Below are 72,089 nucleotides of genomic sequence, written 5' to 3' on the forward strand. Positions count from 1 at the left end.
AAGGCTTACCTATAGGTACTGAAAATATTGTTTACGAGAAATTTACTGTATATTCAGCCGATGACATCACCGGTGCATGGGCTCTGAAGGAACGGCCACCTAGGATGTGACGTCACCTTTCAGGTCAGAAAGAAGAAAAAAAAATCACCCAGTGGTTTACTACCGCTTTAAGAATTTATTTTCTTTACTGGAACTAAGGGGTCAAGCCCAACTCCTGAAAAACAATCCCACACCATAATCCCCCCTCGCTCATCCATGTCTTTATGGACCTTTCTTTGCGCACTGGTCCAAACCATTTATTGGAGGGGGGATTATGGTGTATAGAGCTGAGGACCATAAGCCTCATTTCTATCCTACAGAATTTGTTACACTCTGCAATCTAACCCTGAAGACCATATTTCTGGTTGCTACAACCTCTGTGAAGAGCTGCAGGCTTTGTACTCAAGAAGCCCCACCTAACGTTCTACCCGGACCGAATAGTCCTCAAACCCCAGACTGCTTTTTATCCATAAGGTTTCTTTCTCCTTCCACTTAAAATAGGAAGTCAATTTACAGTCTTTCTTGGTTGAGTGAGAGAGCCAAATTACCCCACTTTGATCTGCTTGGCAGCTGCCTTTACATTCAGGAAAGCTGGAATCTGTGCTTGGTTCCGGAATGGCTTAAGGCAGGGTCAGTCATCATCAACCTGTACAGTCACCTCCTAGATTGTTAAGACAATTAAAAGAGCCTACTCTTCATAAGACCCTTCTGTTCCGGAGGACTTAAGAGCACATTCAACCAGGGCAGTGATAGCTCTGTGGACAGAGCAGTGCCGAGTGTCTCCCAAGGCTATTTGCAAGTTAGCAATATGGTCCTACTAGGACACCTTCATTACACTTTAATAGGTGAACCCAGCTCACGACAGTAAAATTTGGAAAATGCATACTTACGCTAGTGACCATTACAACATTTTTCTTGCACCCTCCCGTATGGCAAGTTATTTCCCATTGTATGCTGCCATGATGCGCCAGGAAAAAAGAAAAATTGTATACTCACCTTTCCATAATTTTCCTTTTCTGGTGAATCTTCATAGCAGCATACAGATTCCCACCCAAATGGTGACAGTTACAGAAAATGCTGCGAGTCGGGTCTGTCTTTGATTTATAGCTAACCAGTCCTATCAGTTTGTGGGGCGGAGCCACAACCCCATTGTATGCTGCAATGAAGATGCACCAGGAAAGAAAATAATGTAAAGGTGAGTATACAATTTTCAGTTTTTTAGATCTACCATCAATCATGCGGTACAAGAGCCTGGCTGTTTTGATACTAATCGAAAGGATTGTTCTGATTTGTCCTAATATTACATTGTTTTGGTAAAGCTAAAAGATACTGTACAGACAATTTGCAATCAGATTCTATAGTCTATGGCCAACTTCTAGCACAACTCTGGACTCCGATCTCCCTTCCTCCCTATTGTTGCCCCTAACCTGCACCTTACAAATATCTCTATACATACCTTTTTTCGTGTCTTTGGTCTGGTGACATCACAGATTCTATTCATCCTCTTCCTCCTCTGGTATCAACTTTTAACTGACTCTAAGCTGAGAACCTTCCCCCCCGGGCTAAGCCACCCATTCAACAGTTCATTTAAAAGCTTCTACTGACTGTTAAAAGGAAAGGGTTGAGTTTAGCTCTAGGGTATATGTGGCTAAATTCAATAACTGGTAGGATTACCCCTATATACAGTGGGGATCGAAAGTTTGGGCACCCCAGTAAAAAGCTGTGATACTTGCCAAAGGGGGCAGTACAAGATATTAACTCTGCAGGGTGCCCAAAGTTTTGCAGACTCCATTTTTTTGTTTTCTGTAATTTTGAAAGTGTCAATGATGGAAATAAAATCTAACTTTTGTTGACATATTATAAGAATGTCTAATCTGTAATTTGATGCCTTTTGGAGATTCTTCCATCTTTCCTTGGCTTCTTTATGCACATTAATACAAATTTTTACCTGGGGTTTGATCCCCACTGTAGAATGCACCTGAGATCCAGAGAGCTATTTTTTGCTAATTTGGTTATTTGTATGATTTGACAGGTTTAAGTATTTGGCTTTATCATCCCTAGTGAAGGTCCATATGTGATATAGCATGGTTAAAAACAACTCATAATGTCTTTGTTGGCATGATTTGAGGAAGTTAATACACTTTATCTTATGACTGTGACATGACTGTGGTGGCATTTTGTATTTTTGTCACTTCTCTTTTTCGATTTGAATGTCATTTCAACATATATAAAATTGTTCTCTACAGTATAGTGAATGTGTGGTGTAATGGAAAACTGGTGTCGGAAGAGGTAATATTTCAGGAGTAGGGAAATAACGTTAGCCTATGTTATGTACTATGACTATACCGCTTAGAAAAGAAATTGGCTATTTATGTACACGTGTACCTGAATTTTCTTGTGTTCTGTAGACTTGATTAATAATGGCTTGATAAATAGCCAAATGTAATTTACTTCCATAAGCTTAAAGTGGAACTAAACTCTCCAATGCTCATCATCCACCCCTAGGGATGCAATGAAAGCAAGCTCCCTAGCCAGTACCAACATTTTATCTTCAGCTTCTTCCAGATTTGGAATCTTCAGTGATCTTAATTGGCTTGGCCAGCATAAAATAACATTTTTGCATGTACACTGGAGTTTGGTCATCCTGACACCGAGATGTACCAAGAATGTACACTGAACTCTGTGTGCATTCAAAAATAGAGAGGAGGAAGGTGCCTTTATTGCAGAAGAGACATATTGTGGTTGATTTACTAAAGGCAAATTGCACTCTACAAGAGCATTGCTCCAAAGCTCCCTGCCGATCCCAGCTTTACTTTGCAAAAAGTGCCCAATCACGTGCAGGGAATCAGAAGCAGACAGAACAGGGAGGGGGATCAGTGTGGGGAAAACAATTACAAGAACCGATGCCCTGTGTCTCCCCCTGCAGCAGCTGAAAGATGGTTAGAGGGAGATAAACCGGCTTTCAGCTGCTGCTGAGAGCCACACAGGGCATCCTTCACTACTTGTCCCTCTGCCCTGCCACACCCATTCCCCCTGCTTTTTGGGCCCCCTGTATGCCCAGGCCCCCTACAGGAAGACTGGTGATCTCCCCTCTTTGCAGCTCTGTGCACATGATTGGATGATGGAAGTCAGCAGAGCTTCCCCAATGCACTTGCAGAATGCAGCTGTACAGTACTTGCAAAGTGCACAGTCTATTTGACTTTATTAAATTAACCCAATTAACCCAATTATGCCTCTTCTGGAATGGAAATTATTTCTGCTTGCAAGTTATTTAAATCTGAGCTAAGTTCTACTGTAAAAAGATGTTACTTTGGCTTCCTCCTCTCCCAAACCACTGATACCTTGCCAAAGCCCTGTGCTGATCCTTCCTCCACTGCAGCAGAAACTAAAATTCTCAGCTAGGGGAAGATGTAAAATCTCACCCTTAGTCATGTGACACTGCTTGGCCTTGGCGATTGGCTGATAGGCCCAATCGCTGTCTATGGGAGAGGGTCACAGGCTCTCCCAAACAAATTAGCATCAGAGATTCTCACCAGCTCGGGCAACTGAAGGAACAGCTGGGAAACACTGGAAAATTGAGTATCAAAAAGTCAGTGGGACCCTTTGCACAAACATTGTTGCTTTGCCTTGAATGAGTAAGGTGACATTGTCTCTTTAAAGGGAACCAACAGCTTTTTATTTTATTTTTATTTTAGATAGATCTAAGGCTCCTTTTACATCAGTGCGTCTCAAAAGTCGTAACATTTCCAGTACGACTTTGGAGCGCAACTTTGATGCGACTTTTGGTGCCAGTTTGATCTGACTTTACATTCTCTGGAATAAAATTGCATCAAAAATCAGACCAAAGTAGTGCAGGAACCTTTCCCAAAGTCAAAGCGACTTCTTTAGTATCAGAATGAATGTCTCTCATAGAAATACATCAGATCCCAAGTTGCACAAGTGTAAAAGGAACCTTATTATAATAAGCTTAATGTAAATAAACCTAAAGTAGTAGTTTTTTTTTTATTGTTTGGATAGAGTAAGGGAGGGATATGACCCCTGTCAGTTTTTTGGGTTTTTACAAATGTACTATTTTGGATTTCTGATATAGTATAGGTATATATATCCGTATAGTGTATATATATATATATATATATATATATATATACATATCAGTATAGGAGAGGAGCCTTTACAACTGTGCAAGACTGAAAAAAAGGCTGGAAATGAGCTTTAACCAGTTGCCGATCACCCCACGCAGATATACTGTGGCAAGGCAGCCCAGCTGCGCAAAATCACGTAGATCTATATGATCTTGTGCACCCGGGTCTCAGTGGCACGCGCCCGCGCCGCTGGAGCTGTGCTTCCGCTGTGTTAAGACCGCCACCAGCCTCCCGCGATCGTCAGAGACAGTGACAGAAGACCCGCCTGCTTTTGTAAACAAAGCAGGCGAGTCTTCTGTCACACAGGCAGAGAGAAATCAGGAGTTTCAGCTGAAACCCCGATCTCTCTATGCCTGTCACGGAACCCCCCCCCCCCCACAGTCAGTAAGCACAGTTAGGCATACATTAATCCCTTTGATCACCCCCAGTATCAACCTCTTTCCTGCCAGTGTCATTTATACAGTAACAGTGCATATTATTTAGCACTGATTACTGTATTAATGTCACTGGTCCCCAAAAAGTGTCAAAAATGTCAGTTTGGGGTCTGATCTGTCCGCCACAATGTCGCAGTCCCGCTAAAAATCGCAGATCTCCCCCATTACTAATAAAAACAAAAAAAAAAGTCCAAAAATCTATCCCGTAGATTGTAAACGCTATAACTTTTGCGCAAACCAATTAAAATACGCTTTTTATGATTTTTTTTTTCCAAAAATATGTAGCAGAATGTAGCCTAAAATTATAAAAAAATTAGATTTTTTACATTTTTTTATTGGGAATGTTTTATAGCAGAAAGTAAAACATATTGTGTTTTTTTCAAAATTGTCTCTCTTTTTTTGTTTATAGCACAAAATCTAAAAATCGCAGAGGTGATCAAATACCCCCAAAAGAAAGCTCTATTTGTGGGAAAAAAAAGTACATCAATTGTATTTGGGTACAGCGTTGCAAGACTGCGCAATTTTTCGTTAAAGTAACGCAGTATCGCAAAAAGTGGCCTGGTTAATAAGGGGGTAAAACCTTCCGGAGCTGAAGTGGTTAAAGAAACAAAAAGAAACAACACATTTACTTGCCAAAAAGAACATTTTAATAAGTTTTCAAAAATGAATACAGTACAAAAATAAAGGAATAACTAACATTTCTCATAGTTCATACATTCTGCAGTGGTATCAAATAAAATTACAAGTACGATTGTCAGCTAAATAAGACATAAGTTATAGAGACCAGCTCTGTTTGTAAGAAAATATATGGTATATTTCCAGTGCCAAAATAATGACAAATATAATAACACTATGAAAAAGTTCTATGAATATCTTCAGGTTTCAGATGTTTTTCATCTAGAAATAAAATCTAAAGGAGAACTCCTCCCCTATATTATAACTGAGTTTTGGTGGAAGACAAGCAATATTATACCTACTCTATTTATCCTTCTGTATCAATTGCTATTAAGTTACCCCCAACAAATTCCCTCTACCCATTTCCTGCTGTGCTTGGCACCATGACTTGAAAAGAGTGTAATAAGGCAACATGGCCATTTTGAATAGGCAATGAAGAGAGATAAGACCGCTCAGGCTGGTCAAAGTCCACGATTCAAGGTGGGTGCTGAACCTCGGCTCGCTACCTGGAGAAGCATTAAAGAATAACATGGTCGCACACTACGGGAATCCAATGAAGAAAAGTTCCTTTATTCACATAAGCGGTACAAGGTGCAGCAGGGTAGGACATTAGACGCGTTTCACACGACTGCTACGTTCACTACCAAGCACGTGGCAGTCGTGTGAAACGCGTCTACTGTCGTACCCTGCTGTACCTTGTACCACCTTGTACCACTTATGTGAATAAAGGAACTTTTCTTCATTGGATTCCGTGGTGGTGTGCGACCATTTTCTTCTTTAACATTTTGAATAGGCCCCTGGGTGTGTTGGATTCCTGCCCCCCCCCCCCACAGTGCTTTGTGGTTCCTTTGTCCAGCTTCTGTATTCTGTAGTAACATAGGGCCACATGGATAAAAACACAGAGCACAGGGGGACACCGACATTCAACACTCCTGAAGCTACTGAATGTAGAAGGTCTTTTTTTTTTTTTTTTTTTAACACAGAATAGTTGGATGTCCAGGCAGTGGGACCAGTATTACCTGCTTGCTTTTCAGGAAACCCTTTAAAAATCATGACAGCACAGCTATAACAAAGAACACACCTACTGCTTGTTTCAACATACTGCACCACAATGATTTTATAACACCTTTGCTTTAAAGCTTAAGTTTAGTTATTTTTTTTTTTTTATAATCAGTACAAGGGATGGTACTTACCTGCAATGAGAAGCGTCCATTGTGCTGGTGATGCTCTGTTTCATAAATTTCCAAAGTCATCTGCCCCTTTGCATACACTGCAGCCACGATCTTCTGGTGTTGCAGGGGTAATACGAGCTGCTGGACCTGCCCAGGAGTTCATCAAAAGTGCCAACTATGCCTTGCCCACCCTTTTTGCCCCCTCCTTCAATCATAGAAGCTGTACTATGGCTTCCTGCAATGAAAAGCACTCTATGAAATAAGGATGGGCAGTTGAACGAGGTGACCTTTCAGTCATCCACTTGTTCTTCTTTCATAGAGCATTTTTCATTGTGGTAAGCAATAGTATAGATTTTATGAATGGAGCAGGGGGGCAACAAGGACGGACATTGTTATTTTTACCTGTGTGCCAGGTCCACAGGTTTGTATTCATCCCCACAGAACTAGAGGACAGCGGCAGGGTATGCGGGCGGGGGGTAGATGAGTTCAGATCTCAACAAACAGAGCAGTTACCAACATAGCACAAGCAACACTTCTCATTCAATGTACCATGGTGCTGATTAAAATAAAAAAAGACTAAGCTTAAAGTGATTGTAAATGATCACATTGTAAAACAACCCATTCAGTTTAAAATAGAAATGAAAGGCAAAACATTTTTGTATAGGTATAAAAAAAACATTATAAATATATTTTTCCCTTTTTTTATAAAATATCACATTCCCTCTGTTTTCAGCTGCAGAAGAGCTGGGGGGAGGAGAAGCAGCAGTACACTGAGCTTCAGTAAATGGCTGTGCAGGGGGCGTGTCAGGACAAGTCTGATCATTGGAGGAGAGCAGGCTGAGTTCCCAGCATAGTTAGAGAACTGACCACAGTGTGCTATTCTGCCTTGTGTAGTCAGTTTTTAATAGGAAAGCAGAGGGACTGGCAGGAACACCAGGGATTTCACATAAAGGAAGCAATACAAAGAGAACAGGAGACTTTCTCATACAAGTACATGGTACAGCAGGCACATATCAGGAATATGAAGTGTTAGGATAACAAACACTTTAAGCTAGAAAGTAAAATATGTTACAATAAAATTGTTTTGGTAAAAACTGACCCGAAACCTAAAGACTAGTATAAAAATATTAATATATATAGTTTAAATACTACTACTCTCATGTTTGTTATTAAAATGACCAGGAAATCCGTAAGCAAACTAAAATTTGACCAAGGAGAAGCATATTGGGGTTGCAAATAATAGCCAATCAAATGCTTGCTTTTATTCTCCATGACTAGCTTAAGACATGCAAATGCCTCACTATGAGCAATGAGGTAGAAGGACAAAATCAACAGTCAATTCAGACAATTTAAAACAGACATGGTAAAATGCCATTCCCCTTCTTCTTATAGAAAAGGGAACATCTCACATGCAAAATATTGCGGGTGTAGTAATGATGACTTCAAAGTAGTAAGTTAAACACCCTTGTTAAAGCCTAAAGTATATGTGAGCCCTTACTTTGTAAAACAACTTCAGTTTAAAAAAGAAATGAAAAACATATGTGTGTGTGTATATATATATATATATATATATATATATATATATATATATATATATATATACTTTTTTCTTTTTTTTTTACACAATCACTACTACTTTTAGCTGCATAAGAGACTCAGAGCTAGGGGTAGAGCAACAGCAGTACACTGATCTTGGCTGTCAGCACAAGTATTGGCCACAAGAGGACAGGCGGAAAATTGACCACAATGGGATGGATGTGCTCTCAGTTTGAAATAGGAAAGCGTGGGGTCTTGCAGGAATAGCATTTTTTTTGTCACAGAAGAAGCAATACAAAGAGAAGGGGATACATTTTACCATAAATACAAGGCACAACAAGAGACATATCAGCAATGTGACATATTATATATATTCTTTAAAGTAGTTGTGAACATACAATGTTGTAGAGACACTTTCTAATACAGTTATAACTATGCATGCACCATTTCTGCTTTCATTTAATATCAGAAATTATCTTTCCAAGGTTAAACATGTTCTGTCATGTGACCATACATCTCTTCTTGGGGGGCGAGGTGCTTACAGGAGACTGTGTAGACACACTGTGTGCCTGTATTCCAGAGTCTATTCAGCCTATGGCAAGATGCAGGCTGGTGGGTGTTTTCAAGAGGCGGGCTGGTATTGGGAGGGGTATGTGCGAGAGGTAGACTGTGATTGGTTGGGGGTTGTAGTGACCGAACAAACTACCCAGTACAGGCATGCTGTGTATCTGCACAGTGTCCTGTACCTCTAAATTGCCAGACAAAGAATAAAAAAAATGACCACACTAACACAGATCAACTTCTGTGCTTAGAGTGGTCAGTTTAGAACAAGGAAAAAAGGTGAGTGGCAGGATCAATCCGGTACTTATGACAAAAGAAGAACAAGAAAATGAGAGGGACTATAATTTATAAAATACACATATGTGAAAAAAATACACATATAGAAAAAAAAAAAATATTTAGGCTAACATAGACTTTAATCCTTGCAGGTTCAAACTAGTCACATTACTCGCTATAATAGGACCACATACAGGCGCACAAGCTTGATGTCGAAAAAGGAAAGCTGGAATATGATTGGCTGCTGTAAGCAACACCAACTATTTCTTCTCATCCTGGTCAACACATTACACCCAGTTTGATATTTAGAATCAAAGAAAACAGATTCTTTAATCTTATCAGAAAATAAATAAATGAACACTTTAGATTTGAAATCACAAGACAAGGTGGAGGTAAAGCAATGCACAAAAGTGGAAACCTGCTGACCTATTGGCATTGAAGACTGAAGAATCAGACTTCTCTGCCCAGGCTGTAGAGACAGAAGGCACCAGCTTGTCTGAATGGCATGTAAGTCCTGAAGTATAAGCAAGAGAGGTCTATAGCTTCTTATCCTTTTTCTTCCTTCTATTTTTCTCTTTTATTCCTTTATGTTTTTCTCCCTTCTTCTTATTTTTCTTACTTTTATTTTTCAGACTGTAAATAAAAAAAAACAATTGTTTTCATAAGCTCTATTTTTTGTAACTTCACTGCCAATTTTAAAATTTTTTATTTTTTTTTATATTTTTGTTTTTTATAAAGCTGTGCAGGAGCAAACCTCAAGCCTTAGCTGCTGTAGTGACCAATAACAAGGCGTCCTCTGCTACCCAAAAAATTGGGGTGCCTGCTGTCAATTCCAGCACTTGCCCCTTGCTTGGTTTGCTTAGCGATGTGAGCCCAGAGATGGGCGCCCATTACAAAATTCTTTCCATTTCAAACCACGCCCTTTGTGATTTTCTAAAACTATAAATAAAAAACATGGAAACACTGTGTACAGAATCTCCCCAATAATTTCATTTCCTGTTGGTGTGATTGACTCAGTGCTTTTCCTAGAAGTCTGCACAGAGAAGTACCTGGTTTATACTTATCTTCCAATCAGAGGCGTAACTAGAACCTTCAGGGCCCCGGTGCAAGAAACCATTAAGGCCCCCCCCCAGGCCCCTGGCTGGGGCCCTTCCCTTTAGGCCTGGGGCTCTTCCCACTGATCCTGGGGCCCTTTACTCTCGTTGCGGGGCCCTTTATTACGGTCCCGCAGCGAGACCCTTTCACAAGTTCTGCAGTGGGCCCCCTTCCTGCCATCTTAGGGCCTCCCCACAGTGGGGTAATGCCAGGGCTCAGTCGCAAGTGTGATCCTGGAAGTTCACCCACTGGTGTCAGTGGTTTTTATTTTTTGGTATTTTAATTGTATTATTTTTTATCATTTTATTTTAATTTTTACAATGTCACTGACTATGACTCTGTCCATTCAGAAAAGGAAGGAGCAGTTAAATTACATATTTTCTGACCCCTTCCTGGTTCTCTATTGTAACACATCCCCTGCAGCAGCCGGGAAGAGAGAGGAGGGAGCACAGTGGTGGGGTTGGGGGGGGGACCGGGGGAGCACACATGGGCCCAGAGACACAGAACACAAGTGAACTGGATAGAAGGAGTGGTGGGGGCAGCATACAGATGAACCAATCACCTCCATTTTCCTTCTGCAGCTACAGGAGGAAAAAGGAGGACAGTGATTTCAACACATGCTTCCCCCGCCGCCCCTCCTATCCAGGTGTACAGGGGTGCTGCACAGGCCCCCTGGAGCATGGGGCCCAGTTGCAATTGCAACCCCTGCAACCCCTGTAGTTACACCCTGCTTCCAATTACTCCTCCTGTCACCCTTTTCACTTATGTGAGTGAGGAGAAGAGGCCCTGTATATGTTCTAACTTGTGATATGGAGCTTACGCTGGGTTGAGGAGGAACCCAAAGACCATCAGCTCATTGCTGCGTTATAGTAATTGGGGGTTTACTGCAGGTGGTGCAAGGCAACACTTCTTCCAGAGGATCCATAAACAAAGTAGCTAGCACATGCTATGGGAATTTGGACAAGAGTGCTGGCTACTTTATTGATTGTGCTAAGCACTCCCCCCTATGTGACAGCATTGAATGCATGGGCCACCAGTTGCTAAGCATGAGCACTGTGACATGGGAAGAAAGGGAGTGAGTCACATGCTCCCTCATACTTGGAAGTTCTGGGTATTGTATTTTGCAGTGGAGTGAAGAGAAGGTAAGTACAAGCAGCTGCAAGAGCCAACCTTGTAGGGCAAAGCACAGTGACCTATGATAAATGCTTGAGGGTCCTCGCTCAGGCTATCAAAGTCCGGTTATTTAGATGCCACTGACCAGTGAGGACGTAGGCTGAGGAAAGGTCTGTCCTGACCCAAAATATAATGCAAAACAGAAAATGGTAGCTGGACCGTTGCACACCTCACCCAGCCCGAGTGGTAAGCAAGTAAACGCAGACCCAGCTCGATTCATCCAGACCACAACTCCAACATGTTTCACCCCACCCCTGGGGCTTAATCATGGGGATCATCATCGAGCTGAGCCTGCTTATACTTGCTTACTATTTGGGCTGGGTGAGGTGTTGGCAAAGCACAGATTCACTTTGGAATCAAGGCTTGAGAGCCAAGGGCTCCTGTAGGGTCTTCTGTAGGAACACATGCTGTTTTTTTACTCCCCCAATTTTAACTGTGCAAGTCACAAAAAGTTCACCAAAAAATATCTCATGTAGTCATTGAAGTACATATGATATCTTACCTACTTGTAACATGACCATTCGCTCCAGGATGAGTTGAAGAACTTGTCTTTAGCTTGGACACAGAAGGATTCAATGTGTTTGTCCTCCAACTTAAATTTGGTATCATCAGTCTGAAGCTAAAAATGTCAAAAAGTGGTATTTACTTTATAGAACATACTTATTTTTTTGTTGAAACATTAAAGTACTAAAGGCAAAATCAAAAAAGACATCTTTGATGCAGTCTGACACAGCAGTCTTTGTTTTTCTGAGTCCCCCGTCACATGTTTTTTTTTTACCTGTTGATCTTGTCGTTATTTTTCGGCTTCCTTTAACAGACCCAGCAAAGGGGAAGGTAGGTTGGTTGAAACAAGCCATTTAACACTGACAGGCATAGGCGTGCGCACAGGGTGTGCCAGGTGTGCATGGGCACACCCTAATCACCCCTTGCGGTGCAGATTCCCCCTGTTTAGACCCCTGATATTTCACCAAAGCTCCCTAACTAGGCTAACAACAAAAAAAAGTTGTAAAAAAGAATAAAAAATAACAATAAAACTACAGACACTGATCTCTACCCTACTGGCACCATCAGTATATACACGGATATGTGTTTGGGCTTTGGGGTGCACACCCTAATGCAATAGGCTGCGCACACCTATGCTGACAGGGGTATATACAATGATCAGTTTTTATTTATTTATTTATTTATTTATTTATTTATTCATGTAAAACCTTTATCCCAAAAGGGGAAAAAAAGCAGTTTTTCTAGCTGCTTGAAAAGCGTTAGCTTGAGTTAGGCCTCAAAGCGGTAGTAAACTGTGGAATAAAAAAAAAACAAAAAACCCTGTAAGGCAATGACATAATGTGCTAGTATGCGATGCATATGAAATACTTACCTTAGAATGAAGCCCTCCAGTGGTGTGCTGTCACCGCTGACAGGGCTTCCATCTTTACCCGGTCTTCCTTCCCTGTTCATGGGATCTGGAAACATGAATGGCCGAGGCATTCACTTCCACGCATGTGTGTGGGAGTCATGGCTGCGGCACAGTGCTCTCAAGAAACAGCACGGGTATGCCGTTCCTTCAGAGCGCATGGACCACTGATGTCACGGGCTGCAAAAAGAGGGAGTATCCTAAACGGTACAAGTTGAAGAGATATATATATATATATATAAATATATATATATATATATATATATATATATATATATATATATATATATATATATATATATATATATATATATATTTATTTATTATAAGCTTACCTGTAGGTAAAAATCACATGATGGACTATACTATCGCTTTAGTTTGTGAGTCACTTATGTAAAGTCCATCTAACCCTACCTTTTCCAGACAGGTGCATTTTTTACACCTCCGGAGATAGAGAAGACAACCTAAGACATTAGGTTTGTTACTGGCCAGATAACCAGGTGACAATCAAAAAATTAAGGAAAGAAAATAGCTTGAGTACTTTAGCATCTGGGTTTAAGGGGTAGGTTCATCTTTTCACAAAAATTAAAAGATAAACTAACTCAAAATATCCTGGCTACCCCTCCAGACCCTGCTGTACAAACTGGCTGTGATGGCCCAGGCTGCCAATGTAGTGGATCATGTACACTGCAATACACAGCCTCCGAGTGACTATCTATCATAATGCTCACAATAGAAAGTGCTCATTTGACAGCTTAGCTATGTGACCAATGTGCTGAACATCTACAGGGAAAGTTGGTGTTATGATAACAGGAAGGGTTGGTATTTGGGTTACAGAGAGGATTTGTTTTAGGGCTACAGGGAGGGTGGATGTGAGAGTTATTGAGAAGGCTATTGTTAGAGTTACAAAAAGGGTTAGCGTTGCAGGGAAGGTTAGTATTGGGGTTACAGTGAGGGAAAGTGTTAAGGGAACAGGGAAGGTAATATTAAGGTTAAAGGGAAATATATTATTGAGGTTACAGGGAGGGTTAGTGTTAGGGTTACAGGGAAGGTTGGTGTTAGGGGTACAGGGAGAGTTGGGGTTACAAGAAGAGTCAGTGTTAGGGTTACAGGGAGCGTTAGTGTTAGGGTTACAGGGAGGGTTAGTGTTAGGGTAACAGAAAGAGCTGGTGTTAGGTTTACAGAGAAGGTTAGTGTTAGGGTTACAGGGAGGGTTAGTGTTAGGGTAACAGAAAGTGTTAGTGTTAGGGTTACAGGGAAGCTTAATGTTAGGGTTACAGGGAGGGTTAGTTTTAGGGTAACAGAAAGAGCTGGCGTTAGGGTTACAGAGAAGGTTAGTGTTAGGGTTACAGGGAGGGCTAGTGTTAGGGTAACAGAAAGAGCTGGTGTTAGGGTTACAGAGAAGGTTAGTGTTAGGGTTACAGGGAGGGCTAGTGTTAGGGTAACAGAAAGAGTTAGTGTTAGGGTTACAGGGAAGTTTAACGTTGGGGTTACAGGGAGGGTTAGTGTTAGGGTAACAGAAAGAGTTAGTGTTAGGGTTACAGAGAAGGTCAGCATTAAGGTTACAGGGAGGGTTAGTGTTAGGGTAAACAGAAAGAGTTAGTGTTAGGGTTACAGGGAAGTTTAATGTTAGGGTTACAGGGAAGTTTAATGTTAGGGTTACAAGGAGGGTTAGTGTTAGGGTAACAGAAAGAGTCAGTGTTATGGTTACAGGGAAGGTTAGCGTTAGGGTTACAGGGAGGGTTAGTGTTAGGGTAACAGAAAGAGTTAGTGTTAGGGTTACAGGGAGGGTTAGTGTTAGGGTAACAGAAAGAGTTAGTGTTAGGGTTACAGGGAAGGTTAGCATTAGGGTTACAGGGAGGGTTAGTGTTAGGGTAACAGAAAGAGTTAGTGTTATGGTTACAGGGAGAATTAGTGTTATGGTTACAGGGAGAATTAGTGTTAGGGTTACAGGGAAGGTTAGTGTTACAAGGAGGGGTAGTGTTAGAGTTACAGGGAAGGTTAATGTCAGGGTTACAGGAAGGTTAGCGTTAGGGTTACAGGGAGGGGTAGTGTTAGGGTAACAGGAAAGGGTAATGCTAAGGTTACAGGGGAGGTAAGTGTTAGGGTAACAGGAGGGGTTAATATTTGGGTTACAGCAAGGATATGTTTTAGGGCTTTAGGGAGGTTGGATGTGAGAGTTACTAAGAAGGTTAGTGCTAGGGTTGCAGAAAGGGTTACAGGTACAGAGAAGGTTAGTATTGGGGTTACTGGAAGGGTTGCTGTTAGGGTTACAGGGAAGGTTGGTGTTAGAGTTAAAGGGAAAGATAGTGTTAGGGTTACAGGGAAGGTCAGTGTTAGAATTAAAGGGTGAGTTAGCATTAGGGTTACAGGGAGGGTTCGTGTTACGGTTGCACGGAAGGTCAGTATTAGAAGAACATGGAAGGGTTGTTGTTAGGGTTGCAGAGAGAGTTAGGGTTAGAATTACAGGGCAGGTAAGTGTTAGGATTTTAGGTAGGGTTACTGTGAGTGGGGCTTTAATTTGCACATTGCTTTCTGTACTTAAAGTACCAGCACCAAGATTTTATCACTAATGATAAAATATTGTAGTAAGCGAGCCCTCAGTCAGTATAAGGTGAGCATTTTCAGTACCTATAAATAACCACTATAATAATTCAAACAGGTTTTCACGGTATACCAAAGCTAAAAAAAGAACATCTGCTTTAAAGTGATACTACAATAACTTATAAAGTATGCACGTAACATAACACAATGGTTTAAATCTGTCCTGTCCTGACTGTTATAAGTTTCCAGGAAGTTCTGCGCAATCTACATTTCCAAATACCCTTGAAGCACAGGGAAACAGGTAATTGCTGCTACTGAAACACATTTCTAAACATAACTAAACCTGCTACATTCTTTTATTTCTTGAGATGTATAATGTTTTACAAAGCAGCGTTTTTACATGTAATTAGCTCTTGGTTTCTTTTTTTACTATAGATTTTCTCACTTTTTTTCCCGTTCCCATTCCCATTTTCTCAGGTACTCTGCCTTTCTGTATTATACACAGAGGCATTCTATCATATCAAAGGCTGCCACCTATTTTACTAGCTTGCTTGTAAAAGGACAGTGAAAGTCAGTTAATGGGAGGAAATAATTACATAAGCAGCAAGGCCAGTATTGTTTTGTTGCAACTGCTGTAGTTGACCATTTTGACCTATTATTGGTGGTGGGTTTATATCTTCGGAGCCTATTGGTAATGTAAAGCACCCCCTATAAACAACCACACCCCAAACCAGTGATGACGAAATCTTGGCACCCCATATGTTTTGTAAATACATTTCCCATGATGCTCAACTACTCTGCAGAGTGAATGAGCATCATGGGAAATATAGTTCCAAAACATCTGGGGTGCCAAGGTTCGCCATCAATGCGTCCTAAACCATGCCCATGTTGTGCTGCTTAAAAAAATGTTCTCAATCATGGGTGCACATTGTACTTAAAAAAATAACCATTTGAATGAAACAATTAGTATAGAGGCGGTTTTTTTCTTAGAGATACTATTGGCTTACCTCTGTGGTTTTTTCATCCTTTTTTATCTGAACATTGAAGATGAGTGGGAAAAATGAATGGCAATTACACCAGGTTTTTGGGTACTTCCAGTGTATGGAAACATGTTTGTGATCTTTTGTGTTGTTAATATCTAGTTCTTGAGGGGGATCAGGCTTGGCTGTAAAAAGAATGACATTATGGAAGAGTTAAAGAAGGACTTCAATGAAAACAAATCACTAATATACCTGGCCTCGGGGTATGGATGACCCTTAAATGTAAGCACTGAGATTGCGACCAAAATGTTTTTGGATAATGTGGGGAAGAAATTAGACTTCTGTGGGTTATTTTGGTATTTTTTGCTGTGCCCATACTCTTCCTGTCTCAGTGACCACAGTTGATGTAACAAGAAGTTAGAGGAAATTCTTCAGCAGGGACCCAGGCAACAGTATTTTTAATTATACTTGGCCACAACATTGTAATTCTTTTGATTTCTATTTTCATATACTGATATCAGCTTGCAACATAGGACTGTACAATTATACGATTTTTTTTAGTATTTTGAGTACTTTATGTTTTTTTCTTTGAGTAATTCTTTAAAGTGGATTTCCACCCATTTTAGTAACTTTAGATGTATGTAATCCCCTTTAAAACTACTTTTACCAATGGAAACTTTCTTTTTTTTTTTTTTTGCTAGGAAATACCTTATTTTCTTCTTTATTCATCCTCTGCTCACTTCCAGGGCTGGCCGCCGATCGGTGATTACGCCATTCGGCGATTTGCAAGGGCTGCTGGGATGTATCTCATGGGATGAAATTTCGCATTATTACACAGGTGTCCTGAGCTGTACTGTATGCATTGGATTGAGTCCGTGCTCAGCCCCGCCTCCGCCCTGCCTCCTCTCAGTGAGCTCAGTGAGGATATAATGCTTTCAGTCCTCGCTCACTGAGAGGAGGCAGGGCGGAGGCGGAGCGTAGCACGGACTCAATCCAATATATCCGAGTACAGCTCATTGAGAGGAGGCGGGGCGGAGGCGGGGCGAAGCAAGGCCTCAATCCAATACATACGGGTACAGCTCAGGACTCCTGTGTAATAATGCAAGATTTCATCCCATGAGATACATCCCAGCAGCCCTTGCGAATCCCCGAATGACGTAATCGCCGATCGGCGGCCGGACCCAAAAGTGAGGAGAGGATGAATAAAGAAGAAAATAAGGTATTTCCTAGCAAAAAAAAAAAAACTTTCCATTGGTAAAAGTAGTTTTAAAGGGGATTACATACATCTATGTAATCCAAGTTATTAAAATGGGTGGAACTCCACTTTAAGTACTTTTTGGTGAATTTTATCCAGCTGATATGAAGATTTATTTATATACCCATAATATATAACATATTGTGACATAATGAAAGGCAAGGTGGTTGAGGGATGGTATTTTTTATCTCATATGCTTTTATACGCAGTAAACTAAGGTGCGTTCCATACATGTTTGTGTGGAATTCAAGCTAGGTTTTGCTTCCCATTTTGACCAGCAACAGGGATAAATAAGGATGGGCTGGAGCACGAGAGCGCTTTGGCCTGGGACTCTGGAAAACTACCTGAGAGAGCTGTGTGTGGAACTGTACTGTTTAGTTAGTGCTTAGATGGAAAGGATTTATTTTCTGTTTTACTTTGTTTTGTGTGCAATCTTTTAAAATAAAACTGACTTGGATTGCCTTTTTCCCAGGGAAGGTGATCTCCACTTGAGCTAACTACCACTTATGGTGGAGGATGCAGGTAACTTCCTGAGTAAGTGGAAGGATCGAGGATGTGATAAGAGTCCCAGCAAGCATACTGAGAGCTCCACAAGTGGTGGCCCAACACTTCGTGGAGTTAAAAAGGGGCTCCAAAGGTCCACTAATGGTGGAACAGAAAATAGTGTGTTCCAGCTATTACCTGCAAAAGATGATACCTGCAATGACATGGACAAATTTTGAGAGAGTTTCTGCACGGGAGAATGGCAGAAAGAGCAATGGGTGGGACTGCTAGCACCTTTTATGACAGGTGAACCCCAAAAAAAGCCTATTATGGCCTAGAACCAGATGCTACCCAGGATTATTATAAATTGCAGGTTGAAATCTTTGCACACCTGTGTGTCAACATGATGGTCTGAGGTCAATGGGTGCATCGATGGGCATATAGTACCAACGAGTGACTCTGCTCCCAGATGTTTTATGTTATACATGCAAACATCCTTGTGTCAGCAATAGGCATGCGACAGGTACTCTTTACAGAAAAATCTGGGTTCTATAACACCCCAAATCCATCCTCTGCCTTAAAAGCATTCAAAACACCAAGATCGGCATTTTTTAATGTTTTTACATTTTTGAAAATAATGATGCTGTTGACCGCCGGGGTAAACCGGAAGTTATGTAAGGTCATCGCTTCTGGGTTACTACAGCGGAATGCCGATCAAAGCTGATCCCTTCTCTGTTCGGCTTTCTGGCAAGCCCGTGGACAGGCCAGCTGGTCGCTCAGATCTCTCGGTGGGATGGGCGAGCCTGAGAGAGCCACGGAAGGCGGCGTGAGGGGAGAAAATGTCCCTTTCTGCTGCATGTAGCACCGTATAGAATAACAGAAACATGTTGAAGTTGGGAGTGATAGAGGAGTGATAGATAGAGTCCAAACTAGGGAGACCGCTCCAGGTGAGACAGGAATCAGGTGCCGGACGGATCCGTGATCCAAAGCCACATAAAGCAAAAAGGAATGACCGCACTTCCGATAAAGATCAAAAATGGAGTGTGTTTATTCCACATCAAACAATCGGCAAAATATAATACATACACGCTGTGAGTGCAGGACAGAAAAGGTAGACGCGTTTCACTACTAGATGTGTCGCTTACTCATTACCAAGTTCCATCTTGGTAATGAGTAAGCGACACATTTAGTCGTGAAACGCGTCTACCTTTTCTGTCCTGCACTCACAGCGTGTATGTATTATATTTTGCCGATTGTTTGATGTGGAATAAACACACTCCATTTTTGATCTTTATCGGAAGTGATAGAGGAGTCCCAAATGATTGGTCAAGTCCAATAGTGTTGGTCTCAAAGCCAGATGGAATCATACGATTTTGTAATGATTTCAGAAAGTTGAATAGCATGTCCAAATTCGATACTTACCTGATGCCTTGAAAAGCTCATTGACAGATTGGGAACTGCCAGTACATAACTACCCCTAAGGGGTCATTACAGTATTATTGGATGCCCTTTGGTTTGCATGGTGCTCCTGCCTCATTGTGCCACAGAATAATGGACAAGATGTTCAGACTACCTTGGAAACATGCAGCTGCTTATTTAGATGATGTAGTCATCCACAGGCCTGATGTCCCATTTGCCCCGGGTGCAAGCAGTATTAGATTTCCTTAGGAAAGCAGGACAACCCCAAAAGGTGTGCTATAGGTTTGGAGGAGGCCAAATGCTTTGGCTACATCATTGGTCAAGGGTTGAATAAACCTCAGATCAATAAGATTGGGGCAATTAAAAAGTGGTCCCAACCTATAAATAAAAAGTCTGAGCACTTATTGGAATCATAGGCATTTTATTTCCAATTTTCCACCATTACAGCCCCACTGATGGATCTGACGAAAAGTCAGTTATGATTAAGTGGAATTCTGAGAAGGTATTTCAGACATTGAAGTTCCTTGTGCCTAACCAGTGCTCGTGACCCCTTATCCCACATAGGAGTTTGTGGTACAGACACACGCCTTTGATGTGGGATTGGGTGCTGTACTGTCCCAAATCAGAGATGGGGAAGAGCACTCTGTGGTCTACCTTAGCAGAAAGCTTATTAGACAGGAGAATAATTTTGCCACTGTTGAGAAGGAATGTTTGGCTACCAAATGGACCTCAAGTATTACCTGTTTGGTAGACAGTTCAAACTAGTCACTGATCATGCCCCTCCTAAGACATGTATCTTGAGAAAGATGGCCTGAGCTCTGTGACTAGACTTCAGTGTCAGGGTGTTCCCTTCCTGCTTGCTAACAGAGCAGCGGAGAGAGAAGGGAAAGTAAGTATGGGCTACTGGAAAAAAGGTAATGAACGTGAACCTATTGCCTTGCCCTGTATAGGCAAAGCACAGGCTCACTTTAAAACCATTGTATATAATAACAACAAGTAGGGACAGGTTGTACCAAGTCAAGCAATACTTATTTATTTTATTACAGCTTAACAATAATTTAGATGTGATGGCTGCATTCGTTTTCTTTTTTTGGCTTTCTTTCTTCTATTTTCCTCTGGTCAACCAGCCTGTAAATCTGTTGTTTTTCAACCAAATAAGCTCTTTAGCAGTTACAGTGATAAGATAAACCATGTGACAGGGGTGCTTACAATGGTGAGTTTTTAGTTATTTATATAAAACCTTCATCCCAAAAGGAACAAAACCTTTTTTTTGTAACTGCTTATAAAGTATTAACTGGAGATTGGCTTCAATTTGGCAGTGTATCTAAACCTTCTAGTAAACTCCCCCCAGACTGACAATGATGTTATCCAAATGTGCCCCCTATGGTACTTCATCCACTGTGGGGGCACTCTAATACAGGAAGTGTGTTACTGGTCACATCACCAGGTGAAGACAGAGGAAAAAAAATCCTAAAAAATAAAACAAATGCAGCCACCACAACGTTTGATTAATAAGCTGCAATATATTACATTTTTGGCCAAAAAAGATTAAAAGGACCTTTCATCACCTGCACTTAACACATAACCCATAAACCCACCCACAAGCACTAGAACCTCACCCACAAGGAATACCAACAACATCACAGTACGGTGAGGGATGCTTGTTCTTGCCATGGGTCAAGCAGTCTTGGTCCCTCCTACAAGACTTGAGGGCATCTATTAATTCTCTTTCAGGTCTTTGCAGAAACCGAAATAATAAAATAATAACCTAGTCCCTACCATTCTAAACCTAGGTGAGCCACAGAATAGAACCCAAAGCCACCATTGAGAGCCACTGCTCTATAACCTTTGGTCAGAGAAAACAATATTAACTGTAAATACTTACTGATTTCCCTTAGCATGAAAGCCAATGTATAATTCTCGTATTTATGCTGTTGAATTACATGCAGGTTAACCGTGATGCTTTGGTCCTCTTCTTCATAAATGCAGGATTGGATATCTCGGCACTCCACACTGAATTGACCTTTATTTTTTACAGGCTCATCGCAGGATATGCTGTCATTTTCACTGCATAATACACATTTGCGTTAGTATAGTACAGATGTCAGGCTGCCAAGTGTGGACATAAAATGACTAAAAGCCTATAAACTATACATTTTTCCCAAATTTTATTATAACTAAGGTCTAACTCCAGCTAAAATGTTTTGTTTAGCTTTGGATAAACTTGAGATGAGTTAATACCTTTGGACCCCCACTGGGGAAACTTAACCTCCCTTACTGTTACTTTGTCACTATGGCCTAGGGTAGCAAGGCAGGCAGGGGGGCACAAATCCTCTGCAAATCATGTTCAGTAATACATTTATATGTTTAATAATTAGGGTTACTTTTTTCCCTATATATCCTTGTGCTTTTTCCCCCTATACTAGCATCAATGATCAGAGGGCTGGTTTACAGTTTATTTAAAATATATATTTTATTTTATGGTTATTATATGATTCATTTATGTTCTCAATTTCACTTCTATTTTTCAGTACTGCTGCTACAAATTTAGGTAGTGTTTTCCCTTCTTGGACTGTAGGAATAGCTTATACTTTTCTTAATTAAAAAAATATTTTTGGGTAACAGGCATTCCAGATATCCAGACCTACACCCGTATTCATAAATAATCATTACCATTTCAATATTTGACCTTCATAGGTGACTTACCCTCTACGAGCTTTAAAGATAAATTCAATATTGCTGTCATCTGTTGAATTCCAGAAACAACTGAAGTTGCCACTGTAGTTTTTTACTGAACATTTCAATATTTCTCCCGACTCTATTAAAAAACAGCAGAAACCCAAACAAATAATGGTTAACTGTTATTTAAAATGTAACAAGGGCACAGGTACTAAAATCAATGAAAAAAAAGTGGAGTAGGCTCCTCTAAGTGCAGTATTAAAATTGTTTATTGGACAAACAAAGTAAATTGCACTTACAAGATCACAGTGTAAAAAGGGCTCATCTGATCATCATATAGGGTTCCATTCCTGTCTCTGTGGTAGGTGTGCGCATGCTTTGAAATGCGTTACCGCTCCCTGACGTCCCCACGACGAATCGTGGGTTCCATCGCGACCTCGGATGTCAGCCCCCCCTGGGTCGGCTTTCCACATCCATTCCCTCTCTTGCTGCTGGTCAGCTAAAGGAGTCAAACCCACAGGGACAGGAACGGAACCCTATGTGATGATCAGATGAGCCCTTTTTAAACGTTGATCTTGTAAATGCAATTTACTTTGTCTAATAAACAGTTTTAACACTGCACTTAGAGGCGCCGTCTCCACTTCTTATCCTTGCCAGTTAGAATTGCTTCTCTAGAAGAGCTGCCCCGAGTCAGTGTAGCACCCCCATCTCCCTGGATGACACTATTCTCCTACATTTGAGGATTGATCTCCTTGACAGAAGTGCCCTATGTTCCGTGTACTAAAATCAATGAAAGCTGCAACAGTAAAGGCCAAGTGAATAAATATAAAATGCATGATTTACAAAACAGGATTTAAACAGCTATTCACAATAAACTTACGTGGCAATATCCTCTTGCGTTGCGGTATGTTTTCTTCATGTAGTAGAATGACTTTATAATCCAGAATGAGACCATTATGTGAGTGACAAGTAAAATTCCCAACATCAGCATGTTCCTGCACTTTAAGATTTAGTATGCCATTGTTGGAGCGTTGTTTTCGAGTTTTCTTCTTCCAGTGGACAGTTTGATGGTCCTGAACGTGGCACTTTACATTTACTGATGGATTCTCAGGAATATCTACTACCATTGCTGAATGGAGAATAAGGGAAAAAAGTGGACACTAATAAGCAAGATGAGGGAATCTCTGGGTAATAAAATTAAACGTGCTCACTTTCTTTCTCTTTTTTTTTTTTTCTTTCTCTACTATACCATTAAAGTCTAACTAAAGGCAATTTTTTTTGGATAGAGTATATAGGCATTAGAAAACCTGTCAGTTTTTATTGCTGTCTGTACGTTCGTTGAGGAGATTCACCCTTTCTATTTGTCCTGTTTATCATTATTCTTTAAAGTGAAAGTAAAAGAAAATCTCAAATTTCGGGCTTCCCCAAGAAAAGTAATAGAAGGGAAATCTTCCAATGGGGACATTAGTTCTGGTGACTTGGGGGTCCCCAAGAAATTCACTTAATTAGCAGGATTTCTTCATACTTCCTGTTTGGCTATGGGACAGGAAGTGAAGGGAAATCTCCGCAATGGGACAACAATGACAAAAATAAAACTTACAGGGATTATAACCCTCCCTTACTCTATCCAAAATGCCTAAAGTTCTACTTTAAGCTACTTGAAAAGAAAATACTTAACCAATAAAGGAATGACAGGAAATGCTTTATTATGAGGTTACAGGTTAAGTGCCATCAACTCTAATCTCAAATCAACTGAAAACACAAATGATTTCATTTTTAATATGCTAAACAAACTTACCCACCCATACATGTGCTTTATTGTGTTGAGAAAGCACTTTAAAAAATACCTCCTAGCATTTCTAACCGCAGCTATCTTGAGTAAGGGCAGATGATTCACGTAGAATTTACGTCTTGGAATCCATCTGCCTTTAGCTCAGAAATGTAGGTAAGGAAGTTCCTCCTCCAGAAAAGAAAGAAGAAAGTTGCCAATGAAGGCTCCTAGGATGAATTACATTGTTTGGCCTAGGCCACAAACCAGGAAGCAAATGAAAAAGAAATCAAATAAAATTTAAAACATATAAATATAACTTACATTTCTATTGATTTACAAATGCTAGCAGCAAAAGGAATAAAAAATACGTAATGTGGATTTAGAGAGTAGAGAATGAGTGAGTCGTGGCTGCTAGAGGTGCAAAGGAAGGCAGAGAGGTTCCATAATAATGTTGGTTTTGCAGTTAAGGTTTGTCTGCATACCAAATAAATATGCTGTGGTTAAATAAATAATGGCACCTGGTCCTGAAGGTTCCATGATCTTCCACAAATCATACTTACCTCTTTTCTTGTCCAGATCTGACTACCATTTCTTTTTTAAATATTCATATGTGTTTATCCATTAGCATATACATTTCCAATACATTACAACAAGATTCACATTTAACATTGCTTATAAATTTTGCACAAATAAATATAGCCATCCTACTACCCCCTCCATCCCATACCTTCCCCCCAAAAAAACAAAAAACAAAACATTACTTAACCAAATCCCCTCCCTCCAATTCTCAATTTTCATCCTACCAGTTCAAAAACCCTCTCACTTATACTTTATATCTCTTTTGCCCTGGCCCTGACCTCCAAGGTCTGGGTTAAATATATTCCTAGGCCATAACACCTATCTACTCAACCATCCAGCAACTTTATATAATCTTCAGTTTTTTTTTTAACTTCATCCATTTTCCCCATTTGTCTGAAAATTCCCCACAGGAATCCTCTGCTACTGATATAATTTCTTCCATGGATCTCACCCATTCCACCCTTGCCACCCCGTCCCTCATGCTCAGGGCTTTGGGGGATCGCCAATCCTGATGACTTGACACAGCAGGGTCCCTGTAAGACCCTGCCGTGACATTCCATCAGGATGGGGATTGATGTAGTTTAACAGATCTTTACCTGGAAAGGCATACCATTTTGCTGTTGCACCAATATGTACCCTCCTATTTATATGTGGCCACGCTCCTACTATTATTTATATACTATAGCAATATTACCCAATTAACTCTATACTGGCCACCCTATGATCTATGTAATTGCCTGTTCCTTCCCCCTCTATATACATGTCCCTAACGGTGGGATTTGCCAGATGCTATATTATTTCTAGAATGGTTCCTTGAACCGTTTATTGGTCCTCCTTTTACATATTGTGTTCACGCATTTAAGAAATCAACCAGGGAAGTGTGCTTCCCTTTTCTTATCATCCAATATGGACATCCTTGGGGAATGTTTGCAAGAGCTCCTGAAGAAGCACTATGGTTGCAAAATATGTAGAGCCTGGACTTCGGTCAAATCAGTTGTGTATCCAAACCCGTAGTGTCTATCATGGGGGAATGTCCATGCCCACCCGCCAGGGTTAGACACATGGTTTGGTTAGGGTAATTTTATTCTCCTGTGTTTGATTTTAACATTGTTGATATGAATTTTTGTATACATTGTAAACTTTGTATATTTAAATAATACAATTTATGTAATTGTTTTACCTGTGCCTATAAAATTCATCTTGTTCTAGTCTCTTCACCATCTAGCAAACAGCTTATAGCACATCTCTGTTGTCCTTAAATCAACCGATGAATAACAGGCTAATCTCAAATTTTTTTTCCTCTTTTCCTCATCTAGGGGGATCCTAATTCTTGTTCCCATTTCCCTACATATGGCGGGTATGCCGGTTCTAATTCTCTAATTAAAATCTTATATACTGTATCTTTGATATGCTATGTTTAATGCATGTAGGAGAGCTAAACAGTTTCTCCATAGGTCTCATATTGTCCTTCCACCGTAGAGGCTGCGGTAGGGAGTGCACAACGTACTGCAATTGTGTGTATCTCCATTTATCAAGCGGCATGTTTCCCCATTTTTGTGTTATTTCTAAATAAGTGCACATTCTATTTCCTATCATTATATCCTGTAATTGTATCACTTCACTTTTTGCCCATCTAACGAAAAAGTGATATTCCTTCCCTGGTATAGAATAATTTGTGTCAATTAACAAAATCAAAGGTGCATTATGGTCCCAATGGGCCATTCTACCAATGTGCACGTATCATTTGCCAAATCCCATTTTGCTCATGTAACCCAGACCATCTTTCCCAAATCTATCCTGCTTTGTGAGCATTCAATCCCCGCCCAACTCTTGCCTTCCTTGTTATGCGTCTAATCTGCTATCCGTGCTATGGCAAAATTGCCTAATAATATTTTTTAAAATCGGGCCCTGCAACCCCCCCATCCCTTTTCCCTTTTGCTAATACTGAGCATGCGATTCTAGGATGTTTGTGTACCCATATATATTTTAGTACCACTGCTCTTAACTTTTGAAAGAAGCTCTTGGGGAGGGACAATTTGAAATATATATATAATTAGGGAGGATATTAATTTTGACCGCATTTATTCTACCCAGCCATGATAGGGGTCTATATCTCAGGGAGTTCAGTTGTTCCTTGACCTTATTCAATATAGGTTAGTAATTAGCCTTATATAAAGTCGTTAATGACCTAGTTAATTTAGCTCTAAGATATCCCAATTCTTCTCTACACCATACAAAAGGGAATTTAGGCTGGATAGCCTTTTGTCCTCTCTTTTGGTGAAATATTCAATATCTCCGATTTAGTCATGTTCACTTTAAAATTAGACAACTTCCCATATCTCCCCAATTCCTGCATCACTATCGGGAGTGTTAGCCTGGGGTTAGAGATAAAAAAATAGTAAATCATCTGCATATGCAGCCACTTTATATTCTCTATTCCCCACTTTCACTCCTTTAATGTCTGGATTTTTATGGATTGCTACCAATAGGAATTTTAGGGCCAAAACAAACAGCATTGGAGATAAGGGCACCCTTGTCTAGTTCCATTGTGTAGCTCGAAGGGAAGAGACGATCTGCCATTCACTCTTATTCTTGCCATTGGGTGCAGATATAAGGTGGATATCCATTGCATCATCCTATCTCTAATACCCAGGTGTCTCAAGGTTTCTAGCACAAAGCTCCTGTCTACCCTGTCAAAGACCTTTTCGGCATCTACCGACAGTAGCACGGCCGTAATGCCCTTTTTTTAACTTCATGAATTAAAAGCAGTGATTTAATACTGGGGGTGGTTTATTCAATTTATTACAGAATTCTCCTAACTCCTCTGGGAATCTTAGAACCGCTGTACGCCCATCTTTCCTCACTTTAAGCCAATAAGGGATATTAAAGACCCGCAGTTGTTCTAACAGAGGTTTAAGAAGTCTCCTTCTTGCCAAGGTCTCAGCCGCTAAGTCCGTGTAAAGCTGTAATTGTACTCCTTCCGATGTGATCCCTGAAAAGCTCCAAGCTGTTTCCATCACTTTCATCATTTCCTCTGCATAGTGAAATCTCACAATCACGTCTCTTAGTCCATGACTACCATTTCTAAGCCCTGATCAATGACTTCTGAAATGAATTTAATTTTTATTGGTAGAATGAACAATAAACTATTTATGGACTTCAGTACTCGTTTGCTGCTCCTATTTTTCTGATCTTTTGTTTCAATAGCCTAACAGTGCACCTTGTGTACCAGAGAGCTGCCTCTTGAAAAAATCCTGCATCAGAAGACAGCACTCTGAAATCCATATTCTTCACTTGGTCCTGTCAGATAGTATTGATCACAACATGCTTGGATGCACTGGGGTTTATTTTACGAAAGGCAAATAGGCTCACTTTTCAAGGGAAGTTTGATTTTGCAGGGGGATTTGCCTCAGAGCTTGGTGAATGTGGTGAAGTTCCATTTTGCAAAGAATACCCAACCACGTGCAAATAAAATTTTTAAAAAGCTGCAATTTTGACTGCACGTGAATGGATGATGGAAGTCAGCAACACTTCATCTCATTCACTAAACTCTGTGGCAGATTCTCTTGCACCATGAACAGTCTATATGACTTTAGTAAATCAATCCCACTATCTCTGCAGCAGTGTCCTCCAGGCTGTGTGAATGAAATAATGGCAACAATGCCACAAGCATCCAGAATCAAACAAACACTAACCAAGTCATATCTGAGGTGGAGCTAGGACCTCCTCCCTAAGAAGCAATTACCTGATAGGTTAAGGTGGGCCACTCCCTCACTTTTCCCTCCCTTTAGACTGGATACATCAGGCCCCTCGGATGGTAAAAACATAATTTGCACTTACTGTTTTTCTTGACCTGCAGTTCCCAGGCTCCATGCAGTGGATCCAGGTATAGCAAGATGAACATTAGAGCCAGCGGTAGATGCATCATCTGTAAGTCAAAATGTTTTATGATTTGTTTTGATTGCTGAGCAATAAGGTAATTAATGTTCTGATTCAATAGGAATGAGTAAAACCACTAAGAATGAGGAACAATTTATCACTAAATATTTTCTAGAAGATTTAATTTGGTCTCACCTAACTTGGAAACTCCATTTCATGTTAATAAGCTGGCTAAAAAGAAAGTGCTTGTAAAAGCTTTCTGCACACGCCACCTGCTGGCATACAAATGAACCGGATTTCATGGCTGCTCCAGACCATCATCCATCATTGTTTGTAACTTGGTGAGCGCAATGTCATTTTTCATAGTATTGTGTGTAAATATGAATGTAATAGTTATTCATGAAAGATACCATAATGTTATTTAACCCTCCTCTTATGTTAGCTTTCTGTTACTATCCATGATGTTAACGGGTCGGTTTTGACCCGTGTCTTAAATCAGCCATAAAATACCCTCTGAACAATTATTTATCATCCAATTTGTTTCTTACCTCTTGGTTACCTTGTTAGGCTTCTTTATCCTTGAAAAGATTCGTTTTAATATTTTTCGTGTGACCCCTTAGACCTTTCTTTTGATAGCATACCTCTCATTTTCAAATTTAAAAAATGGTAAAATAAAGTCAGCAACTCTGAAATGTATTGGTCCTATGTTTCTTCACTTTATTTAGAGAAGCAGACAAGCAGGCAAAGAGATAGGCCCCTCCCTAACTACAGCTCACAGGGTTGAGAGGTGATTGGCTGTCAGTGTTACTAAGCAGAGAGAGTGTTTATGATTTCAGTTTTGGCACTTATTAGTGTCCTAAAATCCTATATTATAACTGGGTCAGAATTGACCCTAACACCATAAATGTCTTAATTTTCACCACAGTATTTTATAATTTAGTAAGGATTCTTTTTCTATTACATTGTTTAAATAGAGGTTCCTGACAAAGTAAAAAAAATCTTGATGCAATAAACAAATGTATGTGATACTTATAGACATTCAAAACCTGAAAACGGGTCGGTTCTGACCCTAACATAAGAGGAGGGTTAATAAATGTTATGTAAATTTGTATCTAATGATGTACCTTTTTCCTTGTAACAGTCTGCCTGGGATACTACGTGGTCTTTGAAAAAGCCTCTGGGCGAAACGCGTCAGACCCGTCCCTTCTGGCTGAGACTACTATGGTTACACTATATGGATATTTTGTATATTGTATTGTGAGATTTTTTCTCTTTTAACAATCTTCCTCTTTTTATCTCTTTAATAAACTGATATACCCTTTTCAACATGGTGTTTATCATTTGAACTTGTGCTCACCCATCAGGAGCTCTCCTCAACAATCCACTTCTTTTTTATTTAGAGGAAACAGTGCATTGTCACCCTTAGGGGTCCAAACCTGGCTCCTCTGATATAATAATTGTATTCATTGTTTACTAGGATTGGAGGTCTCTTGGTTAATCTGACATATCCAACAATATACCTTTTCCTTGTTTCATATGGTATACAAATGAAGCCTGTATATAAAAGGCCTAACTGGATGTCAGCAATGTGTAGGATTATAAGGTCAGCCATAGTACTACAAGAAGAGTACCCACCCAAACAATATTTCCTCTGCTGGTGACCGGCAACTAACTGCCTGCCTCCACAGATATTGCACACAGAGATCGTGACTTAAACCACTCAAAAATATTTCGACATTTTCTCAAGGTTACCTACTCTTGAGCCACTAATTTGGAACAAGAATGCAGAAAACAGGTATCAGCATAATAGGTACACCAATAATATTTTCTTCAATGTCAGCTTCCATATTTGTGGGTTCCTGATGAAGCAACAACACCACAACATGTAAAGAAGGAAAGATTGCCACTACTTCTGACCAACGCAGGTAAATAGATGATAAGGAGCGGCCTTGGCCTACATGTCTCTACCACACCACACACCTTGATGCGTTTTGACCCACCCACCGCAGCTTAGTTACTCAATCCTCCTGGCTGCTAGACTGGTCCCTGCAGCCTCTTCTTCCCTTAACTCTGGCAGTCTAATGTCCTCTGACTTCATCAAGACCAATACAGAGGCCACAACCCTGCACTGGACGTGAGGATGGCAAGGGAGGGTTCATTGATGCTTTGGGGGGGAGCACTCTCTACTTTGGAAGTGGAGCATCAGGTAAATAAATTGCTTTTATCATCCCCTAGAACTAAGCGAGTAGTTAACCCATGCAGTGTGGGCACAGCCCCACTGTAAGGAGGAGTTTTATGTTTACTGGAGTTATGCTTTAAAGGTTTCTGGATGCTAGGTAATATTTACTTGTAATTATTTTGCATCATTAATGTTTTTTTTTTCTGGACATAGTTGAATTCCCCCCGAAAGTGTGCCACGGTATTGGAAAGTTTCGGCTTCTACTACCAATCCACGCTTGTATTTTACTTCTGTTTTGTGAGTACATTTCCTTATTACAGTAAATGGCTTATTGAAATATTACTTCACTATATGAGCCCTTTCCTTCCTCTTTATGGTCTGGATCCCTAATATACTCATATACCTATTGATGCCAATCTGATTGAGTTTTGATATACACTGGAGAGCATTAACCTATACCGGTGAGGGAGGATCTAACTGGATGCTCAGAAGATACTAATAATGATGTCCTTGTTCTGATGGGAATATACCCCAGAGTATTTTCATGCTCATTACCCCTGTAGGGGTACCCAGTTCCGGTGAGTGCAGGCATTATTGAGAGGGGAGCACTATTGTTACCTCACCTGCACAAGTCACACTCTGGATCCCCTCAACATTTACAACTTTGGACTCCATTTAATATATTATTTATTCACTTTATGGACTATTGCTCGATGTACACTTGGTCACCTTTGCACTAGTCACCTTAATTATTTTTTATTTGTGAATTTACCCAGTCACTATACCACTATTAATTTGGTTTATTTATTTAACTGCACACTGGATCAACTACTGCTTTTTTGAGTATTTATTTATTTCGTTATTTATAGTGATACCGTCACTGTTGTACACTCAATTACGCACATTGTGTCACTTTTCTGATACTACTTATTGATGCATCAAGGCACCAGTTGCACACCAGTCACTTTAATATTTTATTCATTGTTTATATTTATTTTTGTGTAATTTTTTTGCATATATTGATCTAGGCAGCGCCATATACCTTCACCCTCCCCTCTATAGTTGAATTCTAGCTTTTCATATATAGTGAGGGTACTTTGTGTAGGGAAACCAGTAGGCAGGTTCTTAGTAGGGGACTGCTGTACTATGTGTTCTTTGTTTTTATTGTTTTTTTCTAATGTTTTTATTGTTTTACTGTTTTAATATGTTGCCCTGCAGAGCTGGTGCCTTCTTAGAGTTATGGATTAACTCTGTTGGCCAGGTTTTCCTGGGCTTTTTGGGTGGTACCACCCTCTGCTGGGGCAACTGTATAAAAAAAGGGAACTGCCTTTAGATAGCAGTCACTCTACACAAGGGAAAGGGAACAGGAGCTGTGCATGAATGTGATTGCTTCCTTGCTTGATACAACCCCTTGGCGGGAACCAAGATGGGGTTCCAGGGACATGGATTTGTGCTATTCTTTTAGGAACTTAAAAGGACCCTAAAGATTTTCTACTATTTACAAGGTATGACTACCTCAATGGGCAGGGGCACCAAGGGACACTCAGAAGGCACTTTGTGTTAGGAATGGATGGAAGAAGCTGTAATTGTTTATTTATACCTTAACAACTTTAGAACAGAAACATTGTTGTATATATCTTCGTCTGGTCTTAAGTTACTTAATGATATTAGAAGAAGGGGTGCATGCATGGCATATCACACAGACAGTATGGTTTACACCAGGGGACGGGACAGAACAAGAAAAGATACAGTACATATGTATTAAGTGCAGTGGAACTAACTAGTAAAGGCCATTGGTAATGACTACAGTACTAGTGTCTAGGTGCAAATAGCAGCCAGTCGGGAAGAAGAGATGACTTGGCATAGGTCTCAGTAGTGAAGGAGCTGGTAAACTTAGGCTCCTTCCCTAGCAAACAGAGCCCCATTCTGGGTCCAACTCCACAGTACAGGGCATCGTAGGGACCCAACCTGTATGCCATGGAATATGGAGTGAGGCCTCAAGGAGAAATTAGGCATGAGTTATGTACAGAGTCAAGCTTCCTGGGATTCAAGCTTAACATGTGGATCAGTGTCATTGGAATGAGGTGACAGGTACACTGGTGCATACTACATGACTCTCGCTCAGATATGCTGCATGAAAGAGAGAAGTATAATAGGAAGTGTTATCCAAAGTGTACAAAATATAAAGAGTGAAAGAACTGTGCCACAGAACACAATGAGTTAACTAATGTCTGTGTGGAGAAGTGCTTCTTTTTTGGAGAGTGCTGCCTTAAACACCAAAACATTGTATAGGTATGTGCCTCTGTCGGCCTAGCGAACACTTCTCCCCGTCCCCACTTAAGCACCACCCACAAACCTAAAATGAAATTGTTTAACTGTCTGTAAGAGTGACATTTGTGCCACTGACCAGTGATGTGCGTGGCATTCTTCTAACTGACCCCAAATATATTGGGTTATTCAATGCCACACCACATTCCACATTCCTTATTCTTCTATATATATATTCTATTCTATATTCTTAATATGCCTACAACCTACAGATTGTGCAAACGTATTGTAAACTCTAAATCTAAAGGATACGTTTACAAGTTCAGTAAATCTTTACTCCCCATGCCTCCTCCCAATGTACCCTTTTTTTTTTTTTTAAATAAATTGAGTCATCCCCAATGCAGGTACATACTTGTCTCCTCTGACACCATCAGCCTTCCACTATTTCTGAACACTGGCCAGGAAAAATCTAGTGCCTGCACATTAACTTCCCATAGACTTGAATGTGACATTATTCCTGCAGTTCAGATATGTCCCATTTAAGCCTTTGGGATGTAAAATGTGCAGGTAGCTGAGCACTACGTGCCTGTCATTTTTACCCCATAATAAGAACAAAAAAAATAAATAAAAATACCAAAGAAGTAAGAAAAATAAGGTGGTAAAGTGGGTGATTTGCCCAAATAGCTAGCAAACAGAAGTAAACTAAAGTAACTTACCCTAACTTGTTCCAATGCAGTTTGTCATCCCTCCCTAAAGCAGCTCTTAGTACACAATGACTGCTTTGAGCCCCTCTACCTTCTACATTGAGCAGGTTAGCTTATACAAATCCCCCTTATTGGCCCTTTTAACTCTACTGGTCATGGTTCAAAGGTCATGCAGGTGCAAGGACCACAAACCTTGAACCCATAGGGTTTGCTACAAGCCCATAGTAGCGGTGAACCTGACATTTATTGTACTTTTTATTAAAAATATATGGTATGTGTGTGGTATTTGTATACGTGTATGCATATAATTGATGGATATAGACAGTAAGATAGACCTATAATTATATTAGGTGGAACCTATTATTTTAATGGCACTTACGGTAGGTAGAACATGTGTGTAATTATCAACCTGCTGGGATATTCCAAGACACAGCCTGAGAATATAAAAGTGGAACACTGAAGCTTCAGGATAATATCTTTTTTTGTAAGTTACATTTAGGCCCATATATTTGTATTATATTAGCCTAAAGGGATTCTTCTTTACTCCACAGGATATTTTCTCATATTGCAGACCACAGTTGGGTGTAGTGACACAGAGGAAGGCACATTACAGTACTGCACAAATAGTAGGGATATCTGGCCTGCAAGTGTCCCAGTGATACATACCCTGCATTACTAGACTTTTTGACTTTACACTCACATATTACCTCATTTTTTACTTTACACTCACATAATACCTACTGCACCATACAACCATCTGCAAGCAACATTTTTTCAAATTCTTAGCCATGTACACGATTACTGTGGCTAGATGGTGCATTCTGTATTTGGTGCTCCAAATTGCAGGAATGGTTCACACTAATAAATAAGGTAGCGGATATGGGGCAGCATCTGATAAATATAATGCAAGATAGGCTGTCCAAGTGACATGGTACGTGTTGGCTACACTATAAAACCACTATTTAATACAAGGGCATAATGAATTCCTTTCCTTGAGTTGTCTGCCGAGGCTTTCTGGCAGGATCATTGTATATCTACCACAGTGTTGTGACCATGTTGTATGTGGACCCAAACTTGAAAGCATTGTTACATAAGGCTATGAAGCCTTTATAAAGAAATTGTCTTCTTGCCTCAAGTAATGTCCCCCCCCCCTCTCATGTGTCTCACTCCCTAATAGTTTGTCCCCCTTTCACTTTCTCTTCATGCTTATGATCCCCCTATTTAATGTCCTGTTCTGTATATTGCATTTTTGTAAGAAAACCCAAACAAATCCATAAAATTCCCTTTTTTTTTTTTTTTTATGAAATCCAGAATGCAGGTCAAATAAGAACAGCTGTTAACAAGGACCTGCAAGTTTTCCAAGAATGCGGTGATCATTTTTTTTATATAACTTAAAGCGGAGTTCCACCCTGGATTTTTTTTTTTTTTTTTTAATACCCCCGGGACAGTCAGGGCTAGTGCATTCCACAATGGCTAGCCTCTGATCTGTCCCGGGTTGCACTTACCTGTTAGGACAAATACTTACCTTGCAAACGTCTTGTCCAGCGCTGCCATCTCAGATGTGGGCAGCTTGAAGCCAGCGCGTCCTCTTCGGCGTCTTCTTCCGCCTTCTTTGGTCCCACGATGCTCTGCGCCGGCCCCGACGTCACTTCCGGGTCGCGCGCGTCATCCCTCCACAGCTTCTGGGCATGCCCAGAAGCTGTTTAGAAGGGGATGACGCGCGCGACCCGGAAGTGACGTCGGGGCCGGTGCAGGCGCAATGATTCCTGGGAGCTATGACGTTCAGCTCCCAGGAATCATTGCAGAGCCAGGAAGTGACGACGGGCCGCGGCCGAGGAAGGAGGAAGAAGGAAGTAAGGTAAGTATATTTTCTTCGCTACGAGGTAAGTAAAAAAAAAAAAAATATGCGATTATCCATTTCTTTTTCAGGTGACCCGGAGCGAGAAGATGGAGGTAAGTATAAAAATAGGGTGGAACTCCACTTTAACCTCCCTGGCGGTATGATTCTTTCCGATTGTAGGTGCTGAAAGCAGTACCATTATTTTGCATGTAATTCTTAAGAACGAGCGGCCCAAACCAACTATTTACATATGATTTTTTTTTTACTGTGCGTTCTTCTTTATAACATCACGGGTATAATAAAGTTTGAAACACAAAATCATAAATTATAATATAATAAATAACTATAAATAAGTTAAAGTATGTATGAATGTATATATATATATATATATATATATATATATATATATATATATATATACTGTACATATACATATATATATACATATATATATATATATATATATATATACATATATATGTGTTTATATATATATATATATATATATATATACGTATATATATATATACATAAAAACTACAGTAAAACTGTAGGAAAGGGCACTGGGGGGCAAACTAATGTGAATTTATTTTATTTTGTAATGTATCAGTGTGTTTGGTTTTGGCACACCGCCGGGATACATCGCTGGAGTACCCTCTCTTTCAGGATCCAGCGATCTCCCTAGCGGTACCCCGAGTGTGGCTCGGGGTTACCGCATTTGGCACTGAAATTTAACCCAGAGCCACACTCGGGAATACCGCTAAGGAGGTTAATAGTGTAATTGTTTTCCTCTCCAAGTGCTAGAAGGCTGACTTCCTGCAGCAAATTTCAATGTGCAAAACAATTCAACATCATGTGCAATACCATGTTGGGCCTAATGTTTTTTTGGGTGTGATAAGAAGCTTCTGTGGGCCCATTCATGCTTGTGTGTTGGAGAAACACATGCTAAAAACATGCTAACCTATGCTACCATGAAGCATAGCAATACACCTGCTCTATTGGACATGCCTTGCATTGCCATTTATTGTGAATTGCACAGCAGTGCAGGGTTAATCCAAAAGCCCCCTGATTGGCCCTCCTCGTCCAACTGGCCATAGTTCAAAAGCCATACAGTGCATTATGCCAATGGAGGTATTCCAACAACACACTGATATCCTTTTACCTAAGCTGTTGAAAGTATTCAATTAGGCCCATGAGCATGGGCAGTTACCGCCTTCCATGAACAGGGCTAGTATTATTTTGCTTTTGAAGACTGATAAGCCAGCTACGGAGCCTAATTCCTTTAGACCTATTTCCCTGTTACAAGCTGAAATAATAATTTTGGCTAAAGTACTGGCTCAGAGGCTTAACAAAGTAATTGCTGATATCGTTCATGCAGACCAAGCTGGCTTGATGTCGAACAAATCCACTGCTTGTAACCTCAGACGACTTTATATAAATATGCAAACACCAGCTGATAACAGAGGGGCGAGAGCGCTTTTGTCGCTGGACGCAAACAAAGCCTTTGATAGCGTGGAGTGGTGCTATTTGTGGGCAGTGCTAGAAAGATTTGGCTTCAGAGAACGATTTATTATATGGGTCAGTTTATTGTATCATAATCCACAGGCTGCTATCTGGGAGGGTGACAGGAACTCACAGGTAGTTTTTCTGGGTAGGGGTACTAGGCAGGGGTGCCCTCTCTCCCCCCTCCTATTTGCCCTTGCAATAGAACCCCTGGCAGCTAAAATTAGGACCAGCTCCATGGTTGAGAGCTTCAAATTTGGTGCACTCCATGAAAAGCTCATGTTGTATGCAGACAACATGCTGCTTTTGATGGGAAACACAGGACCCCCTTTGCAAGCTGTAATGGACTCAATTTGGCATTTATTCAGGCTTGACTATTAACTTGACCAAGTCAGCCCTGTTGCCGCTGGATTGAGCTCTTGACCCCCAATTATCTTCTTTCTGCCCAGTGCCTATAGTGGGGCAGTTCAGATATTTGGAAATCATAGTCTCGGCTGAGATTGTGGATTATTGTTATTAGAACATATTTTCCCGCTGTCACGGATTAGGGATAAGGTGAAATTGTGGTCTAAACCACTGCTGTCAGTGGCGGGTAGAGCTAATTTAGCAAAAATTATCTTAATGCCCCTGCTGCTCTATTTACTCCACAATACACCTGTGGTTATACCCCTTAAAATATTTTTAATGGAAAATTCCATATTTTGCTCGCTACTTTGGAAATCGGGTCCTGCTAGAGTCAGGCTGGAGCAACTCCACAGGTCTAAGGATACTGGGGGGTCTAGCTTTCCCGGACCCCTTGGCACTACTGTCTGGCAGCCCAGCTGCAGCAGCTGCTAAACGGCATTAATGATGTTTCGGCCGAGGGGGAAACACACACTGATTCCACATTAGCTGTGGCGTTACACTGTGTAAATGCTCAGACTCTACCAGAAGCCCTTGAGGCCGAGCTCCTTCATGAGATTTGGTTCAAAGCAAAACAGCTACAAAGAGTGTCAGAATTTACTAATTACAGCCCCATCTGGAATAACAATACTTACACAGAACTGGCAAAGCTGCAGTGTGCAGCCCGGTGGCTAACATATGGTGTTACTCACCTCCATCACATTTTCAGCAATGGCAGGGTCCTTCCATTTTCCCAGATACAAGCCAGATATGGATTGTCAAACAAAATGTACTTCCCCTACCTTAAATTTCAGCACACCATTAAAGCGCAAGCATCCTTAGAGCAGGCGGTGTTATCTCCCAATCCTCTTTTCAATATGATGCAGCAATCCACATCCACTAAAGAGTTCATCTCCAGGTGCTATGCGATGCTGCTGCCAGAGTATCTTGAGTATTTTCCCAACACGACTATGGAAAAGTGAGTGGAGGATTTGGGTTATATAGATAGGGATCAGTGGTCCGAGGCCCTGGAATCTGTCCACGGCTGTTCTTTAAATGTAACCCAAAGACTGTCCCAACTATATATATTTTTGTGGGTTCATCATACCCCATTGTTTACTCTTGGACTCCCCCCAGACTCATTGTGTATGAGATGCAAGGGAGCTAAAGGGGAACTGATACTTCTCCTTTGGTGGTGCTCAACGTTGCACTGCTTTTGGACTGGCATAGTAAACATCATTAAGAATATTTTTTTAAGTAACCATCTCTCTTGACCCACACCTTGCTAATTGGGTATACTGGATGAGGTTATAACAGACATATATGTCAGAGAGGCGGTGTCCAGAGCACTGTTCCAAGCTCGAAAGCTGATCTTGCAAGATTGGATTTCTCAAACCTCTCCAAATTTAGAGACGTGGTTAGCCAACATGGGATTAACTTTGAGATATGAGCGCTTGATATATCAGCATAGAGGCAACCTGACCCGGTTCAATAAGATCTGGGGATGCTGACTAGCTACACCTGGCTTGGCTCCATTGGACCTAATTCTTGATAGGCTATTAACTTAAAGTGGGAACTCAACCGCTCTGTTTGTCCTCTTGGAGTGAGTTTAATTTAAAGTACTGGGTAAGAGAGATGATGAGAATGTCTTCTTAAACCATACCTAGGGATGCATACACTGTGAGATATAATGACTAATGACATCTCAGGTTCAATTAATTTTATAAACCTGCTTTGTCTTTGTACAAGAACATTATTCTACTTTGTATTCCGTGAAAGTATTGTATATTGTAATACTCTGGAATGAGCATTGTTCATTGTACTGTTAAAAGTTGGTTATAAACTATATTCTGATTAAAAAAATAAATAAAAAAAGGGTCCGCAACAAGCGTTTGATCTCGCAGTTTAGGTATGGGATTTTCCTGATGGCTATGGAGATGTTGCCTTCCCAGTGGCATCAGTGAGACCGAGGCTATGTCACCACTGTTCACTCATGTGCAGTATCAAGTTAGTTTTAAAAATGGCAGCATGGGAACCAGAGGCGTAACTAAACCTTCAGGGCCCAGGTGCAAGAAATCATGAAGGGCCCCCCGGTCCCCTGGAGCATTGAGCCTGGTTGCAATTGCAACCCCTGCAACCTCTGTAGTTACGCCCCTGATGGGAACAAGGACACAAGCAGCACAGAAGCAGAACAAAAATAGGTAAGAATGAAGAAAAAATCACAAGGATAAATCCACTTGCCTAACTGGGAATGTATGTCATGGTTATATCTTTAAATACCAGGGTTATGGCAGCAGCTAGCTGCCGTAACCCCAGTATTGTTTATTCCCTTAGGTGGCCGGCCTTCAGATAACGGTGATCCCGATGGCAAATTCGCCACGGGATCACTTTTATAGGCGGCGGGAGAAGTCCACCCATCCCGCCGCTTCCTGGTCATCGGTAAACCCTGAACCGATCCGATGCGCTTGATGGCTAGGCAGGAAGCCGAGTGGGGGCAACATAGCCCCCACTTGGCTTTATGCCCTTGGAGGATCGGAGTGAACTCTGGCGTCACTTCCGGTTCTCAGGCTTAAACACATCATTTTTTTTTTTTCAATGTTTTTATTAACGTTTTCCCAGGTAACAGAAGTAGGTAAACATAGTCTATCGAACAAAAGGATGTATAAAGGGAAACATTTGGAATCATTTACATATTGTGCATATTGTGCACAAGAGAATACGTTTTCGTGCAATTGCGTAAAAATTGCACACGTAAATACGTGCAAATACATACAAAAAAAAGTCTGAAAAAGTAGATGCTCAAAAAGGACGATCATGTCCAAGAGGCCTAAACAGGTAACCTGTAAAACATTTCCAAAGCGTCGCCTTTTGGTACCATAGTTGTCACTATTCCAAGAGTGTGTGCCATTTTGCATAATATGCTAGGTATCTAATTACTCAGTGTATATTCATTAAATTGTATTTTTTAAAAAGAAAAAATTGTATATGAAAGAACGCTACACAAATACAGTGTGACATAAAATATTGCATCAACCACCCAGTATTTTTCTAGCAAAAAATACAGATTTTTACTTGTAGCAACAAATGTCCGAAAAAAGGCTGGTCTTAAAGTGGTTGCTAAGTATGATTATTTATTTCCTCCCTAGTCAGGTTTAAATTATGTGCCGTACAGTGCCAGACAATTGGAGATATCTTCAAAATCTGATCATTCAATTTTAAGATCAAGTGCCATAGCGCTACACAGCATCTGGTTCTGGAAAATACGATGATGTGGTTGAGGATGAGCAGAGATTGTATTATTTGTCATTTTTTTTAGGTAATGGCCAGGTTAACTGATTCATTTTTCTCACCTTTACTTTTGATTATTTTAGTAAAATCTAGTGCTAGAAGGTCCTATTTGTGGCAGCATGAGGTCTGCTTTATATACAGAACTACTTTTCAACTATACAGATCCCCCCCCCCCCCAAAAAAAAAGCAAAGATGGGTTTCACATTTCTTGAACTGTAAAGAGCCACCTGACTCCTCTCTACATAACATATACCCCATTCCCCTTACAGTTATTTTGCTGAATATAGCAACAAGTATCCTGAGGTGGCCCCAAAACAGAATCTAAATAAGAAAAATGTTGTTAGTTTGTAAAATCTGATACTTGGTACCTTCTTACCCTGCAGCCCCAGTCACAGGCCAAGAATCCTTTATGGTAATTTCAGTCCTGGTTTTACCCCTCTGTAATTCTGCCAGGGGAAAGAGCTGCGTACTTTTGTTGCTATTTTGTCACACAAAGCTGCTCTATGGAAACAGTCTTACTCATTGTCATTAGCATAGATCAGGGTTTCTCAACCAGGGTTCCTCTCGAGGTTGCTAGAGGTTCCTTGAACAATGGGCAATTTCTGCATCTCAGATAAGGTTCCAATGACACCATTGTTCCTTTTAGCTATCTGTAAGGGGGTCATTCTTCCCAATGATGACAAGAGTAAGGAGCATTCTTCCCACTGATTGTCACACTAAAGTATCAGGAGTTGTAAATTTTTAATTTTTAGCAGGGGTTCCCCGAGACCAGAAATTTATTTCAAGGGTTCCTCTGTGTTGAAAAGGTTGGGAAAGGTTGGTATAGATCTTCATATTTTACCAAAGAGCTAAATTATATTTGAAATTATATACTGGGAGCTAAAAAAAAAAGAAAATCAATGTATAACAAAATCACTAAAATTAAATAAAATGCTAAAACCAAGCTATACAAAATGGGTTAGAAAACAATTCAAACTAATTTTACAAAATGTCTTTTTAAAAAGTTAAAATAGTCATTTTAAATTATGAAAAATTATTAAAAGTTTGAATATATGACTACATGGTTTAATGTTCCATATTCTGCCCAATACTACATTGTTAAATTGGTCTTTCCAATATCCCTTAATATTATTCTTAATGTTATAAATGTATTTTTTAACTAAAACAACAATTAAAGATAAAACTCCAGGCAAAGAGTTGAACCAGCAGATGAAATACATAAAGGGGGGCTATTTTACCTGACAAAGAATTTGAATTTCTGTCTTTCCAGCTCTGGGATTTACACGGCTCTGCCACACAGTACAGAACAGAAGGCATATTTTAATCCGCTCCATTTCATTAACACTTACAACTCTCCTCTCATTCTCTCTGTCACTCTGTTTGCTCCTCCTATCAGCATGTTTCTGGATAGCATTGAACACTGCAGCGCAGTTATTTAACTCTCTATGCTGCTTTTCTCTCCCTCAGTCTAAGCCTTGCTGCACAGGAACTGCAAGAGGCTAAAAACAAGCACTTTCTCTGCTTGCATTATAAGAAAAAAAAAAAAAAAAGAAAGAAAAAACATTAATCCTAGGATTATATACAAGCAAACATCCTCTTTTTCTATTTCCCTTGCATCTGCTTAGGTATTCAGAGTAAAGTTCACCTTATCTTAGCTTCACCTCCTTCACAAAGCATAGTGAGCACTTACTGTCTCTCCAATAAATCCATATTTCCCCATATGTTGTCTCGTTAAAAATGTTGCATGTACAGAGAAATACCTGTTGACCTTCCAGAAATCCCCTGTGCTTGTAACTTCCTGTTTTAGCTGACAACACAGTCAATTGAATTCATAAAGAGTGTCTATGACGCTCTATGGAATTCCAATACGCCAAATGCTGGTGTGGGTGACAGATTTATGTACCTGTTGTAGACAGGTACATGAACCTGAGACATGTGCATGGTGAAAAAATTTGTTTCTGTTTAATTTGTTAATCTAGATATTCCGTTTAGTAAATTATGTTGATTTGTTCAATTCGTATTCGCAATTCATATTTGGAACTCGTTTTATGCCTTTTTTGAATTTTCTTTGAATTTACTGATTTTTTGATTTGAAACGTTCGAATCGATAAATTTCGAATTAAAATTTTAAATTTTTTTTTTTCGATTTGAATGCGGCAAAGTGAACAAACATAAGAAAAATCTTTTATCAAATGATTGTAATGACTCTAAATCATCTTTGGCTTAACAAAAAGAGCATTATTTCGAAATGGTACTCTAATAACACACACAGGGGGGAATTTACTAAAACTGGTGCACACAGAATCTGGTGCAGCTGTGCATAGTACCCAATTGGGTTCTTACTTTAGCTTGTTCAATTAAGCTTTGAAATTAAAACCTAGAAGTTGATTGGTTACTATGAAGAGATGCACAAGATTCTGTGTTCACCAATTTTAGTAAATCTCTCCTACAGTCTTTGATTTCAGAAATATGTTTACAGTTCGAATTAGAATGGAATTCGATGTAAAATTCAATTCAAATTTCAAGTCGAATTTCAGAAATTCAGATGAATTTTGTTTTGTTATTTGGAGCATTTGGTAATTCGGATATTCGGAGATATCCAAATCTCAGAATGATGAAAACGTAGTCAGAATATTTATTCGGAACTAAACAAATGTCTAATGCACACCGAGTGTGGAGGTGCACTGAGAGCGCACAAGCGCACAAGGCTTTGTACAAGTGGCGCTATTAAGAACTACCTGAATCTGCCTCAAGTGTTGATAAAGTTATTGAAACGGGTAATAGAGCTTTTTGATTTTCGGCACAGGCTATTTTAAAAAGGCCAAACATAGTCCTTATTTTCTTATTGAATTCCTCCCAGCATCCCACTGCTGTGAAGTCACAACAATTGTTATCAAACTTTCCATGTCTAGTTCTATGAACTACAGATCACCTCTCTCCATTGTGTTATGGAGATGAGGATAGGGGGACGTGTTCTCTAGTCCTGTCCCAGCTTGGCATATCTTGTCCTCCAATTAAATAGTAGTGAGAAGGTGTTGTCACCCTAGGACAGGAAATGTGATACTGGCAAGCAGGGGTGGGCAGGAGGGATGGCTGCCCTGGGCACAATGGTTTATTGCAGGGATGGGGGTGCCTTCACCCTAACCCTAAGGTAAGGGGGGGCGCAGTTTGGCATCTTTGCCCTGGGCCCAATGGTTTATTGCAGGGATGGGGGTGCCCTCACCCTAACCCTAACCCTAAGGGAAGGGGGGGGGTGCAGTTTGACATCTTCGCCCTGGGCGCTGGATGACCTTCTCCTGGCACTGCTGGCAAGCGCCACAGGTGTAAAAAAAAAAAAAAAAGAAGAAAATTGTCTGAAAAAAAAAATGGAGCCAGCGCATCCAAAGACCATATTACATTTTCTTAGATGCATTTTAAGGTAGAAATAACAGCTACAATATTAAGCAAATGAGAACAAAAAAGCAGCTAGTAAATTAATGATATAACACATTTTCCTATAGAAAAGACACACAACTAACTAAAGTATACCCATGATATACATGTACTAAAATGCTCTAAACAAAACAATAACCTTAGGCATCTTACTTTTGCGTATGTTGCTGGAACAGAGCCTGAAGCTGCTGCAATGATGTGAGTACCTTTGCTTCCTTGTTCCAACCAAATATCACAATCCGTAGACTGCAGAGGATCCAGGGTTATATAGAAATATGAGAACATCTAATGATGTCACTGGTAATGCCCCAATCCTAGAGGAAGCTAAAAGGTCTCATAATTTTTTTTTATTTTTCTAAGGCTGCTTAATGGTTTCCTCTTCCTCTTTCATTATGTGTGAAGTGGAAGAACATGATATACTGTACAGATATGTCACTCATTTTAGTGTACCTTGCCTTCCTATACCTGTCCAGTATGACAATAAATTAGCAGCTAAAAGGGAATTTTAGACAAAAACAATTCAGCTTGTGTGTGTGGGTGTGTGACATTATGTAGTTTCTGTTATTGTCTAAAAAAAAAAAAAAATGAAAAGAAGGAAATTTCCCCAACTAGGATACAAGGTTTATCTGGAGTTAAAACATGCACTAATAGTAGAAAATTATATTACTGAATGTTAATACCAGGTGTTTTTTTATAAAAACAAAATTCCAGATAAAAAAAAAAAATCAGCTTTTTTGCATTGCTTACTTTCAATTTATGGCTGCTTTCCGCAGTAACTCCTTTCACCCACTAGATGTCCTCAGGTTGAATGACAGCCAGCACGATTCAACTTACTCTGTCTGAGCCCAGGCTGTCATGGGAATGCCCCCTGGGCATACAACATCACATAGACTGGGCTCAGAGTATTACTGCACTGGCTATCAGGGCCGCTAATAGGGGGGGACCACCAGTCCTCCTGTAGGGGGCCCGGTCACACAGGGGGGCCCCAACAGCATGGGGAATCTGTGCGGTCGGGCACAGGGGCAATTACAGAAGGAAGCCCTGTGCGGCTCTCTGCAGCAGCTGAAAGCCAGTTTCTCCCCCTCCTGCCAGCTTTCAGCTGCTGCAGGGAGAGACACAGATTCAGGGCATCATTCCTGTAATTGCTTCTCCGACACGGATCCCCCCTCCCTGTTCTGCCTGCTTCTAATCCCCCCCTCCCTCTGTGCCCCCTTTTCACTGTGATGCCCCCCCTCCCCCAACCACAGCACTGCAGGCTTCCCTGTCCTGTAAAAAAAAAGCAAAAAATTGTAAACATTTTTAAAATTAAACATTGTAATACATAATTTAAAAAAATGGTAAAATAAAATAATTGTAAAAATTGTAAACATTTAAAAAAAAAATATACATTTTTCTTTCTTTAAATTCTCTGTTTTGTTTGTGTCAGCTAATATTGATTTTAGTGTATTTTTTGTGAAAATATTGTCTTGATATATTCGGGGGGGGGGGGGCCTGCCAGGTGGGCTGTACGGGGCCCTGTGATTTTTAACAGCAGCCCTGCTGGCTATGGTGGGTGATCCTTAATGCTGTACTGAACAGCCTTCATATAACAATACATGAGCCCTGGGCAATGACAGTGGTTCCTGTATCAATAACGCCTGCAAACAGTGTTTACAGTTCTCACCCATAAAATACATTGTAATAATACTATACAATGCAGAACCCAGGCCAGGAGATATTTAACCCTTTGTTAGGACATACAGTGTTTAGATCTAGTTTGCAACTTTGCAACTCTCCTTTTCAAAACATAGAAGGGAACGCTAAGTAAGAAGGAAATGCAAATAAAAAAGGTAAGCAGCAGAGCACCGATCGGTGGTGCGGTGTGTCACTCTGACTCACCGCATCTCCGATCTCAGTAAAGAGCCGAATGACGTAGGCTCTTTACCATGTGACCAGCTGTGTCCAATCACAGCTGGTCACATAGTAAATAGGAAGTGCTTCCCCTGGAAGACGTGAGGTATCACGAAACGGCGTAGGGAAAGGCGTGCTGACGTCACCACAACGCGACTCGGAAGTCGGGCGGCAGCAAGAGATATACAAGCGCTTATGTTTTAACATTGATGTAAGTTTTTATAACCTTTTATATGAATAAACTGTGTGTACGTACAACGCTATTGCTCCCTTCTCTTTATTGGGACGTGGAACACCGAGGGGCTCCTTTACCAGCTCGGGGCATCTGTTCAGGAATACAGTGGCAGTGCGGTACCACATGGTGGATTCTGGTTGGCCCATTTGTGGATATATGTGTCATGCTCATAACCCAATGAGCTCTGGTAAGCTTAACTTGAGCTCTTTGCATGTGGCACCTTTGTGGAATTAGGCACATAGGAAGTGGTGTGTGTTTCATTCTTTCACAGGACACCTTTAACCTACATGGACCTTTATTGATGGACTTTTTTCTCCTTCACATTCATATACCTATGCCTGTAGTTATGTGATTTGTGATATATTTATATCTGTTTGTGAGGCATAAAGTTTATTGCCATTGGTGTATACATAAAATACCATATATTTGTTTGTGAGGCATAAAGTTTTATTGCCATTGGTGTATACATAAAATACCATATAAGCCAATATTGCTATTGTTGGTGTAACATATACTTTACCATTACGTACAATTATTGTGTTTATGCTGGGTGACTCTAGCCTACCATCAATTTAGCGCAGCTCTTTATATACATTTTCTATCTAGTGACTCCCACTACAGCTGCTGCTTTCTCTTTGGCTTAGCGCGGTTATTTATTTTTAAATAGGAAGTGCTGCTGATCAGCTTTCCTCAGTTTGTGCCTGACAGGCACGTGTAGAGTGCTGGTAATCAGAGCATTGATTACCAGTGCACACCCTTGGGGGATGTCACTAGAGCCATCAGGGATTGCCCACCCATAGACAACAGGGATGCCCACCCATGGCCACCAGGGATGCCCACCCATGGCCACCAGAGATGCCAATCAGGGCTCAGGGACCCTTTCAGTGCCCTCCTCATCAGTGCTGCCCATCATTGCCATCTATCAGTGCTGCCCACCAGTGCCCATCATTGCCATCTATCAGTGCCGCCCACCATTGCCCATTATTGCCCATCAGTGCCATCTATCAGTGCCCATCAGTGCCGCCTATCAGTGCCCAGCAGTGCTGCCTATTAGTGCCTATCAGTGCCACCTATCAGTGCCCATCAGTGCCGCCTATCAGTGCCCATCAGTGCCGCTTATCAGTGCCCACCAATGCTGCATATCAGTGCTACCTATCAGTGCCACATATTAGTGCCCATCATTGCTGCATATCAGTGCTGCATATTAGTTCCTCATCATCAGTGCCACCCCATCAGTGCCTTTCTCATCAGTGCCTGTCAGTGCGGCCTCATCAGTGCTCATCAGCTCATCAGTGCAGTAAAAATGTATCTACTGTATTTACAAAATATTATAACATAAACAAAAAAACTTTTTTTTTTTCAAACTTTTCGGTTTTTTCTTTTTTGTGTAGCAAAAAAGAAAAAACCTTGCGGTGATCAAATACCACCAAAAGAAAGCTTCTATTTGTGGTAAAAAAATTACATCAATTTGGTTTAGGTACAGTGTTGCATGACCGCGCAATTGTCATTCAAAATGCAACAGCGCTAAAAAGCTGAAAATTGGCCTGGGCAGGAAGAGGGTAAAAGTGCCCGGTATTGAAGTGGTTAAAGTTATGTCATGTAAATTGAGAACATAAAAATAAAGCAGGTATTGGAGGGGTGTTGGAGGGGATGATAAGGGACTATGTTCAAGAATTTGCAGAAGAAAACAGCATCATTAGTAGTAATCAGCATGGTTTTTCGAAGGGTCATTCCTGCCAGACCAATCTGCTGACATTCTATGAGGAAGTGAGCCATGATCTAGATAGGGGGAGACCTGTGGATGTGGTGTATCTGGAGTTAGCAAAGGCATTCAACACAGGCATAGGCATTCGATACAGTTCCCCATAAACGTTTAGGCTTCATTCACACCTGAGCATATAATTTCAGGCATTTTTTTAGGCGTTTTTTTGCAGGTGTTTGGAGGAAGGCATTGACATCTTACCAAAAACTCTTGTAACCTGCCAAAAAAGAAGCTCATGTACTTTTTTGACCTTGAAGCAACAAAACACTCATATGTGAACAGGGACCATTGAAATGAATGAGATTTTGCTTGTTGGGCGTTTTGGAACTCCAGAGATGAGCGTTTTACAAGCTGAAAAATGCTCAGGTGTGAACAGGGCTAGAGATGTCCCGAACTATTCGCCGGCGAACAGTTCCCGGCGAACATCGCTTGTTCGCGTCCTCCGCTGCGGGCGAACATATGCGATGTTCGGTCCCCCCCTATACTTCATCATTGAGGCAAACTTTGACCCTGTACCTCACAGTCAGCAGACACATTCCAGCCAATCAGCATACCCTCCCTCCCACACCCTCCCACCTCCTATAAAAAAGCAAGGGCAGCATCCATCTTAGATCATTCTGAAGCAGTGTGTAAGTGAGAGCAGGGAGAGTGCTGCTGCTGCTGTTAATAGGGACAGTTGTTAGATAGTGTTCTCCATCCACTCCTGCTGTAAGGACAGCATCCTGACAGCACCCCAAAAAGCCCATTTTAGGGCTGGTATTTCAGTCAATTTTTTTATATATATATATATATATATATATATATATATATATATATATCTATTGTGCAGTTGCCTGCCCGCCGTGTGTGAGAGGCCACAGACCCACCACAGACTGTATAGCAATAACTGTGGCGCTAAATCCTGACAAAATGTCCCAAATAAATGAGCAAAGGCAGTCCTTATAGTGTACACTCCACACTGAAGAAAGGTGAATTAGGCCCAGAGCCGGAGAACCGCCACCAAAACACTCCAATCTCACCACTGCTTACCAAATAGCGATGATCCCCATAACAGAGATCGCATGAGCCCAAAACATAAGATGGAACAGGAACTCCCACTCACAGGTCCTGGACTGGCAAGCTCAAAAAGTGGTGTGATATGGAACAGAAAAGCAGGGACACTTACATAGAGCAGACTGCTAAAATTGTTATTCCCACATGAGATAAAATAACACTTACAGTGTTTTGAAGGTAATCTCGCATCGCAAATCAATAAAAAGGACCTCCTCTCGGCGTTCCTCAGCGTTCCTCGTTATACAACCAAAAAGATGGCCACCACGTCTCCTCCACGCCACAGCGCGCGTCACCAAGAGCGCCACCCGACGCGTTTCATCATCAAAAGACGTCGTCCAGGGCTGTACTGTGTGCACACCACACTCATATCGGGTGGCACAGTACCTTGCAGTTTAAAAAATAATTTCTTTTTTCCTCTGTCATAATTGCAGTTGCCTGCCGGCTGCCAGTGAGTGTCAGGTCCACAGAGTGTACTGTGCCCACTGCAGTGCCCACCACTGATTTATATGGTGGCACAGCACCTTGCAAATTGAAAAAAAAATATATTTTTTATAATTGCAGTTGCCTGGCCTGCCAGTGAGTGTCAGGTCCACAGAGTGTACTGTGACCACTGCAGTGCCCACCACTCATATATACGGTGGCACAGCACCTTGCAAATTAAAAAAATATATATTTTTTATAATTGCAGTTGCCTGGCCTGCCAGTGAGTGTCAGGTCCACAGAGTGTACTGTGCCCACTGCAGTGCCCACCACTCATATATATACGGTGGCACAGCACCTTGCAAATTAAAAAAATATATATTTTTTATAATTGCAGTTGCCTGGCCTGCCAGTGAGTGTCAGGTCCACAGAGTGTACTGTGCCCACTGCAGTGCCCACCACTCATATATATACGGTGGCACAGCACCTTGCAAATTAAAAAAAAATATATTTTTTATAATTGCAGTTGCCTGGCCTGCCAGTGAGTGTCAGGCCACAGAGTGTACTGTGCCCACTGCAGTGCCCACCACTCATATATACAGTGGCACAGCACCTTGCAAATGAAAAAAATATATATTTTTTATAATTGCAGTTGCCTGGCCTGCCAGTGAGTGTCAGGTCCACAGAGTGTACTGTGCCCACTGCAGTGCCCACCACTCATATATACGGTGGCACAGCACCTTGCAGATTAAAAAAATATATATTTTTTTATAGTTGCCTGCCAGTGAGTGTCAGGTCCACAGACTGTACTGTACCCACTGCAAATGGACTGTTTGCGGTTGTTTGCGGTGCGTTAAACGGGGAGTTTGGTCTGTCAGAGTTTGGTCTGTCACTGTGAAGCGGGCGTAACCCTTACACTACCTGATTGATACAACATCATACCTGATCGTATACACACACTGGATGTTTTAAAGCACGTTATTCCAAACAATTTAGGAATGTTAGGTGATTTATGCCCTTTATGGATTAAAACCCAACTCTGCGTCAACTACGTAATTTTCCATGGTTGTTTTGCCATGGATCCCCCTCCGTCATGCCACAGTCCAGGTGTTAGTCCCCTTGAAACAACTTTTCCATCACTATTGTGGCCAGAAAGAGTCCCTGTGGGTTTTAAAATTCGCCTGCCTATTGAAGTCTATGGCGGTTCGCCCGTTCGCGAACATTTGCGGAGGTTCGCGTTCGCCGTTTGCGAATGGCAAATTTTAGGTTCGCGACTTCTCTAAACAGGGCCTTAACCTACAGGCTGAGATCTGTAGGCATGAACCATAAGGTTTGTTCTTGGATAGAAAACTGGTTACACGGGCGTGTCCAAAGGGTGGTGATAAATAACGTGTACTCGTGTAGACTGGTCTAGAGAGGTGATTGGGGTACCCCAATGTTCTGTCTTGGGACCAATTCTGTTTAATTTATTCATAAATGATATAGAGGGTGGGATAAATAGCTCAATCTCAGTTTTTGCGGACGACACAAAAATATGCAGGGCAATAACTTCGCATCAGGATATAGAAAGTTTACAAAAAAAACCTGAAACAAATAATGGAGTGGGCAACTACATGGCAAATGAGGTTTAATGTGGAGAAATGTAAGGGAATGCATGTGGGTGCTAAAAACATAAACGCAAACTACTCACTAGGGGGGGAACGTCTGGGGAATCAAGGATGGAGAAAGATATGGGGGTCCTAGTAGATGACAGACTGTGCAATAGCATGCAGTGTCAAGCTGCAGCCTTCCAAAGCCGGCAGAATATTAGCATGCATATAAAAGGGGATATACTCCAGAGATAAAACTATAATCCTGCCATAAAACTCTGGTTAGGCCACATCTGGAGTATTCCATCCAGTTCTGGTCACCAGTCCTCAGGAGGGATGTGCTGGAGCTGGAGAGAGTCCAAAGAAGGGCAAGGAAACTAATAAGGGGATTGGAAGACCTCAATTACGAGGAACCACTACAAGCACTAAATGTATTCTTGCTGGAGAAGAGATGCGTGAGAGGGGACATGATAGAGATTTTAAAATACCTCAATGGAGAGCCCAGCGTAGGGAAAAAACTATTCAGTCTCAGGGAGTGTAAGGAGACACGGGCCACACAATGGGAGGTAAGGGGAAGCGGTTTAACCTTAACCTCCTTGGCGGTAATGCCGAGCGTGACTCGGGGTTGATTTTTCATATCAGGAGCGGTAACCCCGAGTCACGCTCGGGGTGGATTGCAGAGAGCGCAGCGGTGTTCTCTTACCTTATCCTGGCGATCCAGCGATGATCTCTCATTGCTGAGATCGCCAGCCGAGAGTCCCGCCGCTCCTCCGTCCCTCCGTCGGTGTGATCACTTCCTAGTTCCGTTCCCTGCAGCAGCAATGCTACATGGGAGCGGAACTAGGGAGGGAAATTAAAAAAAAAAAAACGTTGCACAAAACACATTTTATATTATATATATATGCATATATATATATGCATATATGCATATATATATATATATATATATATGCGCATATATATATATATATATATATATATATATATATATATATATATATATACCGGTATATATATATATATATATGCATATATATATATATATGCACACACACACATATATATATAAAATTATATTATTGATTCAATTATAATTCATGCGTTATATATTATATATATTATATATATATATATATATATATATATATACGCACATATATCTATATATAATATATAATGCATGAATTATCATCTAATCAATAATATAATTTTATTATATATATTATATATTAAGTAATAAAATAATATTATTGATTAGATTATAATTCACGTGTTTGTGTTTCAAATTTATCACATCTGGGATGTCTACTAGAGTCTTGTTTTGGTCAGGTTTAAGTCAGTAATTACTAAGAATTGTAGGCCTATAATACATAACGCCAAATTTCCATGAAAACAATTGTACCGCTTTTGGTATGTAATTCCTGACATAATCATACCGCCGGGGAGGTTAAGCTGTTTAGGAGTTTTTTTCACTGTTAGGGCGATAAGGATGTGGAACTCTCTTCCACAATTGGTGGTGTCATCGGGGAGTATTCATATTTTTAAGAGACTCTTGGATGTGCATCTTAAAGAACACAACATAAAGGGTTATGGGAAATGATTATCGAGACACACGTACACTTACAGGTTGAACTGGATGGACTATTGTCTTTATTCAACCTTACCTACTATGTAGCTATTATCTCAATTTGGTTGCAAAAGAGGAAATTCACATTAGGTTAAAGAATGGCTTCAGACACCTGGTCTGGCACTGCACTGGTGAAAGTATGGTAGATATTGCAAGCTGAGGAATAATATGGCAGTAATGTACAGTAAATGTGCAGTAAATGTTTTAATATGTAGTGTTTTGGTATTGGGATTCTGTTGTTTTTTTTACATTGTTTTTAGATGTTTGTGTCTTCTCTCTTTTTGTCATTATTTTTATGTCATATTTGTTAGAAAAATCTTTAATAACTAAAGTATTGATAAAAAAAAACAATTTATTTATGATAAGTATTTAAATATTATTAAATACTGATGTGCTTTTTTCTGTTAATCCAAACTATTTTAGTAATATCTTAAAGCCAATTTTTCAGTTTTAGATTTGGAAGGGTAGAGCTACAATTTTGTCTTGTCTTTTTTCCTCTATCTGTGACCACTCTGGGGAGATTTTCCCTTACTTCCTGTTTTTTTTTCTCTTTTGGTGAGAGGGAAAATTTCAACACTTTACGTAGTAGAATTTTTGCCAAAACACATTATAAGGTGTGAAATGACTGTATTTATTATTAAAACAATGTTAACACAGAAATGGCTTTATGATTAGGTAAGGAAGGCCACCCGGATACACACTACAGATAAAAGTTCCTACAGTGGTTTTTGTAGAATTCTTGTGGAAAAATAGATTTCCAATTATAAATAAATAATCCAAACTGGGTGGAAACTGCAGACTTCTGACCTTTGTTCGTATGCTCTATAGACAGGACTTTTCCGGCTCTTTCTCACTTCCCTTTTCATTATATAGATTCCAAGTTAATACAAATTTTAGGTTTAATTTTAAAAGATAAACCTTGAACTCAAGTTGACTTTTAAAAAAGTTATTTCAGTGACATTTACAAATATAGAACATATTACATATTACAAAGGAAAAATCTATATAGATCCAGCACACCTCCCAAAATTCTTAAAAAATCAGTCCAGTTAAATGTTTTGTTTGATTTTAGATTTGACTAGAGTGGAAAAAAGATAAAAAGATGCCAGAATTGCCATTTATCCTGAATTAATATTAACATTATACAGCAAATGTCCAGTTTGGAGGTAAAAAGCCAATTATAGGAAACATTGATCAATTATTCCTAATTAAAGATTATTTTACTGATTTGTGTAAGCTCATAAACCATTTCAGGATTGTAATATTATAAGGAAATCGTTAGAAAATAAATAACTAAATAAATAAATATGTGCATTAAACTAGGAGAGATGTAATTTCTTTAAACCCTTTACGCAGCTGGGACCTGGTTCTTTAATGAACTGTGTTGCCCAAGGCAGGTACAAACGGCTCCAGAATGTGCATCACTGTGAATGGCTGAAGAGTGCTGACTTATTTAGGAGCCCACCCTACTGGCTCCTGATTATCGATAGTTGACAGTGAGCTTGCTCATATTCTTGAGGGCATCAACGGAGCACTCCCCAGAGCAAGAAAGAAATATGTATTTGTGATGACTCTCCCTAGATAACCAGAATCAGCAAATATGCTAACAAGCTTGTTGCTAGTGTAGCACACCCCCGTCTGAAGGAGCTGATGGCCTTGATGAACCCTTTTCCCCAACTTAGTGCACAGCCAGACACACAAAATTTTCTACTTTCTCACTGGCTCAAATAAACAGTGTAGTTGTGTCTTGTAATTTTACTGTTGAGTAGAAATTGGGTGAGTATGGGGAAGACATGGGATGCCCCGAAAGAACTGAATCGACTGAGGACATTTATTGCTATGACAGAAACCTTCCACACAGAAGGCCTAGGACTTTTTTCTTTGTAGACCTGAAAACTGCACACAGTCTCTAGGGCACAGGTTTAAGTCAGTACTTACAATGCCTGAGGGTCATCAGTGGCCTTCTTCTGATATTCACAGTGCACTCTTCAGTAGAGATGTCGCAAACATAAAATTTTCCGTTCGCGAATTTCCGCCAATGTTCGCGAACAGGCGAACCAGGCGAACCGCCATAGACTTCAATAGGCAGGCAAATTTTAAAACCCACAGGGACTCTTTCTGGCCACAATAGTGATGGAAAAGTTGTTTCAAGGGGACTAACAGCTGGACTGTGGCATGCCAGAGGGGGATCCATGGCAAAACTCCCATGGAAAATTACGTAGTTGACGCAGAGTCTGGTTTTAATCCATAAAGGGCATAAATCACCTAACTTCCCTACATTTTTTGGAATAACGTGCTTTAAAACATCCAGTGTGTGTATACGATCAGGTATGATGTTGTATCGATCAGGTAGTGTAAGGGTTACGCCCGCTTCACACTGACAGACCAAACTCTGACAGACCAAACTCCCTGTTTAACGTACCGCAAACAACCGCAAACAGTTCATTTGCACAACCGCAAACTCCCCATTTGCACAAGGTTGGATACCAAGCTAGCTATGTCCCGTTCATTGTCCTCACTGATGTCATTGAAGGTCTCTTCCTCCACCCAGCCACGTACAACACCAAGGGTCCCCGAAAGGTGACAACAAGCCCCCTGGGACACCTGCTGTGGTCGGTCTTCCACCTCTTCAAAGCCACCTTCCTCCTCTGACTCCTCTTCTTCAGACTCCTCTCTCTGCGTTGCCGCAGGTCCAGCAATCGGCGACGACAAGGCTGCTTCTGGTGACCACAACTCTTCCTCTTCATGCTCATCTATGGCCTGATCAAACACTCTTCGCAGGGCTTGCCCTAGAAAAAACGCATATGGGAATGAGGTCGATGATGTTGCCATGGGTTTGACTAACCAGGTTTGTAACCTCCACAAAAGGACGCATGAGCCTACAGCCATTGTGCATGAGCTGCATGGTCAAAAAATACCCAGCTCCGAGGAGGCTGTCCTCTTTTTTTTAAATTAAAAAAATCTGTTGTTACCAGTTTAATCTCTGTTTTGTCCCCTATCAGAGGCCGGTGTATGGAATAGATTTTAGGAACCAGGAGATGGAAAAAGATGGTTGGTCGGTCCTCTTACTTCCAATTTGGAGCACTGCGCGTGCACCGTGCAATGTGCTGTGCCACCCTATATGAGTGGTGTGTTAAGTAGTACTATTCTTATCAGTTAAATCCCTGTTACGTCCCCTATCAGGGGCCGGTGTATGGAATAGATTTTAGGAACCGGGAGATGGAAAAAGATGGTTGGTCGGTCCTCTTACTTCCAATTTGGGGCACTACGCGTGCGCCGTGCAATGTACTGTGCCACCCTATATGAGTGGTGTGTTAAAGCGGAGTTCCACCCATTTTAAATAGGTTGGAATACATAGCTGTATGTAATCCCCTTTAAAACGGCTTTTACCAATGGAAACTTTTTTTTTTTTTTTTTGCTAGTAAGTACCTTAATTTCGGCATTATTGCTCCTCTCCTCACTTCCTGGTCCGATCGGCGATGACGTCATTCGGTGATCCGCAGTGTCTGCTGGGATGTATTCAATTCCAGAAATCTCGGAGTAGCTGTATCTGTACTGAGCCGTGCCTTCCCCGCCTCCGCCCCGCCTCCGCCCCGCCTCCGCCCCGCCTCCTCTCATTGAGTTGCATTGTATGAATGTATTAAGGCCGTTCTCTGCCCCGCCTCCGCCCCGCCTCCTCTTACAAATCAATGAGAGGAGGCGGGGCAGAGGCGGGGCAGAGAACAGCCTTAATACATTCATACAATGCAATTCAATGAGAGGAGGCGGGGCGGAGGTGGGGCAGAGAACAGCCTTAATACATTCATACAATGAAACTCAATTAGAGGAGGCGGGGCAGGCACGGCTCAGTACAGATACAGCTACTGCGAGATTTCTGGAATAGAATACATCCCAGCAGACACTGCGGATCGCCGAATGACGTCATCGCCGATCGCACCAGGAAGTGAGGAGAGGAGGAATAAAGCCGAAATTAAGGTATTTACTAGCAAAAAAAAAAAAAAAAAGTTTCCATTGGTAAAAGCCATTTTAAAGGGGATTACATAGATCTAAAGTTCCGAAAATGGGTGGAACTCCACTTTAAGTAGTACTATTCTTATCAGTTTAATCCCTGTTACGTCCCCTATCAGGGGCCGGTGTATGGAATAGATTTTAGGAACCGGGAGATGGAAAAATATGGTTGGTCGGTCCTCTTAGTTCCAATTTGGGGCACTGCGCATGCGCCGTGCAATGTACTGTGCCACCCTATATGAGGTGTGTTTAGTAGTACTATTCTGATCAGTTTAATCCCTGTTACATCCCCTATCAGGGGCCAGTGTATGGAATAGATTTTAGCAACCGGGAGATGGAAAAAGATTGTTGGTCGGTCCTCTTACTTCCAATTTGGGGCAATGCGCGTGCACCGTGCAATGTACTGTGCCACCCTATATATAAAAGCAGACTGATATGTCAGCCCTAAAAAGGGCTTTTTGGGGTGCTGTCAGGACGCTGTCCTTACAGCAGATGAGTCTTTGAGGACTGGAGTGGACACAGAACACTGGTCTAGCTATTAATTCAGCAGCAGCAGCACTCTCCCTGCTCTAACTAACACTGCAGCTTCAGAATATTAGTGATACTGTGCGTGCAAGGTACTGTGCCACCCTATATGAGTGTTGTGCACACAGTACAGTCTGTGGGCCTGTGGCCTCTCACACACGGGCAGGCAACTGCAATATATATGTACCTTCCCAACTGCTATATATATGTACCTTCCCTAAAAAGGGCTTTTTAGGGTGCTGTCAGGACGCTGTCCTTACAGCATATGAGTCTTTGAGAACTGGAGTTGACACAGAGCCGTCCTTGCTTTTTTATAGGAGGTGTAAGGGTCTGGGAGGGAGGGTATGCTGATTGGCTGGCATGTGTCTGCTGACTGTGAGGTACAGGGTCAAAGTTTGCTCAATGATGACGCAAAGGGGGCGGACCGAACATTGCATATGTTCGCCTGCCGCGGCTAACGCGAACAAGCGATGTTCGCCGGCGAATAGTTCGGGACATCTCTACTCTTCAGTGAGGGAGACACTGACTCATGATACCACAGGACCACTGGACACTTTTCCCTTCAGACTCCAGGGAGTATCCTCCAGTGTTCTTTTCCAGACCATAAATGAGAAATCCCAGAATTTTAAAAAAAGGCTATAGCTGGGACCTCAATGATGTCCAAGCAGCGTCACCAGCAAACTGCCCAGATGGGCAGAGCCCCCTCAGGCAGGGGTCTCCTCTGGCAGGGCTGAACTCAGAATTACCCACATTGCTCCAGGCTTTCCCGTGACCTCTCCAGGAATTAGCTGGGTCCCCATAAATATTCAAGCTGCCTTCTGTTCTTCCTCCCACTGTGATTCTAGAATTCTCTAGAATACAGGGGGAATTCTTAAGACCAGCAGCCTGTGAAACACTGAGCAGCCAAAAACTATAAACTCCTGCTCCTCTGATTACAGAGGAGCTAAACTAAATTTACCTAGCAAATTACACTAACCAGGAAGGTCCTACCATAGCTGCTAAAGCTTTGTGCTGTGGTGTAGTTCATTATATTTTGCTTACCCTTACTATGTTTTTAGTTAAATTATCAAAGTACCCATGCATATGAATTATGATAAATGATAATCTCATGTCTATGAATAGTAGTAGATGCTGTCAGACAACCCCAAATAACAGATTCTGGGAAAATTGAGATAGTGATTGTTCTTGTTCCTCTTGATAAACTGATGCTGGAGGTGTCTGGTAGATGATCCAGCTCCAGCCTTCATTGTATTATCATGATGGAGCCGGTGGCAAGTAGAGAAGGAAGTTATATGATTGCATATATGGCCGCCCTCTTTTTCTGGACAGCTTTAGGGTTATATACCTCTCAAATTTATCAAATGGGAAGAAATGGTCATTTTTTGACAGTATAGCAAATGGCCTTTTCCTGCCATGCCCCAAGGTGCATCGATGGTGAATAAATATTGTGCAAAAATTATTACCTAAACTAGTAGTGGTCAATGATAGAAGGTCTCAAGTGCGGCCTCTGACACCTCCAAGGGACCACACAATAGCAGCACATTTCTGCACCTCAACACCTGCATTTTTTTGCAGCATATCACAATGCACATGGAAAAAGCCGCAGTACATAAACCCCCAGCATTGGTGTCAGTGATTGTAATAATAACCCCCAACATTGGTCTTAGTGAGCGTGATAATAACCCTCAGCATTGGTGTCAGTGAACGAAAAAACTACCCCCCAAGCACTGGTATCAGTTGACACAATAATAACCCCCACAATTGCTGTCAATAGGTGCAAAAATACATTTAGCATTGATGTCAATGAGGGAACTAATATTTCCTGGTACTGGTGACAGTAATTATCCCTCCCTTCATTGGTGGCCAATGGCAGTGAAATTTAAATCCCCCCTGCATTGATGGTCAATGGCAGTAAAATTGAACAACCCCCCCCCCCCTGCATTGGTGGTCCGTGGCAAGGAGAGTTAGACACCCCCCCTATCCCCGCTGCATTGGTGGCCATGATAGTGAAAGTTAACCCCCATCAACCCTTCCCCCCGACATTGATGGTCGTTGCAGTGAAAGTTAACTCCTATTCCCCCATTGGTGATCGCTTACCCATCATATGCTCTGGCGCAGCTCTCTCCCTCTCCCCAGGCCAGGAATCTACTTCTACTGTGGGTAGAGATAACCCACAGCACAGTCTCATTCGGTGTTGGGTGCTGGAACACAATTTGTAATTTTAATCCCCAGAACTGGGCATAGTACAGGGCACAGCACTAGCATCGGATAGTTAGCACAGTGGCTCCAGAGCTTTCAGTTTTTTTCTTTCAGCCCTATTGGGGTGAGCGAACATAAACTACTAGTGTGTACTAGGCTTAACACTTTGAACAAGTGTCTCCTAACTATTATGCGTCCCAGCAAAGCAACGGCCTCTCTATAGGAATGACCCATGCAAAAGACTTCTGCAGGGATAGCTTTGCCCATACCCAGCAGACTGCACAACAACGATTTTGAAGGAGCCACAACAGACGACTTAGAGGGGGTTGCTTGGGGGGGGGGGGGGGATTTAAAGGATTATTGTACTTAAAGTTGACTTTTCATAAAAAATGGAAGGTCTGCTTTCCAGCTTTTTTTTATTATTTTTTTCTTTCTTTCTTGTGAAATATTGGTAACAATGTATGTTTGTTTGGGCAGTGGGGGCTGGCAGGAAAGAAGACATTTACTGTGGATGGAAAGACCGCTTTAATATTTAACCACTTCAATACCAGACACTTTTACCCCCTGTCTGCCCAGACCAATTTTCAGCTTTCAGAGCTATCACACTTTGAATGACAATTAAGTGGTCATGTTACACTGTACCCAGGTGACATTTTTATCATTTTTTTCACACAAATAGAGTTTTATTTTAGTGGTATTTAATCCCTGCTGAGTTTTTCTCACTAAATAAAGAAAAAAATTAGTTTTTTTCTCAATTTCTGTTATAACATTTTGCAAATAAATAATCTTTCGTCATAAATTTAGACCAGAATGTATTCTGCTACATTTATTTGGTGAATATACACCAAATCAGTATATATTATTTAGTCTGTAGGAAAGTTATAGAGTCCTCAAACTATGGTATATACAGTATATCTGATAATCGATCAATCCTGATGTATCCCTCAAATTACCCCTTTTTGGAAAGTAGACAGGTAAAGGTATTAAGTAAAAGGCATGGCCAGTTTTTTGAAGATGTGATTTTTTTTTTTTTTTAATTTGTTGGAAAATGCAAAAATTTAAAAAATGTTTTTTTTTTTTTTACTGTCACCAGTACAGTACAGCGTCATCATATAACTTGTGGCGGTGTTTAGGGAAAAAAAAAGAAAAAACGACAAAATGTTTTATTTATTCTTAACAATTGTTTTTACATACAGTGACCAGAGAAATACAGTGTTACCATACTAACACTGTACTACTCTGGGGAGTCAAGATTTTTAAATTTTTTTTACACACTATGGTTGCTTATAACTGTGAATTTTACAGTTATAAGCAACCATTTTTTCGAATGAAAATTATTCTTTAAGTTTTTACTATTGTGATTAGCTGTGATTGGTCACGGCTAATCGCATGGTACAGATAGGCTGTGATTGGCCCTGTATGTACCATGTGATCACTGGCCAATCACAGAGCTCATCACAATAGTACACAATGAATGGCATGAATCAAAGCTATTCACTGTGTACAGTTGCTGTGTGATCTGCTGTGATTGGCCACAGCATTCACATGGTACCGGATCGCTCCAGGGCATGACCCATGGGTCCCATGCGAGACATGATCCTGGGCATCGTATGATGTCCTCCCAGGATAATAGGGCTCCTGCTACCAGAAATGTAACTAGAACCTTCAGGGCCCCAGTGCAAGAAACCACGAAGGGCCCCCCGGACCCCTGGCCGGGCCCTTCCCTTCAAGCCTGAGGCTCTTCCCACTGATCCTGCGGCCCTTTACTCTCGTTGCAGGGCCCTTTATTACGGTTCCGCAGTGGGACCCTTTCACAAGTTCTGCAGTGGGCCCCCTTCCTGCCATCTTGGGGCTTCCCCGCAGTGGTTGAATGCCAGGACCCGGTCGCAAGTGTGACCTTTGCAATCCTGGAAGTTCACCCACTGGTGTGAGTAGTTTCTATTTTTTGGTATTTTAATTGTATTATTTTTTATCATTTTATTTTATTTTCTCACTAACTATGACTCTGTTCATTCAGAAAAGGAAGGAGCCTTACATATTTACCGACCCCTTCCTGGTTCTCTATTGTCACACATCCCCTGCAGCAGCGGGAAGGGAGCACAGTGGGGGGGGGGGGGGGCTGGACCAGGGGAGCACACAGTGTCCCAGAGTCAGCAGAACACAAGTGAACTGGATAGAAGGATTGGCGGGGCAGCATGCAGAGGAACCAATCTCCTCCGTTTTCCTCCTGCAGCTACAGGACAAAAAAGGAGGACAGTGATTTCTCTACATGCTTCCCCTGCCGCCCCTCCTATCTAGGTGTACAGGGGAGCCGCACAGGCCCCCTGGAGCATGGGGCCCGGTTGCAGTTGCAACCCCTGCAACCCCTGTAGTTACGCCCCTGCCTGCTACAATAGGCCCAGGCGGGAAGGGGTTAATATTGCAAAATCATTTTTGATCAATTAACTCCCAGGCAGTTTGGGATTTAGACACTTCATTCTTAAAGTAATAATTGTACTGTAAGGGCTCCAACTCAGGAGACTCTCAAAATTATAGAGTTAGGACTGCTTACGCATGTATTTGCAAATGTGTGCATACTAAACCCCTTCATTTTAACGTTAACTGCTAGACAAGGTCAATTCGGTTTGTTGCAGGCTGGCTGGTAAGTGAGCTGGAAATTTTTGATTTGTTGTTTTTTTTGACATGTGTCACTCTTCCATGTGCTCCTTGCTCTGCTAAGGCCAGTTATAGGGTGGGGTGGTTGTCATTTGTTTGTACTGTTGTATTTTTAGGTATGCAGTCACTCCTGTAAACAATGCTTAGTAATTGCTAGTTCACCACTGATAATGACGATGTCTTTTACAGGTGTGTCTCAGTCACTTTCCTTAATAGCATGAGGTTTCTTACATAACACTATTCTCTAAAGGGTCATACACACTATAAGATTTTCTGAAGACCTTTCCCTTCAGATTTACCTTTTCTATGTAGTGCAAGGGCCTGCCAGATTGCATACAAATTGAAAGTGTTTAGGTTTGACCTCATATAATATGGTTTTGGTAAATCTAAAGGAAAAAGTCTTCAGAAAATCTTATGGTGTGTATGGCCCATTAGGATGTGATATAATATTCCCAGATATTCTAAATGTTGCAAAAAAAAAAAAAAAAAACCTTAACTGCTGCAAAATATACTTCTGAAATTTAGACATGTAAGTGTTCTATGCAGGGTGTAGAGCCAAATATGTGAATATGGCCCTTATTTGATCTTATCATTAGTCACTTTACCATGTTTAAAGGGTAACATGTTTAAAGGGTAAGAAAAAATAATATATATTGTATACAATTGCGACACAAATCATATTATAATTGAATGTTATTAAAAATTACCCTTCCTTTTCAATTTGCAGCTCTTTAAATTCCTGAAAATGCAATGCAATATGGCTACATGCAGGTGTTCTGTACACAGAATGTGTACAGAATGCCCACCAGAAACATAATTTCCTGCTTGTGTGATTGGCTCACTGATTTTCCTAGAAGTCTGCACTAACATACATGCCAGATTTCAGGCATCTCCTGTAACAAAAATGTCATTTTTGGTGAGATACTCCCAATATGAAATAACGGCTAGAGGGATGCAGGCACAGCAGCTTTCCTCATTAGAGCCCTGAAGGTGCGGCAGCTGATTGATAATTATGAAACCACTCCCCTTAGACTCACTTTCCCACATGGACACAGACAAACACACAGTACTTTCTTCAGAACAACAAAAGGTAGGAATCTGCAACAACGTTTTTTTATAAATCCTTGCAATGTACATAAATCACCCAGAGGGGAATGTTTTTTTCTCCACAAAAGTGGAGTTATGCTTTACCAACCATCCAAGTGGCACTAGTACCAATTAAATTCAGATTAAATATATTGCAGAAAGATTTTTTTGGGGCATATGTCATGGGTTTAATTGACATTTCCCTTATTAGAACTGTGTAGAACTGTAGGGTAATCTATCATATGCCCCAAAAATAAGAGGATTAATCTTCATTTTAAGATAGTGAGCAGAGCCATACTGGTCATTCCTTTTCATCCTATGGCTGATTGCACATCCATAAGTGTTGGTAAATAGTACATTTACAACCTAATTTTATAGAGCCATTTATTGCACAGTTGGACATGGGGTAAAAAAAAAAAATATATGACTTGCATGGCTCTGCCTAATATCCTGAAATAAGGAACAATCTCTTCTTATTTTTGGGATACGTGACAGAATTTTGTTTTAAAGTGTTACTAAACCCAGGACCCTGCATTCACTATATCTGGTCTCCAACAGTACACAGAACATGGAAATGCAATTATTTCGGTAAATACAGGCATCCCAACCTGCAAAGACTAATTTTAGGGAGGTGGCACACATTTCAGGGAGGTGGCACTCCAAGCCGCTGACGCCCCCCCCCCCCCGCACGCTGCCGCGACGCTTACCGTAAGCAATGTACTTGTTGATCATAATACGCCAAATACAGTGCATGGAGTCTTGAACTTGCATATCCCCAAGTGACAGGGGGTCTTTTTGCACTAAAAGCAAAATTTCTGAGCTTGCAGATTTTTATCAATAAAAAGTTTTTGCTTATGCTGTACGTTTTTAAGTGGGTTTAATTGAATGCAATGTAATTTTTTTTTATGGAGGACAATCTCATGTGATAAACACTAAGTGCAGTAAGTCTCAAAAGCTTTTGGATATATTTTGGTAAAGAGTGTCCCCTACCTCCTCCTGTGGATGCCTGGCTCACCATCCGTGATGCCACCTGCTGCTCCCAATCCAATTTCAGTGCCTACCCCGTGGCCTCCCAAGCCCCGAGCACACGGGCTGCATGGGGCGGGGTCAGAGCTGCAGTGGAGCTCCCGGCCCAGCCCCCTCCTTGCTGAGTGGGGAATATACAGCGCGGCAGATTAATCCACCTAAACCTGAAACTGATAAAATAGTCCACTTACTGTTCCCGCTGCCACCGAACACAGGGGGCCTGGAGACATTTTTTTTCTAAATAGCTGCACAGTGGGGGATTGCAGACATCCTAAGTCTCCCACGGCAGCCGGGAGATTGAATGGCACTCCATGTTATTATCTCTAATTTGGCTACATCATACAGACAGGATCAATGCTGACATGTTTCGGCCATTACAGCCTTACTCATAGCCTATGAGTAAAGCTGTAATGGCCGAAACATGTCAGAATTGATTCTGTGTGTATGATGTAGCCAAATAAAGCATAATACCAAGAAGTTATTGAGTTGCTGGCTTCATTTCTGCTCTGGACTTCTGTCTGATTGGCCCTGTGCTGATCACATGCACTCTCCCAAGAAAAAAAAAAAACAACTCTCTAGCAATACACACCAAACTGAGCATGTGCAGCCTGACTCTTAATGCTCTGTTCTATCAGGAAATGATCTGGAGTCGGTGGAAGAAGTAGAGGATCAGAGAGACAGGATCACACAGCATTTATTCACAATGTGGAGGACTAACCCCTTAGGTTCCACAGGGAGTATAACAAGCATGCTTTACTGCATATACAGACTGATTTTACTGTTGTGGGATTAGTAACACTTTAAAAAGACCATACCGTGCTACACAATTGTTTAGTGGAAGGCTTTCTGGTTATTTTAGTTCCTGATCACCATAACCTTCTGGGTTACACTTATTATAATATACAGTTTTAATTTATCACACTTTATTGTTCTAAGTCTCTTAAATCGTACATTTAAGAGGCTTAGAATATCTGTCAGGTTTTTATTGCTGCCTGTGTAACCATTGGGGGAATTTACTATCACTTCCTATCCTGGTGAAAGGTTATTACAAATACAGGTAGTGTCTCTGTACTGGAGAGACTGCACACAAAAAAAGACTTCCTAGTATCGAAAGAAGTAGGAGAGTTTGTCAAGTTTTAAATATTCTGTATGCTCCTGTTCTGGTGACACCTGCACCCTCACATTTCTTGTCCTTGTAAATCTTCTTTAGGAGGAAACAGGCAGCAATAAAAGCTTGACAGAAGTGTTGTGTTAATGCATGTTTGTTAATGCAATATTGTTTTTGCATGTTAAGGCATTGGGTAGCTCTGAGGTCATCCCTATAACTCCTACATGACAATTGAAAACTCCTCCCCCTTAACCCCAATAAAACACTTAACACGAGGTATAGTTCAATGACCGTCAGGCCTTTTATTAAATAAAATACAAATAAATAACCAATAAATAATAATAACATTACACCAAAATATATATGTCCCCAGACTGCCTCTGGGAAATTAACACTTGCCCACAGACCTTACAGGTGTACCAATACCTGGTACCTATTATTGGACCACACCCAACCAGAGGACACCATACCAGCCAATGGTTCCCCACTGGTATCCCACCAACAGATTTTTAATCCCACCCAAGGGGTCCCAATTGCCACCATAACACCTGCATGCCTCTTGCCTACAAACCCCCTACTAGGGAGGGAGGGACGTTCATCTGCTGGCTTCCAGGCTCTGACTGTTACTGTCCCACCCCTTCCTCCAGTCTACTTTCCTACCCCATCCCCATCACTCCGTCTCCTCAATCACGTAGATAAACCTCACACCTCTCCTTTGAACACATTAATTCTATGCTGTCTGTTTCCCCTTCCAATCTGTCATGCCAGCCCTACGCTTCATTAGTTCCTCATAGCTCCAGATCTTCCTTTAGTTATGAATGGGCTAGTAGCACACCTTAACACAAAAAAAACCCCCCAGATGTGACCTTCTTTTTCACAGCACACAGTATGTGCATTATGACTAAAATATGGCATTGGGGTACCATTAATAATGAATATCACTACAACAATATGTAACGCATCCTGGTGTGTATGTTAATGTATGTATAGTAAAAGGCATATTTTACCATATGCTACCGCTTTGTGAAGATGTGGGCCGTTACCCACTTTATGGAAAATAAAAAACTTTTTGCCTGGAGTTGGGCTTTTGCTGTCATGTGCACAGCTCCCAAGCATGCCAGACTTTACAGACAAAGTAAGGCAGTGTGGAGCCCCAGGCAAGGTAACAACTTTGGTTCCTCAGCCATCCCTTCAATTGACAATAATAAGGAATAAATAGAGAAAAATCTCAGCCACCGCATACCTTACAAGCCCAGTGTGTAATAAGTGATATCAGCCTTAGCCTAACTCCATCCAGGCCACGCCCCTGATATGTTTTGCCCCACCCTATCCATGACTAAGCCCTATGTGGGGAGAAACGTGTTAGTGGGAGTGGCCTGGATAGAGTTAGGCTGAGGCTGCTATCACTTTTTACACGCTGGGCTTGCATGTTGTGCGGAAGCTGAGATTTTTCTCTATTTGTTCTGTGGATTACATGGAGTCAGGGCGGACTCCTAGCCTGACCTGCACCCTCAGTGGATTACATCTAATGGGGGACAAAGATGCCGTCGTGGGACCCTAAAGTTGGTTTAGGTTGACATTGATAAAGATTAGAATAAGCACCAAGAAGGCACCCCATTTGCATTGTCTGTACTACTGTGGCCTCATCAGACACCACCTGCCCATGAATAGATCCTCTAGGCAGATGCACAGCTTTGACCAATTGTGCTGTCCCCCTGGTTTACTGCAGCAGCATGAAGATTGTAGCTGGGCTTATGGACATCCACTGGGCCCAGGGCCAGGACAAGGGGTGGGCAGGAGGGACAGCTGCCCTGTGCTCTGTGGTATTATGCACGGTGGGGGGCACCTCAAGGAGATTGAGGGGGGAGAGGATTTGTGTTGGGAGCAGGAATTTGGGGGAAGCAGGAGGTAAGAATTGTTCTAGGAGGGAAATATGAGGGTGTGTGTTAGGAGTGGTGATTTAGGGGGATTTGTGTTGGGAGGGGGATGGGAGAATAGGATTTGTGCTGAGGGGGCAATTTAGTAGGTTTGTGCTAGAAGAGGTAATATGGCAAAGGGGATTTGTGCTAGAAAGAGATTTCTTTGGGGTGGGGGAAGGGGGGGGTTGGATTCATGCTAGTAGGGAGGATTGAGGGGTGTTTGTTCTAGGATGGGAATGGGGAGGTACTTGTGCTAGGAGGGGGATTTGGAGTAGGGGGAGAGAATATGTATTCGGAGGGAAAATTTGTGGGTTGGAGGATTTGTGCTAGGAGAGGTGATTTTTTTATTTTTTTGGGGGGGTCATTTGTACTGTGGGGATTTGGGGATGTAGGGGGCAGAGATTTGTGCTGGGAGGTGGGATTTCAGCAGGGGGGCAGATGGAGGAAGCTTCCAAGGAACATCGGTGACCAGCCGCACCAGATCTGCGTACCAAGCCCGGCGAGGCCAGTCCGGAGCCACTAAGATGACTGGAATCCCTTCTGCCTTGATCCTGCATATAAGTATTGGCAGAAGCTTGAAAGGAAGGAAAGCGCAAATCAGACTATACTGACCCCACGGGGCCACCGGTTTTCCACCCCGGGAATGTGTACGGCAGAGAGGGCTGAAACTAACCATTCTACCCACCTTAGAATGCCGGCTACCTCCAGAGCCACCAGTACACTTCTTTTGCCCCCTGGGTGATTGACATAAGCCACGGTCATGGCGTTGTCCGATTGAATGCGCACTGGACATCCCTGAAGACGATCCGTCCAATGGTCCAGACACAGTCTGATCGCTCGGAGTTCCAAGACATTGATCGGTAGTCTGGACTCTTCCAGAGTCCAGATCCCCTGAGCAGAATTCTTGCCGAGGATGCCTCCCCACCTGGACAGGCTGGCATCCGTGGTGACCACTGTCCAATACAAGGGTAGAAAGGATTTGCCCAGCCGAAGCGCCAGAGAACGAAGCCACCATACTCGCAAATCCAGAGGGATGGCCATCTGTCAGACAGTAGGGGACGAATTGCAGCCTGCATTTTCTGGAGTTTGTCAAGAGGAAGGAGCACTCTGGCTAAGGCCAAGTGCAGAGTCAGGCCCAGATAGTCCAGCTTTGTGGACAGAACCAGGGCAGACTTCTGAAAATTCAGAATCCAGTTAAACTACCGGAGGGTTAGTATTGTTATCTCCAGGTTTTCCACCACAGCAGAAGGAGACTCCGCTTGCAGAAGGAGATCATCCAAGTAGCCCAGTACAGCGATCCCCCGTTGGCATAGCAAAGCTAGCACCGAGGCTAACACTTTTGTGAAGACCCGAGGAGCAGAGGCGAGACCAAAGGATAACACCACAAACTGATAATGATCCTCTCCCACAGCAAAGCGGAGGAAGCGCTGGTGACTAGCACATTTTGGAATGTGAAGGTAAGCATCCTTGATGTTGATAGAGATGAGGAAATCCCCCTAACGCAGGGATGCCACCACTGTTCAAATGGACTTCTACACCTGCACAAAGCAGTTTAGCGCCTTGAGGTCCAGGATTGCCTCCCTTCCTGGGAACTTTAAACAGGTTTGAGTAAAAACCCTGAAAACGTTCCAAAGTGGGAACCGGGACAATCACCCCTTGATGTAACAGGTCTTGTACCGCCCCAAACAGTGTATGTTGGAAGGAAAGAACCTTGCTGGGGTACAAGAGCAAAACTTGACCTTGTTGACGGACCAAATGACTTTGTGGACCCACTTGTCTTGTACTAAGGAAGTCCACGGGTCCAGTAACCAGCGAAGACGTCCTCCCCACCCCTGATACGGGTGAGGGCATACCTTCATGCTGAAGGAGCCTTGTCCGCAGGTCTGGAGAAGCCTGCTCTTGGCTTGCCAGACCAGGTTTGTTTGGATCCTCCAGAGGAGGCCCTGAAAGGCTTCAAGCCCTTGTCAGTCGACCCTGAGGGATGAAAAAACTTCTTATGAGCCGAAAACGAAGGCCCACGTCTACTTCCTTCCCCCTAGTCGCCTGCGAAAAAAAGGTACTATTTCCCCCTGTGAGACCTTTTATGATGTCATCCAGGGTAGCTACAAACAGGTGATCTCCTTGAATGGGAAGATCAGTCAAGGCCTTTTTAGAAGTCTGTTCCATAGACCAGCATTTAAGCGAAAAGATACGCTGCCACTGTCAAAACAAAGAGCCGAGCTATTAGGGGAGCCGCATCTAAAGAGGCATCACAGATAAACTGTAGCCCCTGGACCAGCTGGTCCGCCAGCTCAGCAAAGGCAAAGGGGAGCTGTTCTCCCTCCAGGTCAAGGTGTAAAAGCTTAGCCCACTCGGTCAGAGTTTGCGACATCAGGGCAATGGTGAATACCGGCCTCAGTGCCGAACCAGCCAGAGTGTACATATTGCGGGCCACTGCCTCCACCTTCCTGTCAGCCAGATCCTTAAAGGCCTGGGGCTCTTCAACCGGAATTATGGTTGCCTTGTTTAATCTGGAAACTGGAGGGTCCACCCCACCACCTGTGGAACAGTCAACTTAAGAAGGGACTCTTCATAGGGGTAACACCTAGTAAAGGGCTTAGGGCCCCCACAGGGATGCTTTGGTTGTCCCCACTCTTTAGCGACAATTCTGTCAAAATAGGCTTGGAAAGGAAATACCTTTGCCCCTGTGGATGGCTTCTGAGTGCCAAAGGGAACCTGCGCCTCCATCGCAGGCGCAGCTGCATCCTCCATCTTCAAGGTCTCACGCACAGATACAATCAGTGCTTCCGCCAGTGCCTTTTCGTGTGCGGTTGCAGATGTGGATGAATCATCCTCACTATCGGAGGATTCGGGCCGGATGGTTGCAGACCCAGCAGGGTGACCCACGTCCGCAGTGGCCGAATCAGATTCAGGATCTGATGAGACAGAAGAGGCAGGGGAAGGCGGGGGGGGGGGGGGACTCTTTTTGCTAGCCCGTAGCCCGAAGACCACCTCCATCCGGGACACAATATAAACACTCAGGCTACAACAAAAACCCAGGAGGGAACCCAGGTCTCAAGGACAGACCCAGGCAGGACGGGGGGCCCTGACAGGAGCCCCCACCAGGTATAACCCCCCCCCACTGCACAGTCGATCATCCAGTCGCTAGCGGCACAGCCCCCAGACCCCCATTGCCAGCATAGTGCCTCCCCCACTCCTGGAGGTGGATCAGACCACCCAAACCGCCCCAACATATGTGAAGGGGGTAGGATGACGGACAGCTGACAAAGGGGGGGTGCCTGACGGGAAGGAGGGTAACACGGGGGACCGACCGTCCCAAGGAGGGGCCCATGTCCACCCCAAAACCCTCCAGGGGGGGAGGGGGGACAGCTAATTACCATACCAGGAACCAGGCAGGCACCGCTCCAGACAGAACCCCTCTCCATCGAAATGGGGGGGCTGTCAGCCAGGAGGAATGCTGCGACTTGGCTCGAGACTCGGTCGTATGCGACCTCATGAGGCGTTTAACTCGCAGGCCAGCCCCTGTCCAGTGGGGCTATGTTGCGGCCAACCTAGTGTGGAGCTGAGATCTGCACGTGCTCGGTGGCCAGACTGGGGTGACCACTGGATCAAGATTATCCAGCCCATCGCCAAGTCCGGCAGTTGATTATAGATCTCACAGGAAAAATCCAGGAGAAAAACATTTCTATCTAAAATAGAGCATTATGTGTGAATAACTTCCTCTAAACTAGGAGCAAATAGGCTGCTGAATCACCTGGTAGCAAGCAAAAAATAGGAAGTTGTTAAGAGTTTATAAAAAAACAAGCTGCTGTGTAGTAAAATATAATAGACAGTTAAAAGTGACAATTGGGCTTTCCTGTAGTCATTATTCATAACTGATTCATAATACAGTGTATAAGAGGATTTTAGTCAAATGTATGATGAAGAACCATGTGTGTAGGGAATTTTCAGAGTGTTTTCCTTGCTGAGCTCTAAATCTGTTTAGCAACTATGGAATAGAATTCCATAAGCTGGGAAAAAAACTTCTGTTTAGTCAACTTCAAATTTAAAATACCAAATGGCCTGGCTTGGCTGTCCAGTTTCAATTTATTATATTGCAGCTTACCAAACTTTAGCGCCGGTTCACATTACCGCGACGCTACTTGCAGGGGCGACCTCCGAGATCGCGGTGCGAGCAGCGCGCCGCGACCTCGGAGCGGCCGCCACGGACTTCATAACATTGAAGTCTATGGCGGTCGCCTCCTGGTCGCCCCAAAGAAGCTCCGGACCCTTTTTCTAGGTCGGAGCGACTTGTGCCGCTCCTATTAGAACGGGTCCGCAGCTTCCCTATGGGAGGCGACCTGCGGCGACCTGTGAGGCGACCAGGTCGCCTCACAGGTCGCCCTAGTGTGAACCGGCACTTAAAGTGATTGTAAAGGCTCATTTAAAAAAACAAACAAACGTGTTATACTTGCCTCCTCTGTGCAGTAGTTTTGCACAGAGCAGCCCGGATCCTCCTCTTCTCGGGTCCCTTGTTCCTTCTCTTGGCTCCTCCCTCCTCTCGAGTGCCCCCACAGCAAGCAGCTTGAAAGAAAACTTTTCTTGATCTAACAAACTTTGGGACAGCGTATGTTTTTTTTGGTGCAGATATTACATTTATTTTAAAATCAATTGTACAAAGGATTTTTATATGAATATTCTCGTCCACAAATCTATATGTGTATGGCCAGCATTAGGAGGTGATAACATACTATTAGGACTGTATAACACCTCACCTTTCCAAAACATAGAGGGAGGTGCGCTTTGTAGTCAACTGAGATTGCTTGGAACAATGCTACAGTGCCTTGAAAAATTATTCACACCCCTTAAAATTTTCCACATTTTGTCATGTTACAACCAAAAATATAAAAAATATAAATGTATTTTATTGGGATTTTATGTGATAGGCGAGCACAAAGTGGAAGTAAAATGATAAATGGTTTTTAATTTTTTTTTACCAATAAATATCTTAAAAATGCGGCATGCATTTGTATTCAGCCCCCTTTACTCTGATACCCCTAACTAAAATCTGGTGGAACCATTGGCCTTCAGTTAGTTAATAGATTCCATCTGTGTGTAATTTATTCTCAGTATAAATACAGCTGTTCTGTGAAGCCCTCAGAGGTTTGTTGGAGAACCTTAGTGAACAAACAGCATCATGAAGGCCCAGGGCTGCTGTAAGAAATCACGGGGCCCCTTACAGCCTACCTGACAGATCCCCCTTCCCCATCAGAAACTTACTGGGGACATAGATTTATCAGTCAGCCTCAG

At 41.8% G+C, this 72,089-nt stretch overlaps 1 protein-coding gene across 1 annotated transcript; it reads right to left on the reverse strand.

The window, feature by feature from the left end:
• Positions 1 to 9,227: 9,227 nt before the first annotated feature.
• On the reverse strand, positions 9,228 to 43,944 carry IL12B (interleukin 12B). Its single transcript, XM_082255575.1, has 8 exons — positions 43,852 to 43,944; positions 28,065 to 28,152; positions 22,755 to 23,003; positions 21,902 to 22,013; positions 21,081 to 21,262; positions 16,066 to 16,223; positions 11,606 to 11,722; positions 9,228 to 9,468 (listed from the first exon to the last, which is right to left on the reverse strand). The coding sequence occupies exons 2-7, from the start codon at positions 28,150 to 28,152 to the stop codon at positions 11,606 to 11,608; spliced, it is 906 nt and encodes a 301-aa protein (XP_082111701.1). The 5' UTR covers positions 43,852 to 43,944; the 3' UTR covers positions 9,228 to 9,468.
• Between the last annotated feature and the right edge of the window lie 28,145 nt (positions 43,945 to 72,089).

This window comes from Pelophylax lessonae (assembly GCF_965119305.1).
Source record: "Pelophylax lessonae genome assembly, chromosome: 4".
NCBI lineage: Eukaryota > Metazoa > Chordata > Amphibia > Anura > Ranidae > Pelophylax > Pelophylax lessonae.

Coding starts and splice junctions, on each gene's coding strand:
- IL12B (XM_082255575.1), bottom strand. CDS start 28,152: ATGATGCATCTACCGCTGGCTCTAATGTTCATCTTGCTATACCTGGAT. Junction 21,263..21,901: donor ATCTTTAAAGCTCGTAGAGG/GTAAGTCACCTA, acceptor TGTATTATGCAG/TGAAAATGACAGCATATCCT. Junction 11,723..16,065: donor AGGATGAAAAAACCACAGAG/GTAAGCCAATAG, acceptor TGACATTTTTAG/CTTCAGACTGATGATACCAA.